General features: G+C 43.5%; 16 protein-coding genes across 25 annotated transcripts; 8 read left to right on the top strand and 8 right to left on the bottom strand.

Annotated features, from left to right (window-relative positions):
- The first annotated feature begins 4,957 nt into the window (after positions 1–4,957).
- On the top strand, positions 4,958–5,748 carry LOC112350755 (protein mago nashi homolog 2). The gene is made up of 3 exons (XM_024687548.1): positions 4,958–5,224; positions 5,278–5,454; positions 5,510–5,748. Exons 1-3 carry the CDS (start codon positions 5,012–5,014, stop codon positions 5,567–5,569), a joined length of 450 nt encoding a protein of 149 aa, XP_024543316.1. The 5' UTR covers positions 4,958–5,011; the 3' UTR covers positions 5,570–5,748.
- Positions 5,749–6,723: 975 nt separating this feature from the next.
- LOC112350756 lies at positions 6,724–7,842 on the bottom strand. Of its 3 annotated transcripts, XR_002993878.1 has the most exons (5): positions 7,735–7,842; positions 7,573–7,684; positions 7,271–7,507; positions 6,907–7,218; positions 6,724–6,831 (listed from the first exon to the last, which is right to left on the bottom strand). XR_002993878.1 is itself a non-coding variant. In XM_024687549.1 (4 exons), exons 2-4 carry the CDS (start codon positions 7,309–7,311, stop codon positions 6,780–6,782), a joined length of 408 nt encoding a protein of 135 aa, XP_024543317.1. In that variant the 5' UTR covers positions 7,312–7,507; positions 7,573–7,835; the 3' UTR covers positions 6,724–6,779. The 3 variants fall into 3 exon arrangements, 2 of the variants coding, with proteins under 2 accessions (XP_024543317.1, XP_024543318.1); XM_024687549.1 differs by having other exon boundaries at positions 6,907–7,221; positions 7,573–7,835; XM_024687550.1 differs by having other exon boundaries at positions 7,573–7,835.
- A 4,363-nt stretch (positions 7,843–12,205) lies between these two features.
- Positions 12,206–14,993, bottom strand: LOC9661657 (probable zinc metalloprotease EGY1, chloroplastic). 5 transcript variants are annotated; one of them, XM_024687539.1, is made up of 10 exons: positions 14,568–14,993; positions 13,811–14,272; positions 13,606–13,752; positions 13,452–13,553; positions 13,169–13,380; positions 13,049–13,073; positions 12,914–13,010; positions 12,788–12,856; positions 12,688–12,738; positions 12,206–12,632 (listed from the first exon to the last, which is right to left on the bottom strand). In XM_024687539.1, exons 1-10 carry the CDS (start codon positions 14,868–14,870, stop codon positions 12,220–12,222), a joined length of 1,881 nt encoding a protein of 626 aa, XP_024543307.1. In that variant the 5' UTR covers positions 14,871–14,993; the 3' UTR covers positions 12,206–12,219. The 5 variants fall into 5 exon arrangements, with proteins under 5 accessions (XP_024543307.1, XP_024543308.1, XP_002982514.2 ...); XM_024687540.1 differs by having other exon boundaries at positions 12,914–12,983; XM_002982468.2 differs by having other exon boundaries at positions 13,811–14,230.
- A 114-nt stretch (positions 14,994–15,107) lies between these two features.
- Positions 15,108–15,494, top strand: LOC9661656. The gene has a single exon (XM_002982614.2). The coding sequence runs from the start codon at positions 15,108–15,110 to the stop codon at positions 15,492–15,494; it is 387 nt and encodes a 128-aa protein (XP_002982660.1).
- Positions 15,495–15,681: 187 nt separating this feature from the next.
- On the top strand, positions 15,682–17,536 carry LOC9661264 (flagellar radial spoke protein 4). Its single transcript, XM_024687546.1, has 6 exons — positions 15,682–15,791; positions 15,844–16,039; positions 16,106–16,354; positions 16,413–16,644; positions 16,721–16,831; positions 16,887–17,536. The coding sequence occupies exons 3-6, from the start codon at positions 16,242–16,244 to the stop codon at positions 17,469–17,471; spliced, it is 1,041 nt and encodes a 346-aa protein (XP_024543314.1). The 5' UTR covers positions 15,682–15,791; positions 15,844–16,039; positions 16,106–16,241; the 3' UTR covers positions 17,472–17,536.
- A 105-nt stretch (positions 17,537–17,641) lies between these two features.
- On the bottom strand, positions 17,642–18,811 carry LOC9661263 (enoyl-[acyl-carrier-protein] reductase, mitochondrial). The gene is made up of 4 exons (XM_024687587.1): positions 18,626–18,811; positions 18,254–18,522; positions 18,075–18,196; positions 17,642–17,964 (listed from the first exon to the last, which is right to left on the bottom strand). The coding sequence occupies exons 1-4, from the start codon at positions 18,809–18,811 to the stop codon at positions 17,642–17,644; spliced, it is 900 nt and encodes a 299-aa protein (XP_024543355.1).
- A 1,381-nt stretch (positions 18,812–20,192) lies between these two features.
- On the bottom strand, positions 20,193–23,859 carry LOC9661262 (probable NAD kinase 2, chloroplastic). 3 transcript variants are annotated; one of them, XR_002993876.1, is made up of 10 exons: positions 23,593–23,859; positions 22,087–23,541; positions 21,904–22,025; positions 21,673–21,814; positions 21,396–21,617; positions 21,269–21,343; positions 21,111–21,212; positions 20,774–20,990; positions 20,467–20,671; positions 20,193–20,415 (listed from the first exon to the last, which is right to left on the bottom strand). XR_002993876.1 is itself a non-coding variant. In XM_024687538.1 (9 exons), exons 1-9 carry the CDS (start codon positions 23,773–23,775, stop codon positions 20,411–20,413), a joined length of 2,511 nt encoding a protein of 836 aa, XP_024543306.1. In that variant the 5' UTR covers positions 23,776–23,859; the 3' UTR covers positions 20,193–20,410. The 3 variants fall into 3 exon arrangements, 2 of the variants coding, with proteins under 2 accessions (XP_024543306.1, XP_002982512.2); XM_024687538.1 differs by lacking the exon at positions 20,774–20,990; XM_002982466.2 differs by lacking the exon at positions 20,193–20,415 and having other exon boundaries at positions 20,578–20,671; positions 20,764–20,990.
- A 54-nt stretch (positions 23,860–23,913) lies between these two features.
- On the bottom strand, positions 23,914–26,173 carry LOC112350753 (U1 small nuclear ribonucleoprotein 70 kDa-like). The gene is made up of 10 exons (XM_024687545.1): positions 26,064–26,173; positions 25,894–26,008; positions 25,769–25,848; positions 25,641–25,716; positions 25,526–25,590; positions 25,390–25,452; positions 24,681–24,762; positions 24,461–24,623; positions 24,341–24,406; positions 23,914–24,283 (listed from the first exon to the last, which is right to left on the bottom strand). The coding sequence occupies exons 1-10, from the start codon at positions 26,142–26,144 to the stop codon at positions 23,971–23,973; spliced, it is 1,104 nt and encodes a 367-aa protein (XP_024543313.1). The 5' UTR covers positions 26,145–26,173; the 3' UTR covers positions 23,914–23,970.
- Positions 26,174–26,196: 23 nt separating this feature from the next.
- LOC9661261 (methionine--tRNA ligase, chloroplastic/mitochondrial) lies at positions 26,197–28,712 on the bottom strand. The gene is made up of 12 exons (XM_024687543.1): positions 28,397–28,712; positions 28,199–28,342; positions 27,968–28,117; positions 27,751–27,918; positions 27,564–27,688; positions 27,419–27,509; positions 27,256–27,354; positions 27,022–27,202; positions 26,855–26,970; positions 26,637–26,795; positions 26,454–26,582; positions 26,197–26,389 (listed from the first exon to the last, which is right to left on the bottom strand). Exons 1-12 carry the CDS (start codon positions 28,664–28,666, stop codon positions 26,273–26,275), a joined length of 1,749 nt encoding a protein of 582 aa, XP_024543311.1. The 5' UTR covers positions 28,667–28,712; the 3' UTR covers positions 26,197–26,272.
- A 49-nt stretch (positions 28,713–28,761) lies between these two features.
- Positions 28,762–33,309, bottom strand: LOC9661655 (phospholipid-transporting ATPase 1). Of its 2 annotated transcripts, none has more exons than XM_024687535.1 (7): positions 31,285–33,309; positions 30,942–31,221; positions 30,117–30,882; positions 29,927–30,050; positions 29,637–29,856; positions 29,108–29,575; positions 28,762–29,047 (listed from the first exon to the last, which is right to left on the bottom strand). In XM_024687535.1, exons 1-7 carry the CDS (start codon positions 32,939–32,941, stop codon positions 28,789–28,791), a joined length of 3,774 nt encoding a protein of 1,257 aa, XP_024543303.1. In that variant the 5' UTR covers positions 32,942–33,309; the 3' UTR covers positions 28,762–28,788. The 2 variants fall into 2 exon arrangements, with proteins under 2 accessions (XP_024543303.1, XP_024543304.1); XM_024687536.1 differs by having other exon boundaries at positions 30,942–31,218.
- Positions 33,310–33,750: 441 nt separating this feature from the next.
- On the top strand, positions 33,751–36,730 carry LOC9661654 (MLO-like protein 14). The gene is made up of 13 exons (XM_002982612.2): positions 33,751–34,217; positions 34,299–34,356; positions 34,412–34,650; positions 34,712–34,828; positions 34,911–34,977; positions 35,051–35,145; positions 35,220–35,294; positions 35,364–35,449; positions 35,509–35,599; positions 35,669–35,875; positions 35,935–36,002; positions 36,060–36,120; positions 36,182–36,730. Exons 1-13 carry the CDS (start codon positions 34,092–34,094, stop codon positions 36,602–36,604), a joined length of 1,713 nt encoding a protein of 570 aa, XP_002982658.1. The 5' UTR covers positions 33,751–34,091; the 3' UTR covers positions 36,605–36,730.
- A 132-nt stretch (positions 36,731–36,862) lies between these two features.
- Positions 36,863–38,215, top strand: LOC112350777 (trichohyalin-like). Its single transcript, XM_024687586.1, has 7 exons — positions 36,863–37,027; positions 37,092–37,274; positions 37,341–37,472; positions 37,523–37,663; positions 37,721–37,787; positions 37,846–37,931; positions 37,996–38,215. The coding sequence occupies exons 1-7, from the start codon at positions 36,863–36,865 to the stop codon at positions 38,140–38,142; spliced, it is 921 nt and encodes a 306-aa protein (XP_024543354.1). The 3' UTR covers positions 38,143–38,215.
- On the top strand, positions 38,207–39,673 carry LOC9661653 (alpha-ketoglutarate-dependent dioxygenase alkB). The gene is made up of 5 exons (XM_024687585.1): positions 38,207–38,313; positions 38,364–38,485; positions 38,540–38,967; positions 39,039–39,174; positions 39,528–39,673. The coding sequence occupies exons 1-5, from the start codon at positions 38,207–38,209 to the stop codon at positions 39,671–39,673; spliced, it is 939 nt and encodes a 312-aa protein (XP_024543353.1).
- Positions 39,674–39,734: 61 nt separating this feature from the next.
- Positions 39,735–42,718, top strand: LOC112350751 (putative pentatricopeptide repeat-containing protein At3g01580). Its single transcript, XM_024687537.1, has 2 exons — positions 39,735–39,770; positions 39,827–42,718. The coding sequence occupies exon 2, from the start codon at positions 39,930–39,932 to the stop codon at positions 42,567–42,569; it is 2,640 nt and encodes an 879-aa protein (XP_024543305.1). The 5' UTR covers positions 39,735–39,770; positions 39,827–39,929; the 3' UTR covers positions 42,570–42,718.
- Positions 42,719–43,303: 585 nt separating this feature from the next.
- On the top strand, positions 43,304–44,867 carry LOC9661260 (cytochrome P450 71A1). The gene is made up of 3 exons (XM_024687584.1): positions 43,304–44,152; positions 44,207–44,458; positions 44,523–44,867. Exons 1-3 carry the CDS (start codon positions 43,304–43,306, stop codon positions 44,865–44,867), a joined length of 1,446 nt encoding a protein of 481 aa, XP_024543352.1.
- A 12,428-nt stretch (positions 44,868–57,295) lies between these two features.
- Positions 57,296–58,478, bottom strand: LOC9661651 (cytochrome P450 71A1). Its single transcript, XM_002982462.1, has 3 exons — positions 58,011–58,478; positions 57,705–57,956; positions 57,296–57,640 (listed from the first exon to the last, which is right to left on the bottom strand). Exons 1-3 carry the CDS (start codon positions 58,476–58,478, stop codon positions 57,296–57,298), a joined length of 1,065 nt encoding a protein of 354 aa, XP_002982508.1.
- Between the last annotated feature and the right edge of the window lie 4,282 nt (positions 58,479–62,760).

The following is a 62,760-nucleotide window of genomic DNA, read 5'->3' as shown; positions in this document are numbered from 1 at the left end:
AAGAGAGGGCTGGGCAAGCAGAGGGCGCTGAGAGAGGGCTGGCTGAGCAGAGACTGCATTAGAGTGCTAGGGTGTGCAAGGCAGAGGCGCTGACAGAGGTGCCGGGCACTTGACACTGGCCAGAGGTGAGTGTTGGGCGTAGAGGCACAAGGCACCGAAGATCAACTCTTGGTGTCTTTTCTTGCTGTTTTTGTTCTTTTCCTGATTTGATTTTTGCGATACTTTGTGGTGTTTTTGCTCCTGAGAATCCCATTGAAAGTTTTCACTTTCTTATGCTCTCAACTTAACAGAAGAATTGCTTGGCATGTAGTTTCTCAGCCAGTGGCATCAAAGGAGCAGCTTACATACTTCTAATTGTGGCAGATCCACATGGTCATCAGGATGGTAAGTTTTTTACTTTCTTTACCAGGTGAATTCATGGGTGCAAGAGATTAGGACACAAGGAGCTGAGAGGTTTTGTCTTTTGCTATGGTGAGATTTTAGGTTATCCAAATGGCAATGCATAGTGCCATTGACAACTAATGACAAATTGTAACCATGAGGTGATAAATTATGTATGTCTTTTGATGGTATCACCAGATCAAAATCCAAAACTGCTAGAAATTTTAATTCTGTTTAACAGGCTATTCTAAGAGAGTGAATATTTATTTTTAAGTGAACAGCTTTGTTTTTAATCCTAAATTTATTCTATTTTATAAATTATTATAAGCTTTGAATATTTAAAGTCAAAATTAACTTTTATAATTTAATTTAACTGTATTTGTAAATATAGTATGAAAACTATATTTTATACAAATAGCCTGTTTAAATATCATTATAACATATGAAACCTAACATTAAGTGATGGTATATTAAATGTGGGTTGACATAGTTTTATTAATGTGTAAGATCATGATCAAAACTTCAAGTGTTAATACAAAAAAAATAAACAATTTCAACAATAAGAGTACATATTATATTTTTATATGTAACCTTAACTATTTACAATCTAACTCATTATCAGAAAAACTAAAATAATGTATGCAGTATTTGATTAAGCAGTAATATTTTAAAATCTTTTTCCTAACTGTAAATATAGTTTTCTTAATACGTAATAATATGGAATTACAGTTTCTATAGCATATATATTTACAAAAGATTTTATTAGTAATTATTTTCTTGACTGGATTTGGGTCTAAGTAAACTGCATAATTAAGTAATGTCTTGCTAATAAAAAAGAGTAATAATTATTCTTAGTAATTATTCTCTTTTGTTTGATAATATCTTAATATAAGTTTATCCCATGTAAAAATGTAATTTATATATAACATATTATTATTAATAGCAATTTCATGTATATTTTTTATGGTCTGGTATTTTTCTAAATATATTCATATTTTAAATAATAATTTGTATCTAATATTTTTATTAATGAATATTTATTCTTACTTATGCCTAGGAATATATTTTGTTCTAAATATTTATATTATCAAGTTTACAAGAACTGATTTTTGTGTTCACCTAACATTTGCTGTGAATAATTCCCTCAATTCTTCTTTCCAGTGGAATATAATATTTATTTATTTGATACTATTCCAATTTTAGTTTTTAATATAAAAAATTATAATAATCAAAACAGTATTTTGCTAACTAGGCAGCATATGCTGGGCAAGTGCTAGTTTTAGGATATTTTACTATCTAGTGGTTATTATTCATTTAGATTAATTTATATTTATAATTTATAAATTTTCTTAAACACTTTTTAGTACATTCTTTTTTATTCTACCATTTAATAACAAATTTAATTTTGTGTATATAAATTATAAACATGTTTATAATTATAAACTTTTATTTGATCAATTGGAATAATAAGTAAGAATACTATTAAGCAACGGATTAAATCTTCTAGTGCCAGAGTTTTTTACGTGCAACTGTTTCATGTAAGTCTCCTTGCTATATTTGTAATCTTTTTGTTCCAGGAAATTGGACATAGATTAACTGCAGCACCTTTAGGTGTGTAAGTGACTCTTGGTAGCTTCGCTGCTATCACACAAGTTACCACCACAAACAAAATGAAAACTCCATTGCTTGGAGAAGCGGACCGGAAAGCAAAATTTGACGTTTCCATGGCAGGCCCATTGGCTGGAGAATTTCTCTCGGTTGCAATGGTGGGAGTCGGCCTTTTGTCCTTGGCAAAAGGAGCACCTGAAGGGACACTTGTGCAAATTCCCAGAAGTTCCCAGTGTTGTCTTCCAAGGCCTTTTTTCTGTTGGGACTCGTAGAGAGTTCTTACTGTGTGTTCTCCATTTCTCCTTGTTGGTCGATCTTCCGAGAAGGCCTGCCTCAACGACGTTACTGGTCTATGCTGTGGCACTAGCCGGCGTTGGCATTGTAACCCCGGACTCGCTCTCTCGGTTGCAATGGTGGGAGTCGGCCTTTTGCCCTCGGCAAAAAGAGCCTCTCAAGGGACACTTGCGCAAGTTCCCAGTGTTATCTTCCAAGACCTTTTTCTGTTCGGACTCGTAGAGAGTTCTTACTGTTTCTCCTTGTTGGTCGATCGTCCAAGAAGGCCTGCCTCAACGACGTTACTGATGTTGGCACTTGGAGGCAAATCGTCTATGCTGTGGCGCTAGTGTTGGTCGTTTTGACGCTCTTGCCTTTGTGGGATGGCTTGGCCACCCAGCTTGGCATTGGCATTGGAACCCCGACTCGCTCGATCTATTTATGTGAAAGCTTCCAGGAGAAACGATGGTTTTTTTTTCTTTTTTTGCCTTTCTATCTCGCGGCAAGAAACAATTTTGCACGCATTCGTCGACAGAGAACCTGGTGTTACAACTTACAAGAAGACGGTGGAAAAACTAATCAAAGTGGAGCTTCTATCAGCTATGGTCTTGTGTATCTCCCTCCCACTGGCTTAGATTGGCTTGATCTTGAAGTGGAGGCCGATGAGCGGGAAGGCAAAGCACTTCAGTTCCTGGAACTCACCATCTGTCACAACGAGGAAAGAAAAAAACAACAACTTGCCTGGACGAGGAAGTAGAAGATGCGAAGGCCCTCTGGATCGTTACTGCTCTGGACGTCTAGCAACGATCCAAGCTTGATCCGTGATGATACGTTGTGGTACTTCGAGGATTTCCTTGGCTCTGCCAAGATAATCGCCCAAAATCTTTGCTTTCGGAGTTTTATAATCGTCACACATAGTGTTCAATTCGCCAACACTGGTGTTCGGCAAGCTTTTGTACCTCTTTTCCTTTCCAAATAATTCGCCACCGCTATCCATAGTGTTGACGAATTATTTCACGACGCTTCACGACTCTATCTACAATACCTCCGTGCGTCCGAGGACGCTCGCGCCGCAGCGGCAGTGTCAGCGGACATGCGGAGCTATGCTGCTCACTCGGACGCACTCGTGGACCAGCTGAGCGCCAAGCTTCAGTTCTCGAGGCCATGTCCATCCCGAACAAGAGTGTTCCGCCGGCCACTTCTTTTTACGGCCGTCCTCCTGGTCTGGGATTCGGCGTCCCATTTCCCAACTCTCCATTGGAAGCAAAGATTTTGGGCGATATAAAATAACAATCAGGTCTGGCCAGGATGTGCTGGTACATATTGCTTTCTTACCACGCATTGTTTCAATAGATCTTTGCGAGGTTGCGGACAATCGGCACCCGTGCCGGGCTGGGGCGCGACACCTGCTTTTCTTCCCTGCTCCAGGATGCTTCGCGAGGGATAAATTTTACGGCAGCTCTTCCTCCGCTTCCGACCCTCAGTATTGAGAGGGAAATTTATTTTTACCACGGCAAGTTTTCCAGCTCCTTGCTCCAGGAACTTCGAACATCTCGCTATGGCCTGCTCAACACTCGGCCTTGATGAAGCAGTCGCATGCCGAAGAGCCAGCTCCAGACAGCGGAGAGCTTCACGATGTACGCCGAGAGCGGCCGCTTTTCTGAAGAGACACTTTTTATGCAGCGGATTTGCCTCCAGCACCACATTGCAATCTGCGAGTGCTTCCCAATACCTTTCCAGCCTCAGGAATGCCTCGGCCCCGTTAGATGCAGCCAGGAAAAACTCCTCCACTCGTGATTAAAGCCCTGCATGCAGAGGCTGTATGCCAGAACGTAGCTGCCCTCAGAAAACAATCTGAACTTTCACCACTTAGTTTGAATCCAAAGAAGTAAGAAAAGACCAGCCTGTTTCCTTCAAGTCGGAGAGACCTAGCCTCAACTTCATCCAGCTCACGAGCCTGGTGACCAAGCTTCATTTCGAAGCCATGCACATATGGAACTCCTTATATGAGCCGCAGCGAAGGATTTAGAAATTGCCTTGGGAAACGAAAGCCCTGTAGCCGTTGAGAGAGCCGCTCCTCGACAAAGTGTGACACCAGCTTGCTCCTCGGATCGGCCTAAAGCCCTAACCCCTTAAGCTTTCCTCTTGGATATTTCGGGGAAGACCCGGGTTCTATTCCCGGAAATGAAACTGAGGTGCCGGACATGGGAGCAGCGAGGATGCGGCACGAGAGCTCCATTTAATAACCAAAATGCCTTGTACTTGCAACACCTCAACAGAGTCATCGAAACGGTGGAGTCCGCCGTTGCTATGGGCACTTCCAGCACTCATAAATCACTCGTGTCTGACTCGTGTTTTCCTGACGGCTACAAGCCAATCTGCCCCGGACAACAACCAGATAATGCTCTCCTGGCTCGACCGAGACTAGCTCGGCTGCTGTCAAGGGTGAAGCTGCAGCAAAGGGAGTACGGTGTTCTGGCTTGGCCGGGATTCTTCCTTGCTCTCTGCTCCAGTTCGCCTCTCTATCTCGGTTGCAATGTAGGGAGCTGCTGGCACCGAATCCTAGTGAAAATTCTCCAGCTCGTAGCCTCTCTTTCCATCCTCGACACCATCCTTATCTCATCGCAGACTTCGTAGCTTTTGACGGCCTTCTCTAGAGCTTTCGTATAAAGGATCGACTTATCCAAGGAGTTATCCAAGGAATTAGGGCTAGGGTTTCCTCGTAGGTCGGCGAGAGGAGGAGTGCGGCATGGCGGACGATGTGGGCGAGTTCTACTTGCGCTACTACGTGGGTCACAAGGGCAAGTTTGGGCACGAGTTCCTCGAGTTTGAGTTCCGGCCGGATGGGAAGCTGAGGTACGCCAATAACTCCAACTACAAGAACGACACCATGATCCGCAAGGAGGTCTATGTCACCAACGCTGTGCTCCGGGAGTGCAAGCGCATCATCGTCGACAGCGAGGTATCCATCGATTCTTTCTAGCTTGGCCTCGTATCCTCCTTTGTTCTTGGCAGATCATGAAAGAGGACGATAGCAACTGGCCACAGCCGGACAAGGTCGGGCGCCAGGAGCTGGAGGTTGTGATAGGCAACGAGCACATCTCCTTTGCGACGTCCAAGATTGGATCGCTGCTAGACGTCCAGAGCAGTAACGATCCAGAGGGCCTTCGCATCTTCTACTTCCTCGTCCAGGCAAGTTTCTCTTCCTTTTTTTTCTTTCCTCGTTGTGACAGATGGTGGGTTCCAGGATCTCAAGTGCTTTGCCTTCTCGCTCATCGGCCTCCACTTCAAGATCAAGCCAATCTAAGCCACTGGGAGGGAGATACACAAGACCATAGCTGATAGAAGCTCCATTTTGATTAGTTTTTCCACTGTCTTCTTGTAACACAATCTCGTCACACAGGTTCTGTGTCGACGAATGCGTGCAAAATTGTTTCTTGCCGCGAAATGGAAAGAAAAAAACCATCGTAGCTTTTCCAATGTCAATGCCAAGCTGGGTGGCCAAGCCATCCCACAGCAAGAGCGTCAAAACGACCAACACTAGCGCCACAGCATAGGCGATTTGCCTCCAAGTGCCAATACGTTGAGGCAGGCCTTCTCGGACGATCTCTGTACACAGTAAGAACTCTCTACGAAACGAAAGAACCGAAATACCTGGACGATGATAATGTACAAACCCCAAGGTAAAGACAGTGGACCTCCTAACTGAAGTTTAGTGAGAAGAAAGTCTTAAATGCCTCTACCCAGTCCAAGTAGCACATAAGTGATCAAGCCAGTGACATTCAACACCTTACTCCCGAATGTGGCCTGTATGCACTCACTCAGAGTCATGATCAAGAGATCGATTTTGAGTGAATTACGAACCTGGAGAGCTCTTCATCCCACTGGAAGCAAGTTAAATGCAGTCGTCGTTAATCCACACCTGGGAGGAAATAAGCACACGGAACTTCTAAGAGCTTTTCAAAGACAATGGTGACATCCTCTTACCAGCCAGCTAATGCACTGCAACAGTTCCCGCGTGCAATACACTGCATTGGAAAATTCCACACAGAGCTTCATCAAAACAAACGCACAGTTTACAAAGACCAAAAGCTTACTTGTATCCTAGAGCGGCCCTATTGACGAGTCCCAAGAGAAAAGAGCCTTGGAAGACAACACTGGGAACTTGCGCAAGTGTCGCTTCAGGTGCTCCTTTGGCCGAGAGCAGAAGGCCGACTCCCACCATTGCAACCGAGAGAAACCTCCAGCCAATGGGCCTGCCATGGAAACGTCAAAGTTTGGGTGCATGAAAAGAAAAGGTTACTTCTCCGAGCACTGGATTTTTCAGTTTGTTTGTGGTTGTAACTTGCGTGATAGCACCGAAGCTACCAAGACTCACTTACACACCTAAAGGTGATCTATGTCCAATTTCCTGGAACAAAAACATTAGAAAGATAGCACGGAGTCCCGAGACAGTTGCACGTAAAAAACTCCATATGCGAGCGGAAGAGCTGACTCCACATAAGGCACTACAAGATCTAAATCCGGTGGCTCTGTGGAACTGGACGATCTCGGGTGGAAGCTTTGAAACTTGCAACCACAGCAAAAAAAACAAGAAACCAGGTAAGAATGACTTTCAGGAGAGATGAAAAACGGTGTATGTACCTGTGTGGCAAATCCAAGCTGAAGACTTCCACCAGCCGTGATAAAAAAGAGACGACGTACTGCCAGAGACCCGTTCGACCGGGGAAGTGGGGACGATCCAGTCGCGCTCGATACACAAGTTTGTGGAGCGGAGATCCCGGGGGACGATCTCGTGGCCGTAGTGGAGCGTCTTGACGCACTTGGCGGCGGCGAAGGCGAGGTGGATGCGCAGCGCCAGGCACAGCGGCGGCGCCACCGGGTCGCCACGGTGGAGGACGCCCAGGGTTTCCCCCTGGACGATCGCGCCGCCACCATCGCCGCCATGGACGTCTTCTGCTGGCGGAGATCATCAGTAACAGGAAAGTTCAGGTAGTTGGGAACGTACCTGGTTGGTCGCGCTGGGAGGGCGAACCATGTCCTCCCCATCGTGGATCCCGGCTGAGGCTACTGCCGGATCACGTCAAGGTGCCGCGGGAGCTCGGCATGATCGCGACGATGTGCTTGAATCATGTCAGATGTTTTAGAACGACTGAGACCGCTGATGCAGCAGTTCCCCTTCCGGTAGATCTTCTCTTCTGGCAGAACCAAGAGCTTTTTCTTCGCGTTCGTGAAGTCCGTGCTTCTGTAGCTCAAGGTTAAGAAGTCGGTTACGCAAGACCTGGTGTAAGTGGAAAAGGCTGTGCTTACCCCCGGATTTGAATTGAGTATTTGTTCCCCCCAAAGTTTCGATTTTAACTTGCAATATCGAGTTCTCCTTCCTGGTAGGACATGAGACTTCTTGATTTTGATCGTGGTTAGCCTGAGGGTACAAAGGAAGTCTCAAAGAACTTAGAAAGAATGCCAACTTACTTGGTTCCTCACTCTTCCTCGGAGCTTTGCTCCTCGTCCAAGGCGTAGTCGTCCTCGAGCTCCGGGTTTAAATCCAGCTGCACGAACGGCACCTTGATTACTCCTGGAGCGCACGCTGTTGGAATTGGAGCTGGCGGTGCCACTTCCGGCAGTGGAACCGGATCTCCGGGCTTCCATCCGGGAGGCAGTCCGGGAAGTGTAACCGGAGTGGAGAGGGCGTGAGCTTTCCTGCTGCTGCTTCTTTTGGTGGTGATTTTTTCACAGTTGGCGACGGCAGGAATGGCGCTGGTGGCGGTGCGGTTTCCGGAGCTTTCAAGACGCCCAGATCCATGTCGCTGTAGTGGTAGGGCTGCGTTGCTGCTCCTGAGGGGGCTGACCGAGAAGATAATCGGGTGTAGCTGATCCTATGAGCGTAGGAAACGCGCTCGTCCACCTCGGCGTCCATTGTCTTCCTCTCCTTGGATGAATACCTCCAGCGTGAGCTCCAGGACCTGCTTGGCAAACTCGTCCTTGGCCGCCACCGCCTCCGCGATGCCTGCTCCACGCTCTTGAGATGGCTACCTTGCCACGATTTGCTGCCTGCATTGACCAAGTCTCGATCTGGAGAGGAAAGAGAAGCAAGACGCTTGCTTACCCGCTAGCTCGAGAAGGCGCACTGTGAGGCCCGCCATGTCCTGGAGCAAGATCTGTGTGGAGGAAGCGCCTGAACCGCGCCTCCCTCTGCCATGGCCCTGGGATGCCCTAACCCTAACCAGGGGCCAAAACCCCTTTACACATTCGCGCCAAATTTTGAGCTTGACAAATCCCTAAATGCGAATCCAAATGAGAAAGGGAAAAAGAAAGGGCTGCGCAGCCACCACCTTTCTTTTTTCATTCTCTATAAAAATAAAAATTTGATATCAAAAGTGTGTCCAGACTTCTCACTCACCATCGGAGACCACAAACTCACTAGAAAATCCGACTCTCTTGCTGATGTACTCCTTGACTCTTCGGCGCATCCATTTGCTTCTCCGGTACCAGAGGAGATGCATGTCGGCCTCCAGACGAATGTTGAACCCGAGCTGAAACTTGGACGCCGTGGTCGCGGGCAGATGCCACACAATAACAGGAAAGTCTTCCACGCTGATTTTTGTTCGTCCTCCTCGGAAAGGCGGCTAGATAGAAAGAAAACGAAGTGAAAGGAATCCAAAGGAATAAAGCATGTACCTCGAGGGAACTTAGCCCACAGTATGGTTTGGATGGATTATATTTCATCCCGTTGTGATTCCAGCGAAGTAATTTCCACTCGAGCTGTGCCGTGTTCCCTGGAGCTCCAACATTGATGGACTCGTAGTCCATTGGCTCTTGGAGTGACTGCCCCTCTTCTTTACTATGAACTTTACTGCCCGTAAATCAAGTCGAGCTCCAAGCTCACCTTCGCTGTTCTTGGTGAGAGTGGTGAGAGTGCTGGAGTTGGCATTAGCACCATGGAAATTGTAGTCATATATAGCAATGGCAGAATTTTCCATCTCGCCAAGCTGTGGACTAATATGGAATTTGAAGCGGTATGGGTAAAATCCTAGAGCCTTGGTGTTGATGATTACCTCGTTTTCATCCACACCGAGAAGGAAGTTCTTGATCTCCAGAGCCACTTCAGTGTTGGCGCAGGTTTTCCGTAGGGATGGGAGAATCGCCATTGAGACATCCACGAGCTGCTGGCTCTTGGGTTCGTTGGGCAGATCAAGGCACAGCTGGTCGCGCAGTGCTGTGTCGGATGGGAGCTTCGAGCTGATTTGGATGCAACGGCACTTCCTCCACTCCCCACGAGCTTGTGACAACGATCCACCCATTGCAAAGCAGCGCGGATTTACAAGCGAAAGCCGCCAGCAAGAGTGCTTGATGCCGAAATCTGTGCTAGCGCCAAGCTGCCACAGCCGCGAAGAACTGTCCAAAATCCTGCGATCTCGAAAAGCGACGTGGCATGACACGTGGCCGATGACATCAATATATGACTGGGCAAGTAAAGTAATAGAAGTACTAATGTTGACTTTATATGTCGTTATCATGACTTTGATTTCTCATGACGTGATATGTCCTTATCAGGGACGATTTCAGAGTAGCCCATTGGATGTTGGGGCATTTTACTGTTTGTTTTGTTTGTTCTACATATACCTGAAGTATATGTTGAACAGACAAAAGAAAAGTACCGTCAAAGCCTAGGACTCTTTCGGTGTGCGCGGGCCCACACCATCATCATCTAGTCACTGTTTCATATAGTCACCAGGGGACCCCTCTCGTATCTAGTTCTCGGCCAACTGATGTCATCGGCCACGTGTCATGCCTCCAGACTCGACAACGAGCACGAAGACGACGGCAGCGCTATGAAATTTTTTATTCTTAATATGATTCAGTTCCCCTGTTCATAGTTTACATTCTTGACTTTTTTGGTGGGCACAGGCCGACACCATCATCATGTACTCACTGTTTCATATAGTCACTCGCTTAGTATCCTGGCCAGCTGTTTTGATTTTTTAATATATTAAAAATTAAATTGAAATAGTATCAAGAATTGAGGGAATTATGCTGAAAAAATGCTAGATGAATACAAAATGTAGCTTGAATTTAGAACAAAATATACTCCTAGGCATAAGTAAGAATAAATATTCATTAATAAAAATATTAGATAAAAATTATTATTTGGAAATATGAATATACTTAATGAATATAATTATTTGTAAATATATATGTTATAGAAACTATAAATTTAAATATTATATTCCATAGTATTATGCACTAATAAACTATATTTGTAGTTAGTAAAAAGATTTTAAAATATTACTGTCTAATCAAATACTGCATACATTATCTTAGTTTTTTTTTATTATAATGAGTTAGATTATAAGTAACTAAGGCTACATATAAAAATATAACATATACTCTGATTGTTAAAGTTATTTAAATTTTTTGTATTAACAATTGAAGTTTTGGTCATAGTCCTACACATTCATAAAACTAAGTCAACCCACATTTGATATACCATCACCTGCTATTGGGTTCTATATATTTTAGTGATATTTAGATAGACCATTTGTACAAAATATAATTTTCTTATTATATTTGTAAATACTGCTAAATTAAATTATAAAAGTTACTTTTTGACCTAAAATATTCAAAGATTCTAATACTTGAATAAGTTTAGGTAAAGTTGATTATTTTATTCATAAAGCATTAAAAATACAGATTGATTTCAGTTTCTCAGAATTCTAGAATATTCTCACAATAGAGCAGAATATGCTCCTTTCAGAATATCCTTATGTGCTATAAAAGATTCTCACAAAAACCCATAACAAACCTCGTCTTTACTACTAACATGATTTGTCAATAACTACTCGGATGTTCTTGGCACCAAATTTTCAAAATGGCTTGGATCAAGCGAGCAAAAGAGAGATATAGGGACAGGGGGAAAAGGAAGTCTATTTGATTGGCTTGCCAGCTGGTTCCAAACGGTGCTCTACAGACAAAAGTTTAGCTATTTGGACCTCCACACAGTCCAGAGCAAGGGCGATGGTTTGGTGCTCCGGGCGGCAGGGTTTTGGATTGGAGATCGCGATCGATCTGCCCAGGGTATGGATTTCTGGACAGGGTCCTTGCAATCTCTTGCATTGTTTTGCGGGATTGCTACATTGATGCTGTGATTCTGTGCGCTTCGGTGCTTGTTTTGTGTGATTTGATGCTCAGGAGGGTCAGATCTCACCTGCATTCTTAGATTTGCCCCCCCAGGAACATTCCATTGGGCCCTAATGGGATTATTGGAATTCTTTGCAAAGTCATGCCGCTTTTCAGATGAACAATGTGATGTCTCAACTTCTCGAGCTCGGAGCCAACTTCATTTCTCGTTTCTTCAACGTGCTTAGAACAGTTTGCTTGTGTTCTCTTCTCAGGTAAACCCAGGGTCTAGTCGTGTTAGAGTTCGCTCCAGCCCAGCCGATCCTAATAAATTTTGCATACTAGGGGTGCCACTATACTTCAATCTTTGCATATATTAGTCCAATCTCCCACGTTAAATTTGTTACATCCATCTTTGCTCACCTAAAGCCTTACTTTTGAATTTGTATATCTATCACAATAAGGAGGAGTTGCCGAACTTTCTGGGCCGCCAGATCCAGCCAATTGCAGCCATCCGATGGAGGGTAACTGTAAAAGGGTTATTTCTTTAACCACGCGAGAAATGTGATTGTTGAGCTATATGTGCTTAGAACAGTTTGTTCCGGTGGCTTTTGAATATATATTTTGGATATATATCCAAAAATATATATATTTTTGTACAGTCGTGTTAGAGTTCGCTCCAGCCCAGCCGATCCTAATAAATTTTGCATACTAGGGGTGCCACTACACTTTTGGATATATATATGCTATATATATATCCAAATATTTTTTTTTGCCACACGTTTCTCTTTTCACATTCAGAAAACGTTGCAGAGTGCTATTTTGATGAAAGCAAGAATTCTAAAAAGAGGATGTTTTCCTAAACAACAATGGAAAAACATACAAGGTGACAATAGGAATGGAAATTGTTTTGATTTCCAAAAAGGAGTTCAAAATCGGCAGGTCCAGAGTTGCAAGCACATCATTTTCTTGTACCACAATCTCGTCACACAGGTTCTCTGTCAACGAATGCGTGAAAAATTGTTTCTTGCCGCGAAATGGAAAGAAAAAAAAGCCATCGTTTCTCCTGGAAGCTTTCACATAAATAGATCGAGTGAGTCTGGGGTTCCAATGCCAATGCCAAGCTGGGTGGCCAAGCCATCCCACAACGGCAAGAGCGTCAAAACGACCAACACTAGCGCCACAGCATAGACGATTTGCCTCCAAGTGCCAACACCAGTAACGTCGTTGAGGCAGGCCTTCTCGGACGATCTCTGTATCGGAAAACACACAGTAAGAACTCTCTAAGAAACGAAAGAACCGACGTACCTGGACGATGATAATGTACAAACCCCACGGCAAAGACAGTGGACCTCCCAACTGCGTGAACGTTGAGTGAGAAGAAAGGCTTAAACGTTTCTAAGATTACCACTCCCAGTCCGAGTAGCACGTAAGTGATCAAGCCAGCGATATTCAACACCTTGCTCCCGAATGCGGCCTGTATGCACTCACTCAGAGTCATGATCAAGAGTTCGATTTTGAGTGAATTATGAACCTGGAGTGCTCTTCCTCCGTCGATACATCCCACTGGAAGCAAGTTGAATGCTGTCGTCGTTAGTCCACACCTGGGAGGAAACAAGCACACGGAACTTCTAAGAGCTTTTCAAAGACAATGGTGACATCCTCTTACCAGCCAGCTATTACCAGCGGATGCACTGCAACAGTTCCCGCGTGCAATACACTGCATTGGAAAATTCCACACAGAGCTTCATCAAAACAAACGCACAGATTACAAAGACCAAAAGCTTACTCGTATCCTAGAGCGGCCCTGGCGACCAGTCCCAAGAGAAAAGAGCCTTGGAAGACAACACTGGGAACTTGCACAAGTGTCCCTTCAGGTGCTCCTTTTGCCGAGAGCAAAAGGCCGACTCCCACCATTGCAACCGAGAGAAATCCTCCAGCCAATGGGCCTGCCATGGAAACGTCAAATTTTGCTTTCCGGTCTGGGCATATAGATTTGAACTGCATGATGCAGGAAAATAAAAGGTTACTTCTCCAAGCACTGGATTTTTCAGTTTTTTTATGGTGCTAACCTGCGTGATAGCACCGAAGCTGCCAAGAGTAATATTTGGAATGAAGTAAGGAATTCCCAGCTTCACACCTAAAGGTGCTGCAGCTAATCTATGTCCAATCTCCTGAAACAAAAACATTAGAAAGAGCAGATAACTCGGATTCCGAGGAGCTTACATGAAACAGTTGCACGCCAAAAACTCCATATGCGAGCGGAAGAGCTGACTCCACATAAGGCACTAGAAGATCTAAATCCGGTGGCTCCGTGGATTCAGGATTTGTGAAGTACTGGACTATCTCGGGTGGAAGCTTTGAAACTTGCAACTACAAAAAGAAAAAAGAAAAAGAGGTATGAATGACTTACAGGAGAGATGAAGAGTACCTGTGTGGCAAATCCAAGCTGAAGACAAGCACCAGCCGTGATAAAAAAGAGGACCGCAGCGACGACGTACTGCCAGAGGCCCGTCCGTCCGGTGTCCGAGGCCTCCTTCCTGAGCAGTAGAAAACTCACTCGAGGACCTCCCCGAGGATCTGGTTCTTCAGAGTTTGGCTCTTCAACCATGAAGAGATCGTACTTGTTGCCGATCAGCTCACGGACACCCTTTTGGAGCTTCGCAAAGACCTCTTCTCGCTGTCCTCGAAGGTTTCCGAGGAAGAGAATGCCTTCGCCAAGAACTCCGAAAGGCTCCTGGCCTGTCACCCAGAAGGTCGTGTAGCCAAAAACCTTGTCTTTGAGCAGCTTCACGTCTTCTGGATCGACTTTCTCTGGACCGACCAGCTCCATGAATCTGAAGGCATCAAGCTGAACAGTCTTAGGCCCTGCTTGTTGGAAGCCATTTTGTGGCTATGGCATGCACACAAAACAAGAAAAATTCATTCAGAAGAAGCTCGCTAGCTGGTGCAAACTGAAAAAGACAGAAAGAACGCAAATATCAAAGAAGAAAGAAGAAAAACGAAAGGAACAAAGAATCTCATCGAGAAGAAAATTCTTCTAAGACCAGCCAAGCTCGTTAGCTTGCCAACTTAAGAAGAAAGAAAGAACGCAAAGATAACAGAAAATCTTGGCGAGAAGGAAATTCTAAGACCAGCCAAGCGGGCTAGCAGGAACTTTCGAAAGAAAAAATGATTGGAAGGCTTACCGGTTGATGTGACGAAGAACTTGGCTTGGTCTCGTCCTCTCCATCTTCAGTAGCAGTGGAAGCCGACGATTTTCCATTCTTTCCATCCTTTTCTCCATCGTCTGGACCACTCTCACACTTGACTACGTGAAAATTCCTCCTCCCGATTCGCAGCCTGCCACATTCTAGCCTAATTCCCCTACACCGCGAAGATTTGGTGATGGAGAAGCTGCGTGACCTAATCGAGGCATCCGAGAAGAGGGCAACGCACCCTGTGGGAGCCGTCGTGTTGAGCGTGCCCAGGCGCTCCATCGCCATCGCCATTGCCGCTAATCCATTACCATCGCAGCGAAATCGAGGAGGAAAGAAAACCTTGGCATCTCTCTCTCTTTCTCTTTCCCTCGCGCGAGCTCTCACGAAGCTCGCATTGACAAAAGATAATGATTTCACGTGGCGCGATCCGGGCCGTCCGCCCTTTGATACCGTTAGCAAAGCGAGGTATATCCTTGCTGCTGTTTAAATCTAGGGTTCTTGGCTGGAGTGAGAGCTAGGGTTTCTTCGATGGCGCTGGAATGGGCGGGATTGATGATTGTCGTGGCCGCGGAGTCGCTACTGCTGCTCTTCTTGACGTTCCCATGGCCGGCGAAATTCCGGAGTAGCATCATCGGCGTCTCGAGCAGCATCCTCCGCCCTCTATTGGCGGTTCTTCCCTTCGCAGGATTCCTCCTCCTCGACGTCTACATGAAGTATGAGAATAGGATCCAGTGCCAGGCGGGGAGCTGCACGGCGATGGATCGCGAGCACTACGCCAAATCGGTGATGAAGAGCCAGCGCAATGGCATACTTGGGGTTTTCGCGATTCTGCTCTACTGGTTCTCGTACCGCGTCACGCACATCCTCGTGGATCTGGAGAAGACCACCAAGCAGATCAGTGTGAAGAGGGATTGATCGATCTATCGATGGATTCTCTTCGCGGTTCTCTTCCTTGTCTCCCACGCTTACACGTCAAAAATAAAAATACTAGAGTATTCGCTCGTCTAGTCGGATCTGGGCCGTTGGTTTTTGCCGCGTGGAATTGTCGCCGTTGGATCTGGAAGAGGATAAAGAGGTTTAGGGGAAAACTGTTTCTTAGGGTTCTTGGCGATGGGAAACATGACGACGGAACAATGCGTCGCGTTCTTGCAGAAGAAATCCACCACGAATGGCGATTCGGTGTTCTCGCATCTATCGCAACTCATCCAATTCGTAAGCAAGCAAACATTCGTTAAAGTTCCAAATGTTATCTATCTTTGCGCAGCTTGTTGCCACAAAGCCGGATAGCGCTGTGGATCTCTTGGAGTTGAGCTTGCTTCTCAAACAGACCAGATTTATTCCAGAGGAAGGCCCCAAAGTTCCACGCTCGTGGAAATTCCACGCAAAGGAGAAGTTCGTCAAGCAGTTCATCAGCCTGCAGAGGTATCCTTCCCGGGGCAACTACAAAACCAAAATCCTTGGTAAAGTTTTTCTTCTTCGTTTTCCCTTGATTCCAAGGAGTGAAACTTCTCTTTTCGATTTTCCAGTCACCCGGATCGAAAGCCTCCCCCCCTGGAATCCCAGGAACAAAATGGTGACGAAGAGGAAACGAAAGAAGAAAATGATCCTGCCTATAGCGCAGAGAATTACCTCTACGACTCGATCTTCTTCGAGGCCGTTGGAATGGGGCTGGGCCGAGCCGAGAACTACCAAGTTGTCTTGGCGATGAGACAGCTCGCGAGCACGAAGATGGTGCTAAAGATGAGGTTCTTCGGCAAGTTCTTTGGGATCAAGAGGTAAGAACTTTCACTCGCTTTTCTATCCAACTGTTGATACGAAGTTTTCATCTGGCAGCAACTACTACGTGTTTGAGACAACTAGTAAGTCCGTATCTCTGGAAGAAGCTGCAAAGCTCCCTTCCTATGGCGTTGAAGCGATTCCAAAAGAAAATGGAATTGGACCGAATGGGCACACGTACTGGGTTTGTAGCCGGCCAGGCGCCGAGTTTTACAGGCTTCCAGACGTGACGCCGCTGCAAATCAAGACCGCGAGGCAGATAAAAAAGTTCTTGACTGGAGACTTGAAGGTATATTGTAGAGTTCGCAAAATTGCTTACTTGGATTTCATGAGCTCTTGAGAAAACTCCGCCGTGACGCTTCCAGGCTGAAGTTTCGGCGTTTCCAGTGTTCCCTGGACTCGAGGAGAACTATCTGAGAGCACAGATCGCAAGAATATCAGCCACAACAGAACTTGCTATCAAAGGATTTTACAAGGTTGGAGTTTCTTTCTACCTGTTTAACCTCTGATGGTTTGTTCCTCGTTGCGAAGGTTGCTGAGGCTGAAGAGGGAGGAGCCGGCGGTGGGAACCTTGAAAAGAGTGAGGAATACGCACCGCTAGGATTTGCCGAGCTGAAAACACTGGAAAACTGGGTACACAAGAACCAGTACCTCAACCTGCAAGGCCGGACGGCTCTCTACGTTCCCGAGAAAAAGGAGGAAGAGGGCGAAGAAGGTGGTGGCGAGGAGAAAGAAGAGAAGCCTCCCAGTCCCGAGGAGACTGAAGTGATCCCGGAGCGGCTAACTTCGGTGGACACGGACGCCGAGCTGATGGAAGGATGGAAGCAGTGGTCGTTTATAACCAGCTCGACTCACAAGAACCTCAAGCACCAGGTGATCGGGTTGCGGTCTATACTCTGGCCTGGTGCTTTCACAGTGGTGACTCCGACTGGCTTTAGCAACGTCTACATCGGCTGGGGAAGGAAGCTGAGACACTACGTCCCACCATTACCACCACCTGTGATGAAGGAATTCGAAGGGCTCGGACCGGAAAGGCGTGATCTTCCTCCCATTCCTAAGCCGCCAGAGCCTGTGAATGTAGAGGGCGAGGGTGAAGAGGCGCCGCCAGCAGAGTAGAAACACTCTTTGGATGGACAATTAGATGATTGTCGTGCTAAGTTTCAAAACGCAAAAGAAGAGCACTAGCTACAAATGCAGGGATTTCTTCCACTTTCTCGAATTTTGTGACATCACACTATAATATTTAAAATATAATATGTATATATTTATGTATATATATATATATCTTAAACAAGTAAGACCTTGCCCCCACTGGCAACTCTCTCAGATTCCTCAATAGCTTTGTGATACTCTTCAAATTCAAACCTACGGCAACCAGGTGTTTCTATAATTCCCTGCTTGAACAGCTGCATCACCTCTTCTGCCACTTTGTGTTTATCTCCTTGGAAGTTAATCAGGCCCCAAATATTGTGATGAATGTTCCTCCACATGTCATTGAAGGAGATGACGAGGTCTGTTGATTCCAAGGTACCGATGGTGACGAGCTTACCACCAGAACGAACGTTTGCCGCTGCTAATTTCGTTGAATATCCTCCTAGCATATCGATTCCTGCAACAGCTCCCTCCCCGTTTGTCACGGCTCTTACTACCTTTGAAACATCTGCAGAACTTGTGATGTTACAAAGCTACTCGTAATCACAACAAACAAGTGTTCTTGACCTTCCTTGGTGGTATTGATAACGACATCAGCTCCAATTGCACTCAGTTCTTCCTTGAGCTCGTCTCTTCTCACAAGACTGATCGTTTTAAGGCCCCAGTGTTTTGCAATCTGGATGATCAGTCTGCCAAACACCAGTACTAGAAGTTCAAAATTCTGATCTCAAAATATATATACTTGCCTGCCAACAACCGATCCAGCACAGTTTTGCAAGATGTAGTCTTCAGAAGCTACACCCAGATCCTGGAGAATACAGTAGGCAGTCCAGGGATTACTCACAAACTGTGCTGCAGTGTCATCGTGCATCTCTTCTGGGACTAGAATTACTTCCTCCTCACGAACTTCTACATAATCCTGCCAGGAACCCGCACCCTTTCTGATAAAATAGCTCCAGAACAGCAACGGGATCACTCTGTCGCCCCTTTTCACGCTTGAAACACCCTCACCCACCTGATCATCAAAATTTTCAATCAGCACATGTACATTCAAAAACCAAATCCAAGAATATCTGTACAGCTTCAACGATCCCCACGCCTTCGCAACCAGGAATTACATTTGTTGGACTCCCTGGGATGATGAACTTTTTCCTGATGACGGAGAGATCCAAAGCGTGGATTGGCCTTGCAGTGATACGAACCAACACAGCTCCAGCTTCAGGATTTCCCTGTGGCTTGGGAGACTTGTGCAGGTCAACTATTGGGTGTTCTGGATGAACACAAAGTGCTCTTGTTCCTGTCATTATGATTAAAACATAAGAGTAGCAACATTATATATATATACAACCCATGGACTGCACCACACCATTTGCGTCCAGTGTAGGTGGTAGATGCTATACTCTGTCTTCCATTTTATTAGAAAGATTTCTTTCATAAAAGTTCAACCTGAATTAGTATTACTTTGACATTGTTTATGTATTGTTTATACATTTCGTTTTTGTCACTAGATATTTAGTCAAATTGCAAGAATATTTGTATTATTTTATTAGAAACGCATGTTGCATACAGCCTAGCTATATTGTGAACATATGAATTCCAATAGCATGATAATATTATTACCAATTGTTTTTAATAGAAAAATTATGTTCATTCATATCCTTCTATTTCCTTGTATTTTTCAAGAGTAGAAAAATTATATTATATACATTTATATTTAATTTTATATTATTTTATTGAAAGTATAGACTTATCTTATATAAGATAATGTTAAAATATGAGGATTTGACAGTTTATAAATAATTAAGTTTATAAATGGCAAACATGCACAACAACATAAATTATATTATACTTTGATTTCGCTAAATTTAGTTTTGTGATTTGCTTAAGTGGTTGAAAAAACCTTTATTGAAAGTGTTTCCCAAAATAGTTTTAAACATTATCAAATATATCTAAGGCTATATCCGTATCCAGAATAAATATTTGAGTTTCACTTCAAATCATGTGTTATTAAATTTCTTATGTAACTTGAATTGTGAAAGGTATCTATTAAATTTAAAATATTAAAACATTATAATAAAAAATATTTATTGTGGCCAGGCTACTCAAAACAAAATGGCAAAAGCTAGAGCCTTGTAAAGTTGTAATTGGGCTTAAAAACATATAAAAATGATTCATATAATACATAAATCTTCTATATGAGATGAAACCTAGGGCTAGAAAGTCATTCTATGACAGAGTATAGTGAAACTTTTGCCATATGCCACCTACCACCCACTTACTTTTCTTACTAAATTATTAATATTAGATTGATAATGAAATTCATAATTTAATAACAATGATGGACTTAGTCAGTTTATTTTTGTGATATATATAATCTTAAACAAGGAAAACCTTGCCCTTATAGACAACTCTTTCAGATGCTTCCATAGCTTTGTGATTCAAACCTATGACAATCAAGAGTTCTGCTTGAACAATTACATCACCAATTTTCCAAAAAAAGTTATATTTATATAATATTTTCAAGAGCATATTTGTAGATAATTATTTTACAGTACCCCAAAAAGTTCTTAAAATATATCATGTATATCCAAGTTGGATCATCATGTTATCCAATATCGATGTTTTTGTAATAATTGTACATGTATAACATAAAAGCAACCACTTAATATATAGGGATATACCTGATAAAAAAAAGATCATTCTAGTGGTTGAACATTAGTGGTTTATTAACAGCATTTGAACTAATTTAATGAGTAAGCCCGTGCGCATATTTTCTTCAGCCTGATCCGCAAGGAGGTCTACTTCACCAATGCGGCATCATTGTCGGGGCGAAGGTGGCGAACACTTAAATTTGGAGTTTACGCTTTTTTTCATGTCCCTGCAGTGCCAACTTAGCTACGTCGTTAACCTGCGAAAGAAGAGTACTAGTTTATGGAAAAACAAATCCTGGCGTGTGCACCTGTGATCGACTTTTGCTCGGCTCGTTGGTTCCAGCCAAAGCATCGAGACAAACTGGCAAACCAATCATCTGTTTGATCCCGCTTATTTACCGTCGACATGGGATGCTTGCTCATGCTGATTCGGATGGATTCACCCATTTTGAGGGGATGCTTTCGCTTCCCGTCGAAAGAAACAAATGCCGAGCTCCTCGCGTCTTCTGGAACCTGTGAAAGCAGTAACAGTTAGAACAAGCGTCAATATGATGATGAAAACACAAACTTCATGCAAGAAAGACATGTATCTTTAGGCAACCTACAATGAATAACCTGTTAGTCAGTGAAGTAGAGCCATCTGTTCTTTACGAGCACTCCAGTTAAAGCATCTGTCCAGGCTCCGAAACCAATCGGACGTCTGGTCGGATTTGTTAACTGTAGGCATTGGATTCCTGCCCATATGAATTCGCACCAAATCGCCTTTGGTGAGCTGCTGCCTCTTTTTCCCGTCAAACGAGACCCAAGCATTGCTTCTTGAGTCACTGGGAACCTGCAAAGTAAAAACTGTAATGGTGCCATAGCTCTAGCTAGTCTCAGGGCGTCACGAAACTCAAGCGAGGGTGCATGAACCACGCCAAAAGTCCAGAAGTGAACAGAAAAGTTAGCGTACCTTCAGTTCAAGAATAGCAGAGTCGGGTAGGATCACAGGACGAAACGATAACGAATGAGGACAGATGGGCGTGAACAGCATACAAGGCACATTCGGATGAACCTGAGATCATAGAATAAGCCAGTTAGATAAAGCTTTCAAACCAATCTATTACTAACCATTGATCCTCCAGCAGCAGTGGAGTAAGCTGTGCTACCAGTCGGTGTGGCTACTAACACCCCGTCCGCTTGAACCTGTGAAGAGAGTTGTCGCAAAACCTCCATTGTCCACGGAAAAAAAGCTTACCTTTGTGATGAGCCGGTTCCTTTCGTAACATTCGATCTTGCAGAGATAAGGATTCGATCCTCTGTCCACGACAACTTCATTAAGAACTTCAAAGACCTTCCCTGAAACCGGTTGTCCATCTCTGACGATTTCACACCTCAAGCGCATACGCAAAGTAACATACACCCCTTCTATTCTATTTCCGTGTATGACCGCGCGTAAGTCTTGTTTGAAGTCCTCAAACTAAAAGCATGGGCTTGTGTTAGAACCTTTGCAATCAGCGAGAACGAACACTTACGGGATGAGCAGTTAAGAATCCGAGGGAGCCAAGATTGAAAGAAACCACGGGAGGAACAGCACTCCTAAACAAATTGGATGCATGCAAGATGACTCCATCTCCACCGAGGCACACCACAAAATCAACTCTTTCATGGAGCTCGCTGCCAAGTCAAAAACAAAAAGATTTTAGCCAAGAAACAGACTAAAACAGTAAAAACAGACAATAATAAATCGTCTGAGAAGAAATCACCCAATATCGTGATTGTAGAAAGTCTGGATGAATCCGAAACCCGGAAATCTGGCAAATCGATCGTGTACGTCAGGTTCAACCATAACATTCATGCCTTCGTGATTGTACAGAAACGAAGCCACCTGGTCACAGAGAAACCACGAAAACTAAGTCATCGTAACCAGGGACATACCAAGCTCTCACCTGTTTCGCCTCTTCCATGAGCTCCTCTCCCAGCTTCTTTAGCAACAAAACCGTCTTTGGTGCAGTCTTCCACATGAGCATCTGCTGTTGTGTACTGGGATGCGTGAATGCCAGCGTCGACTCCGTCACTCTCTCCCTGGTGCAACTATAACCATCTGTTCTCACGAGATACATCTCGGCCTTCTTCCTCGACTGCAGCCTGACGACACCGGTTTTCGAAGCGCACATATCACCTTGGACAGCGCCGTTATCATCTTCTTCCTTTGCTCGGCCACCAGCTCGTCCATTCGTGCTACCTCCAGATGGTTTGCTAGGCACCTCAACCTTGGCATTGAAGCGTCCATTTTGTGCGTTCTCGTCTGGATCCAAACGAGAGTAGATAGTCCTCCTTTGCCGCCGGGCGGAGCCTGGCAGCGTACGTTTCCTCTTGAAAAATCTTGCCATAGACATGCGAGAGAAGACATCCGGCCCCGGCATTTGAGCCTCGAAGGGACTCGTTGTTCTTAACATGTTGGCTGCAACCTTGGAGCTTTCAGAGGCTTTGTCAGGTGTCTCCTCCAGAAATATGTCTTCGACTGTGCACATCGGCTCGGTACAGTTACGATCCAAGCCTCCACGAAGCACAAACTCCCGCCACCTGGATACCATCGCTGATGCTCTCACCACGCCGGCATAGCTTTGCAGGAAAACCGGGCGATTCGCAGCATCCGAGACGATATCCGCAAACTCGCGGACTTGTTCCATCGTCGGCGCTGTCTGCACTGACACGGGAATTCTTACTCGCCTTATTCTCCCAGACGCTTCGGCTTTCATGAGCGCTGCTTCGGCCAGTTCGTTCTGAGGATCTTCATCTCTCAAATCCACAATCGTCTTAAACTCCCGCTGTAGCAACCACTCCAGGCCTTCCTCATTGATGTTCCCACCCCTCCAAAACTCCACCAAATTCTCGTCACCTTTCTGGAGCTTGACAGTCGCGAAATTTGGAATGTGTCCATAGCACGGTGCTCCATCGGGACGAGGAAACCCAGCGTCGAGGCAAACGTTGGTCAGCCTGTGTAAGATCCTGTAAACCGCTAGATTCTGGTCTCCTTTCGCCGGTAACAAGGACTGGAGAGAGGTACGTAGCGACGAGCAACACCCTCTAAGCTTGGATCGAAACCGAGCGAGGCGAGGAAGCCTTTCTTCCTCCTCGTTCGAGTAGCCACCTAGAATGTCCAGCCTTCCCTGATGGAGAGTAGCTCCAATGCACCCCAGCCCAGCCACCACTTTCTCCTCCAAGGACGAACTAAACACACCTCGAGCACCAACGTTCTCGTCGGCGCTCTCTAACCGACGTAGAGATTCCATCACGGTCCTGTGGAGCTGCTCGGCAAGGCGCTGGATTCGACAGAAGGCTTCTATCTCCGCAAGATCGCCCGATAGTGGCCCGAGGGAGAATTCCTGGGCTTCCTCCTCCTGTAAGCTTTATCGTGAATCCGATTCTAGCGCAAGAAGAAATTCATGTACCTCTATCCAGGAAGCCTTGTCCGTCACCGGAATTGCTCTCAATCCGCTCGATTTGGCGCTCCATCGCTGGAAATTCGTGCTCCGCCACTGCTGGCGCTTGCGATTCAGCACACACACCGCGTCCGGCAAGAGATTATTCGCGGTGTAGTAGATTGCCTGCTGCCAGATACTGGCGACGATCATCCTAGCTAATCCAGCACCTCCTACGCTTCAATCGCTCATAATCCAGCCGAGAAGCAGTTGCCGCCACGGCCGATCATCCTCCACCACCAGCATTCCCTCCCATAAACCCTAAAGAATCTTTCATAGAATCTTCGCAAGTAAATCAAACTAAAGCCGTTGAAAGAAAGTATACAAGGACAAATAGATAAACGTATTCTAGTCCATCTCCATAGGCTCTCTAGAACGAGACTTCTCACTTCTATCGCGATCTTTGTCTCTCTCTCGCTCGTAGCCTCTATCGCGCTCTCGATCTCTATCACGCTCTCGGTCTCTCTCGCGCTCCCCTCGTTCGTGATGATCTCGGCGGCCTCCTCTCTCTCGGTCCCTCTCTCTTCCACGGCTTCTTTCTCTGTGCTCCCTATCCCGGTCTCGGTCCCTCTCTCGGTGCCTCTCCCGGTCTCTCGGCCTGTCTCGATCTTTGTGATCTCTATCACGGTCTCTCTCTCGATCGCGATCTCTTTCTCGGTCTCTGCAAAAAGAAAAAACTTTTAGACAACTCAAAAGTATACACAAAGGAAACACAAACCTTTCGTCCGGGCTTCTTTCGTCCCGGGGCTTCTCCTCAGTTCTAGCGCCCCCTACTTGTGGTTCTCTGAGGAAGAAAAATGGATTTTCAAGAGCACAAACGAAAGAGATAGGAGCATACCGGCCGGAGTACTTTTGATTCACTTCGTCGCCACCGACACGAGTAGACCCCAGACCACCGCCAAGCCTCCGGGGTCTCCAGTTCGGCACCGTCCGACCACGCTCGACATCAACTAAAACTCTCCGGTTATCAATTTTCCGTCCATCGGCTTGTTTGTAAGCAGCTACAAGGAGAACAAACAAATTCATATCAGCAAAGCTTGCAAAAGGAAACCACGTACCTTTCATGTCGCGTGTATGGAAGTACTCGATGAAAGCATACCCGCGAGGCTTATTACTGTCCTTGTCATGGACAAGGCGAACCTGGAGAACGAAAAGAGTATTAAGTAAGACGATTCTCGCGCTCTGAAGAGCACAAACCAAGCGGACTATTAAAATGCACGCTATTCCACACGGCAGACATGAAGGCATTAAGCCTCACTCGCCGTGCCCAGCTTCAAAGACATAAGATACGCGTCGAGAGTAACGAGTTTCAAACTTTGTTGGCTTACCAGTAAAACCCTCTTACCAGGGGCGAAAGCAAACTAGCATGGCTGACTCTAAACTAGGAAAAGGTTTGAGATTGCCTGTCTAGACTCTTGTTCTAGCCAGATAATTTCGGTGTGTTGCTAATCTGCAAACAAACAAACATGCGCTCCAAGTCTTGGATATTTGTCAATCCGATGAAGTAAAAGAAAAAAGAAGAAAAGGGCTTATACCTGATAAAACACACTTACTTCTCAGTCTTCAGAAACAAAACTCATGCAGTGGAGTAGAAGAAAGCCATGGAAACATATCTGCAGCTTAGACAAGTATGTGCTTTCGATGCAGCTAAAATGTGATGAGAAAAATAAACGGGAAAATGGTAAGGATAAGAGTGAACTCACAACAGGATATCTTACCACAGTCGAGGAGTTGTAAGCTCCTTGACCACCACAGTTGGATACCTACCCTTTTTATTGGACCATAGGCCTCAAACTCCCTTTTAATTTTGTGTTCCGTTGTCTCGTAACTCTATGGAAAGAAAAAAAAAGAACAAAGGACAAGATGAAGCCTTGCCAGGAAATAGAGGAGAAAAAAAACTTACAATCCTCGCGACAAATAGTGTTTTGTATGGATCGCCCTCAATGTTGGAATCGGTTTGAGGGTCATCTGAAAGAAACAAAATGAGCATCGAAAGATGAGAATCCATGACGACTCACATTTTTCCAGATCCTCAGTTGCCTTCTCCGCCCCCTTCTCCAGACGAACGCTATGGATCCTTGCTCGTCTTTGAGACTGAAAATCACAAGTTTAGAAACAAGGAAAGAAGAGATTCCGATTGTCATACCGGAGTTTCAGCTTTCACAATTGGAGGACTGTACTCCGGATCACCAGGCTCCGCAAAGTGTTGGACAAATTGTGAAATACCTGGTAGAGCTTAAGAAACCAGTTCCACGAGCAATCCTTTCTTACCATGATACGGTGGAAGATTCCGCTTCTCCGGCGGCGGCTTATACTCGAGAGGAGGCCGCGGCTCGAAGAGCTTCAAAAGATTCGCAGTCAATCCGGTGGGATGGCTCTGGCCGATCTGAAAGAAAAGGGCTGAGAAGCCGATCAAAGAGAAGAGGCGAGACGAGATTTACCAGTTTGAGCTGCTGGACAGTGGCCCGGTTCTGCGCAGCCTTGGGGCGCGCGGGCATGCCGGCGACATTGTAGTCGTTCATCGCGAAGACCCTGGGAAGAACACAAAAACCCTAACCTGCGCCGCAGATAATAAACGGATATAAAGGCGGATATTCTGCTTAAGAGCCGCAAGAGAATATTCTGCTCCAGAGGATATTCAGCTTACAATCTAGACGGCAGCCTTTGCGAGGCTACTATCGGCCACTTCGGCTTCGATCTTTGGGAATACTGGCGATGGAGTAGCGACGAGCTGGCCAGCTTTGAGACCACCCCATCGTGTATCGTCCTGGGAGTAACGAAGAAGAAAAATCCATAAGTTTTGGAAGCAAAGAATTCTAGTAGCGACATACCCAAGAGATTTGGTTGAAATGCTCGTCTTGATAGCCGAGCTGTAGCCACATTCTTCTGCAAAGATCTGGTACCACTGGCGAGAGTGCCACCGAGAGAATTCTCACGGACTCCAAGATTACGGCCAAGTCCTGGGAAAGCTATGTGGTGAGCAACGATGTTTGATAGATGTTTTTAGCACGAACCTTTGCCGCTGCCTCCGCTGCTGGAGTTCCTTTTTGTTTGAAGCCCGTCCATGGAGCGCGCTCTTCCAAGTAAGCGTTTCCCGTATTCGCTAAGGATAGTAGTGCCTCACAGGCCGACGAGAAATGAAGCTCAGAGTAGCGTCTCTTCGCGAGTGCAACCTGTTGATCAGAAACAAAAATTGCTCATGGCTATGCGCAGCAAGAATCTGTAAGCTTACAGCTGCCTCAGCAAATACCCGCACGGGATTTTCTTCCGGGATGGACTCCGAGTCGACTGGTATTGTTGACGCACAGTTCTTTTTCAAAAGACCAAGCGTTCTGTTGAGAAGATTTCCTGCACGACGATCGACGTGTGGGTCAGAGAAGACTTTGTGAAAATATATACCGATTGTGTTGGCTAGATGTGCATTCACGATGGTTATAAACCGCTCCTCTGAATAATCGCCGTCTCTGCCAAATTCCATCTCGTTCAGAAAGAAGTATCTTACAGAATCAACTCCAAATCTCGAGACCAGCTCCTGTGGCTCGATTGTGTTGCCTAGAGACTTTCCCATCTTCAAGCCGTCCTGGAAAGCACAACAACGAGTCAAAAAAAAAAAGAAAAAGAACCAATGGATACCTTTGTAAGAAATCCATGGCCGAACACTGTTTCTGGTATTGCAAACCCCGCTGACCAAAGCATTGCAGGCCAATAAACGGCATGAAAGCGTAATATGTCCTGTCAAAGTTGGAAAAAAAGAAAGAAATAACTTTAGGAGAATAAACCGGTTACTCGAACGAACCTTTCCAATGATATGAACAGAAGCTGGCCAGCCAGAAGCGGCTGCATTTTCAGGTGTCACTTCTTTTCCATCGAGTAGAGCTGAAATATACCTGCGCGCACAATCAACGTTCACCATATCTACACGTAGCAAACATGCGAAATACCCGAGTAGTGCATCGAACCACACGTAGATGGTCTGCTTCTTGTCCGTCGGTACAGGGATTCCCCATTCTACGGCTTCCCTGGAGATAGAAAAGTCGTGAAGACCTTCCTTCACCCATCCCAACACCTGTAGAACTAAACAGTGGGGTGTAAGATTTCCAAGAAGCCACTAATTATTCCTCCAAGTACCTCATTCATCCGAAATGGAGGCCTCACAAAGTCAGGCCTGGTAGACAAGAGCTCCTCCAGTCGTGACTGATACTTCGATAGAGCAAAGAAGTAATTTTTCTCCTTGCGCTCTACGCAAGGCTTTCTGTGGATAGGGCAGCACTGTTCTTCGATCAAATCCTTGGCATCCTGCAATTCCATCGCAGCTGTTTTAAAAGGCAGAATCAGAACTTTGTACCTTATACTCCTCGCAATTTACACAGTATAGTCCCTCATAGTTGGCACAGTAGATATCCCCTTTGTCATAAACTCTTTTGTAAAACTGTTCCACCGCGCGCTCGTGAGCTTCGTCTGTGGTACGAATGAACTTGTCGTAAGATATATTGAGCTGAAACGCAGAGAAAAGGAGTTAAGCGAGTCGAAGAAAAGAAAGCTAAATGGATGCAAGGATGCAAGTTAGAAAATTTACATCCTTCCAAAGACTTGCGTACTCGTTAGCGATCAAATCGCAATGTTCCTTTGGTTTCCGGCCTTTCGCAGCGGCAGCAGTGGCAATCTTCTCGCCGTGCTCGTCCGTGCCGGTCACAAACACGACATTCCTTCCTTGGAGCCTCTGAAACCACCCAAAAGTTATACCCAGCCTGGGCATATGCCGCAAAATCCATACCTGAAACCTCGCGAATGCGTCCGCGGCGATGGTGGGATAGGCGCTCCCCATATGTGGCGCCGCATTCACGTAATACAGCGGCGTCGTCACCACAAACGTCCTCCCATCGCGATCGTTCTCCTTCTCTGCTCTTACACTGGTGAACGCGGCGGAATTCCTCCTCGCCGCGGCCGATTTGGCGCTTCTGCTGAAGATCCAACGCGAGCATCGCAAAGAGAAGCAGAGATTGGGGGCGGCAGCGGCGGAAGAGGAATACAAACACTGAACCATTCCGCGCGCCAGGGTTTAGGGCTCATCCCAAAAATCCTGACGAATATGCCAGGAAACCGACGGTCCAAAGTCGTTTTGAGCCGACGGTCCAGATCTAAGAATTTTTATGCAAAGTTGCCTTTCTATTCGTCTTCTTTACTCTCTTTGTCAGAGTAAGGAACATCGTCGAGCTCCACCATTCTGGGAGAAGGGGCGGACGATTTCACAAACTCCGAAATGGCGGCTCGATTTTTTAGCTCGAGCTCCCTAGCAATGTGAAGGTCAGACGGCCAAAACTTTTGCATCAGTACCTTTGCACAGAATCGGGGAAGCAACGCGACAACGATTACGAGTAAGATGTTTAGCCAAAACACCGCAGTCGATGCCATATGAAACATAACTCTGCGAGAGAAGAACACCACTAGAGATCAAAACAAGGGAAACGAAAGAGTGAGTGAGTACCTGTAGTGTGCGATGAATCCTTTGTCTGTCAAGGCGTCCAGCACGAAGAAACACGCAAAGGAGACGACGATGGATCCCCAGATCGCCGCGTGAGTGATCCAAGTCCAGTGTAAGACGTCCATAGCGAGGTGTAAGTTGACCAACACCACCACTGCTGCGGCCCATAAGCAGCCCATCCCCCAGATATCGATGGTCGTTCCCTGGAACGTAAAAAACGGTACGTAGAAGAGAACCAAGCTCTGCCACAGCGTGTCCAGCATCGTCGCCCAGAAGAGCACCGAGTTGTAGCTCTCGTTTCTCTGTCCGACACCGTAGAGTGGAGGAAGTCCGAGTAAAGTTTTGTGACTCAAGTCCTTGTCTAGAATCCCGACGACGATCGTTGGCACGGAGGTGTATATCAGCGAGTAGAACATCAAGTTCCAGTCGAAAAGCGCTGTCTGTGCGGAGAAGGCTGTGTGCAAAATGTACCTATAGGCAGATGTCAACGACAAAGGAAGAAAAGTGAGAAGAAAAACGAGAGTGAGCTTACCAGAAGAGCATCATCACGAACACGGCATTCCTGTAAAAGTTGTAGAGCACCATATACGCGAGACGCTGGTAGTTCCAGTGACCGTGGACGAGGAGAAGCCGTTTCAAGAATCGAAACTGGCCCAATGCAAAGTCAGATGCCATGACTGCTTGCCGACCTTCCTGGCCACTCAATCCAATTCCAACATCTGCTGTCTGTATCATGGAGACATCATTGGCTCCTGAGCACAACTTCGGGAAATGAAAACCACTTCTAGGCCACAAAAGTCAAAAAGAAAAAAAATCACTCACCATCTCCAATAGCGAGAGTCATGTCCTTTGTTCTTCGTTTCATCAACGAGACAATCCCGGCTTTTTGCAGCGGCGCGACGCGACAGCAAATAACGATTCTGCATGCTACGGCTAAGTCAAAGAGCTGCGAGAAAACACACCGAGAAGATGTTAAAGGTAAAACAAACTTAGAAAAGAGAATATCACTTACGAGTTCTTCTACGTCCGGCGAAAGAGCGTGCACGAGACTGTTCCCATCGATAATAAGAGCCAGTTGTTTCTTGCGGGTAGAATCACCTTTAACAGCATTCAAGTTCTTCTCTACAACGTGCACGTCCTTGGTCTCAGTAATCCCATGCTCTCTGATAGCTGATTTGAGCTTCTCGACGCAGAGCTCTTTCGTGTTAGCGTTGACAATTACTTTTTCCATGTCCGGAGTGAGAAGAGCGCAAGAAAAGCCAATAGAAATCGCAGTCTCCTGCTTGTCTCCTGTCAAGACCCAAACTTTGATGCCCGAATTCCGCAGGGACGAGATTGTTTCGGGTACTCCATCTTGCAACCTGTCCTCAATTGCAGTAGCTCCCAGCAAGGCCAGATTTCTTTCTATTAAACTAGCCGCCTCTCGTAGCAACTTCACCCTGTCCACCAGTGCCGTGCTAGCTCTCTTGTACTTTTCGTGCCACTCTTCAAACTCGGGCTGCCCCAAATCCTTGAAAGCAACAACCAAAGTGCGCAATCCTTGCGTAGAATAGAAGTCCAAGTGCCTCTGTGTTGCAAACAGCACCCCTGCTTGCAAATGACCGTCTGCAAGGGAACCTGAGCCTGACTCTACTTGCTCGGATGGCCTGGCAATGATATCCATCACTGCGGTGTCCGCTCCTTTCACTAGCAGCTTGTACGTGTTATCGGGGCACTCCACAACGATCGACATGCGCTTGCGTACACTGTCGAACTCGTGAATTCCTACAATTTTGTAGCTGCAGCAAATGGTTCCACGTAGTGTTAGAGCAAACATTTCAGCACGAAGACTTGTCACCTTTTCTGCTCTCCAAGAACATCCAGTACTATCGTTGAAGTAGTTCGGTCTAAAAGTGTATAGCCGTAAGCAGACGCCGCAAAAACTAAAGCCTGCTCGTCTGGAGATTCAGCCTGATATTGCAGCGATCCACTGTGACGAGTCGGAACCACTGTATTACAGGCCGCAAGCACCAGCATGTAACGGTGAACAAAAGTTGCTTCCGAGGACGTGACCTCCGTTTGAAGAAGTTCTAATAAGTTGGGATCAAGACGAACGCCAGACTTGAGATGGCTACCTACTTGACAAACATAGAAACGATCATAAACATGAAACAAATACCTTAAACAGAAAAAAGAGTTACCTTCAACTTGCATGCCATCCGAGGAATCAGAAGTACCAGAAATTTTAGCTGCAAGAACGTTGCTATAATCAACCCCTCCAATGCTGGCTGAGTGGAATTCCATCTTATTCTCGGTTAGTGTGCCAGTTTTATCTGAGAAGATGTATTTCACCTGTCCCAAGTCTTCGTTGATGTTTAGAGCACGGCACTGGAGTCTCGAGTTTGACGGCGCGTGAAACATCTCAACGTCTCTCACCATGAAGTAACTCTGGCCGAGACGAACAAGCTCCATGGAGATGTACAAGGAAATCGGGATCATGATCTGGAACATGATGATGAAGCTGAGAAACGCAAACACCCCCTCTCCAAAAGGTCCATAGTACATGAACTTCTTGTCCGCTGTGTCACGCTTCTTGTAGTAAGGAAAGTTGTTTAGATCGCTGTCGTGATCGTGAACCCATTTTCCCATCCCAACACCGCCGGCAATACAGATGATCAGCAAGAAAAACGAGAGCCACAGAGTTTCCTTGTTCATATGCTGCTCCAGCCTGCTTCGTTTGGACTGCGCACCAGAGCTGTTGAGCATAGCCTTCGTCTCCTTTCCCGCATAAACCACAACTCCCACGATCCATGCGGTGTTTTTGAGCACACACCCGCGGAGTATGATGTTGTTTGGCCCGAGCGGAGCTTGAGTGTCATCGATCTCCAAGTACGCCACAAAGTCGTAGATATTCCTGTTTGGAGGCTCGCAGACGACTTTGCCGGTGATGGGAGCCAGGCCAGGATGCTTGCTTGCACTCTCCTGCCGTGCATATCTCGTCTTTAAGTTCGTCTCTCCGTCTAGATTGATGGTCTGGACGTAAGCTACTCCGTTTGCATCGCTCGTTCCCAGTAAAACTATATCGCACGGAATGGACTCGTCCTGAAAAATCTTCACTACTTCCCCGGCTTCAATTTTCTTCCACCTCTTTGGCTCAAACCGGCCATTCTGGAACACCCAAGACAGCCTGTTGTTTTCTTCCCTGTCCGACCTGTGACGACCCCAGTCCTCGTAACCGTCCTTGATAGCCGTCACAACCAGCACGAAGAGAAGAGGAAACAGCGAAGCCAACCTCCCAAAAACCGCGAGCTGAGGAATCTGGTTGAGTATCACTATCAGGAGAAAGTAGATGTAGGCAACCCGATGAAACTGCTCAAACAGATTCCTGGGAAGGAACGAGATAAGCGTGTATTTGCTGGTGCGGACCTTGTTCCCGGAGAACTCGAAGTTTTCATTAGTCCTGCCAGGATTGTCGACATATACTACTCTTTCCTTCCTTGCATCAGTGCGAGCTGCTGGAAGAGCAGGACCACCAGCACCCGAGGAAGAAGAAGGATGGCGATCGTGAGCTTGTGGTCCTTTGGAAGAAATCACCGAGAAAAGCCGAGAGCGAGCTGTGGCCGGAGCATTCTCACTCTGCATGGATCCTGGAGCTCCGAAAACTTCGCTCTGGAGATCGCTTCCAGAAACTAACTCCCTGAAAGATTCGAACGACGGGTCGGACACGTCTAGATGTGCCGATCCATCCGACCGGCTCCCTGTGCTTGATCTAGAGGGCCCGTGACCAATTCGCTCTCCATTCTCTGTTCGTGGCTGTTCCTCCTGGGACGATAAGAAGCTGTTCCTCCCAAAAAACATCTTTCCTGGAAGCCCTTTTGCGGTCTCCCTCGCGGCCAAAAAATTATAAACACGGAGCTGTGGCACCAAGCTCGCAACCTCTTCTGTGCCATCCTCCTCAACTCATCTCCACCTACAGCGACCATCAAATCCCCCAAAACCCCAGCTCTCTGCCAGAGGAAGGATCGTCTCAGCTCCTAGCTACGAAATCCCTCCTGCTTGATTTCCACACCAATGTAGCTCCGGGAGAGATCTCTAGCGCTACAGATCCCCCCGCCGGAAATCCGCCGCGACATACCTGGAAGAAAAATGCGCTGCCCAGCGCGATGCCGCGATGGCGCCCCCAGATCGGCGTCCTCCTCGCTCCACGCCTAGGGTTTGCAAAGAAGCATCAAAATTAGAACTTAACGCCAGTAAAGAAAAAAGGGGGATGACGTTTCGGTAAAGCGGATTTCTGTAAGAAAACGATGGATGGATTGAGACACAAAATTTAATCCACGGATATGGAGATGAAATTCTCCACGATGGCTGCTCTGTTTTTTTCCCGTGACTTGGCATCCCACATAAGTTGACAAGCAACCAAAGAACTCCATTTTTCTAATTTTTTTGGGACTTTTTTTTTCGGCTAAGCTAATTGAAACTAATTGAAGATCGATAGAACATCATTCGTCAATCACGTAGAAAGAGAAATCTTGACTACGCTTTTCTTCGCTGACCACAGATTAAAAACGAAGAAAGCCAGATCGCGAGGAACTTTTCCTCCCATTTGCAGTGAAGCTCCCTTTACTGGACTGGACTAAAAATCATTTTTTACGATTTTTACGTCAAAACCTTAACACCAGTGAGAGAGAGTTCTTGTGCATTCAATGCGCTTCACTCTTTTCGCGATCACAGCAAAGAGGTTAGATAGAGTCTTTGCCTTCTTACGCGTTCTTTTGGGGGAAATAGTGACCCTATAGACTTCGCATCATACGCGCATCGCGCTTCAGCAGAGTCCATGGATTCGCCGACGAAGGGGCCTCGATATAAGTAGTTTCAACTTTAGAAATTGGGATTGTGAAGAAGTACCAGCGAAGAACACGAGTGTCGGGAAGAAACGTTGAGCTTTGCCGGGACTAGGAGAAGACGCTCCTAATTGTATGGTTGGATAGCTAGAAATCGATCTAGAGATATGGCAGGCGGTGCTCCAGCGGGAAGAACACTAGAGCAAACTCCGACATGGGCTGTGGCGGTCATTTGCACGATGTTTGTGGTTGTCTCGCTAATTGGCGAGAGAACTCTTCACTACCTTGGCCATGTAAGTCTCTCTCTCTCTCTTCGCTGCTCTATCAGGATAAGCTCTAGCCCCGATTTATTTACTTTTGTGTTCGTTTCATAGTGGCTGTCAAAGACAAAGAGAAAGCCTCTTTACGAGGCTCTAGAGAAGATGAAAGAAGGTAAAAGAAGGATTTTTCCCTCTGAAGAGACACTAAAAACTTGGATTTGTGCCAGAGCTTATGCTGCTGGGATTCATATCTCTGCTCATCACTGTCACGGCGGAATCGATCAGCAAAGTCTGTGTCAGGACGACCTTCTTCGATGGGCATCTCATGCCTTGCAGCGCAGCAGAAGCTGCAGGAACCACTGAACCCGAGCACTTTCTTATCAACAGGAAATTGTCCGAGTACTTTATGGATCAAGTCGGGTTGCCACGACGATCATTGGCTGTCGCAGGGAACTCCTGCGCAGAGGTACGATCCCAAGAACATTTTTTTCTTGTTGGTTTTTGTGCTTAGTTCTTCCTTGCTACAGGGAAAAGAGCCATTCATCTCGTTTCTTGGCCTCGAGCAGCTGCACCGTTTTCTCTTCGTGATGGGATGCACACACGTCTTCTACTCGTGTCTCACCATGCTTCTCGCAGTTGTCAAGGTTGGTGTTCCAAAACGCTTTGACAGAGAAATTGCATGATCTCATCAGAAACTTCTAAATCTCTTTGAATTCTCGCGAGCAGGTTTATAGCTGGAGGCGCTGGGAAGACGAAGCCCATAGTCATGTCGACAACCAGCAAAACATGGCCGGTAATTCTTGTTTTGACCGACCGAGAGTGATCACAAAGGCTTACAAACTTCTCGTTCTTCTGGTGCCACCCAGAATTTTGCAGGAACTTGACAATGAAAAGGCAATCGACTTTCGTCCAGCACCACGCATCAACACCTGGTAGTCGCAATCCCGTCATCATCTGGGTGGTGAGCATATTATACCCTTCGTAGCTAGTTGCCAGTACTTCGTCAAGATCTGAGTTATTCGCGTGACTGCGCAGATTTGTTTCTTCCGCCAGTTCGGGCAGTCTGTTACTCGCCCGGATTACCTCGCGCTGAGGCTGGGATTCGTCACTGTAAGTTGAAAGAGCCTAGTAAAACTCTTGGAAGATCTTCAAACTAAATCACACTGACTTGCCTCGCAGAAACACGCCACGGGACCAAAATATGATTTTCACAGCTACATGATTCGATCGATGGAGGACGAGTTCAAGGAAATCGTGGGAATAAGGTAAGCATCTGACACTTTTTGATCGTAAACTGAAGTTGTTTACATGATGAACGATGCAGTCCTTTGTTCTGGGTCTTCGTTGTTCTCTTCATGCTCTTCAACGTCGATGGATCCAACTTATACTTTTGGATGTCGTTTCTTCCAATAGTGGTAAGATCCTCTCCATGGATGGAAGCTCCAGTAAATCTTAAAAGACTGATTTTTTTTTCCTTGATCCAGATGGTGTTGATTGTCGGAGCTAAACTCCAGCGAATTATCGCCCAGCTCGCTCTCGAAAACTCGGGACTCTCGGGACCTTTGGATGGTGTTCATCTGAGACCGCGCGATTCACTCTTTTGGTTTAGAAGGCCACAGTTGATGATGCATTTGATCCACTTCATCCTCTTCCAAGATGCTTTCGAGCTCGCAACTTTCTTCTGGATCTGGGTAAGTCCTGTTTTTTTTCTCAAGATATTGTTCAACGCTCTGGGTGTGATTGATTCCAGTGGCAATTCGGATGGGATTCATGCTTTATGAGCAAGAAATCATTTGCTTACATTCGTGTCATCACGGGGTAAAGTTTCTAGAGTTGTTTCACGAACTTTGTTTTCATACTCGGTAACTTTGCTAGATTCTTGGTCCAAGTTCTTTGTAGCTACAGCACCTTGCCACTCTACGCTCTTGTCACTCAGGTACTCTCTCTTTACGGAGACGAAGAGAAACAAAACCTCAATCTTTTCTACGGTTTTCCAGATGGGATCTAACTACAAGAAGGCGATCTTCCAAGACAACGTCGTGGAATCCCTCCACCACTGGAAGAAAGTTGCGAAACACCGAGCAAAAGAAGGAAGCTCACACGCGGGATCAAACGACGGTCAGGAGACCTTCCACCACCACCACCGCGAAAGCCCGCCACCGCCGCCAATTGCCGAAATCGAGCTCGAAAACGAGGGTGGCGCCAGGCACGTAAGATCAACAGCCAGATACATGAGAAACATCGAAAAAGTTCCAAACGTTTTCACTCTCCCCAACGACACGCTCTTGAGTCCAAAGCTCCCGGAGTACAGCCCAAGCGTGGAGCAGCACAATGTAGAGATGATAAAACCAACGTATGGAAGGCACAACCCCGCCGCCGACGCATACGATCCTAACCAGCAAGGAAGATCGATGGAGTGAGTTATGTTTTTTTTTTTTTCTTTTTTTTGACATGTAAAATTATATATATGTCAATTTCGGTAGTATATTTTGTTTTTAATTTTAATTTTTTGGTAATAATTTGAATCACTAAGAAATATTTGAGAATTGAGAACTAAAGTAATCAAATATTTATTAATAAAAATGTAAAAAGTCATTTAAAAATTGTAATTTACTTCGTCAAATTTTACCAAATTCCTTTAAAAGTATAACCGTTGGAATTTTAGGGTAACTGTCTTAATGGTGGACGCGCAGCGCTACCAGGAGCTCAAATGCTCCATCCAGGAGCTGAAATCCCAGGTGAGAGCTAAAGCTTCGCCGCGCCTGGCTCTTCCAATGCCGGCGGCCGCGCCTCCCAGCGCCTCGATGCAGCTACTGCAGCTCCAGTTTGATCTTCTCGAGGAGGTGTGAGAGCATTCTCTCCTCTCTGTTGGTGTGTGGCTTGGCGTGATTTCCACTTGCAATGCAGGCGAGGCAGGAGGAGTTTCTGAGGCTCCAGGGCCGGGTGCTGGAGCGATCCAAGCACCTTGAGGTTTTCAGGGCGAAATGCGAGAAGAAGATCAAGAAAGGAGAGGACAACTTTTACCTTCTTAAAGAGAACGTACGAAGGATGGAATGTCAATTCTGCGAGCGTATATCTGCTGCTGAGCAGGTATTTTCCTTCCGTTGTTCTTCGTGTTCTTCGGCTTTCAATTTGTGTGTCTTAGCTTTCTCGCAGGATTTCTTGGACGAGCAAGAGAAACTAAGAAGTAGATATAAAGATTTCGAGGTGGAGCAGCTCCAGCGTGAGCGTGATCTTATAGCCAGCTACGATTCCACCATTTCTCGCTTGGAACGAAACAATGATGAGGTGAATCAACTTCTCTCTTGCTCACAAAATAACTTGTATCTTCTTTTCAGAAAAGCGTGGCCAAGAAAGTTATCGAAGAACAGCTCAAGCGAGTAATGGAAGAGAACTCCCAGCTGAGGGAGCGGATCATGCTTTTGGAGCTGGAATCGAGATCGGCCAAGGACGAGTTTCGTCGCATGTACCGTGAACAGGTCTCACTGAAGCTTTTAAAACGTTGATCAGTTTTCTTCATAGCTTTACTCTTCCAGGAGAAGCAATGGAACATCAAAATCCAAAGCGTCACCGAGTCACACGAGTGCGAGCTAGAATCCTTGAGTGAGTTTCTACGATTCAGCAAACCAAGTAGAGAAACTGATGCTTTCACATTTTCCAGAGTCATCCATGGAGAAGGAAGGATCGAAGATCAAAGAAGAGAAGCTCCAGCTAAGTTCCGAGTTCCAGGAGTACAAAGCTCAAAAGGTTCGAGTAGTTCTTCCGGGATATTGATTCGCTGCGTGCTTAGAGTGCTTGCTTGCGATTCCAGGTGAAAGAGATGGATCTTTTGGATCAGCGAATTCGCGCGGCGCTCGAGCACAAAGATGCGAAAATCTTGCACCTCAATCGCGAGCTCCAAATACTCCAGCAACAGTTGAATCAGGCAAACAACCTGCTCGAACAAGAAAGTGGATGAAAGCTCCCATGTTTTCATATGTAGCATATTCGCTCGAATCTTTTTCGAGCAAAAGCCCTAAGAAATGGGCTACCTGGATGCCCAAGCCGGCGATGGCGGGCGCACGGCGTTCCGGCGCGCCGAGAAGAAATACAAGCTCTACAAGCAATCCACGACGCACAAGCACAGCAGGTAAGACTAGCGAAGAAATTCCAGCTCGATTTTACGAGTTGTCGATCCAGAATGGAGATCCCAGTCACGGATCTCTCTCAGGTCATCGACTTCGAGAGGATTCGCGATGGCGATGGCGTTACGCGACTCGATCATTCGGATTTTCCTGTTTATGCGCTGGAAGGCCACACAGGTACGTGATTATGGATTACTTCTTTCTCTATGTTCTGTGTTCTATGTTCTATAGGATTCTTCTTTATTCCTCGAGCTGTGCCACACGACCAGCAATTCCACTGGATTCGCGAGGCACTCACGGTTTTTCCCGAGCCTCCAAATCGGACAAGTCACAGTGCTCACTATGGTCCTTTGTTTGGCTTGTGGTCTTCTGCCACCAAAAAGGGAGTGCTTTCTCCAACCGGGCCTGTGGACATATCAGCTCAGCTCTGCTCGGGATCTCTCAGTGCCTGCCGAGAGGACAAGAATGACGAGCATGAATCTTCGATCAGGCCTCGCACGCTCGAAAGTAGCCGTGAGGAAAACGGAGATTTGTTTGTAAGGAAGTGGGAGTTTGCAGATCCGGGAGAGGAGAGAAAACAGGAAGGAGTGGTTTCTGCGACAGCACTTCTTCGTAAGCTGCGGTGGGCAACTCTGGGAGTCCAGTTCGACTGGTCCAAAGTGAGTCGAGCTTTTCAGGATCTTCTTTGAGCGCTTCTTACGAGCTTTCTTTCTTATTTCTGTTCTTGCAGCGAGCTTACGATATTTCCATTCCATATCGAAGTTTTCCACCGGCGCTTTCAGAACTGGCAACTAAGTTGGCATCACCAGCGATGAATGGTGACCAGTTTCGTGCCGAGGCTGCTATTGTTAATTTCTTTGGTCCAGGTATGCTTTTCTTTGCGTATCCGAGATATTGACTTAGTTCGATCTAGATGATATGTTGGGAGGTCATATAGACGATATGGAAGCGGACTGGAGCAAACCAATTGTGAGCATCAGGTGCTCTCTCTCTATTCCTTTTTTCTTGAAAAACACTGACACTTTGAGCTTCAATAGCCTGGGTTGTAAGGCAATCTTCTTGCTTGGAGGCGAAACTCGTGACGATCCACCCGTGGCAATGTTCTTGCGGAGTGGAGACTGTGTCCTCATGGCTGGTCCTTCCAGACGCTGCTTTCATGGTATGTAGTCTCTTTGGTGTTTCGAGATAAACCATCGCGATGTTATGACTTAACACGCAGGCGTGCCAAGGATATTTACAGGCTGCAAAGAGTCCGACCTGCCAGATTTCTCAGCTCTTGCAATGGGCGAGATCAAAGAAAACGTTGCAATTCTGGACTACATTCAACAGTCCCGGATAAACATAAATATCAGACAAGTGTTCTAAGGTGAGTTAAATTCGTCGTTTTGTCCTTGTTCTCCAAATACTAAACCATTCTACTTAATGTAGGAGCGAGAGTGATTTTGACACTGAAGAAATCCAGGTAACTTAATCTTTCGGTGAAAAATCTTGGGCAGTAACGTTTGATGCTCTGTGCAGTGATTTTTGTTTACTGGGCTCCAAGACAACCAGTTGACCGTTACGGCATATGCTGTTGCCTTCGGGGTTTTAGAGGAGCTTAGTAGGGTTTTGTAGATAGAGGATGCTCATGGCTATGGCGGTGGACAACGCAGGTACGTGGGGGAAATGTAGCGTTGCCGGCAGCAGTTCTTCGTCAAGAGGGCAGTCTCGGAAGAAGCTGGGCTGTAAGGAAATCTCGAGCACTCCACTGAGAAACGAGTTTTTGGCACTCCGCAAGAAGAGCAGCCGATGCTCTGTAGTGTCTGCTTCGACGAGCTCGACCTCTCCGGAGAGCTTTGATAAGAGGAAGCTATCCGAGGCAGTCAGCAAGTTAGAGCTCGCTGAGACGGTGAGCGCCACTAGCTACGGACAGCTCTTGCGTGCCTGTGGCGAGCTCAAGGCTCTGGAAGAAGGGAGGAGAGTCCACGCACACATCGAGAAAAGAGGCATGGACAAGGACTTGTACGTGCGGTATAGTTTGATCCGGATGTATCTCAGGTGTAGGGGAGCCTCTGGACTGGCCGACGCCAAGAGACTGTTCTTCAGCATGAAACGCAGGGATGTCATACTTTGGACGGAGATGATCGGTGCTCACGCGCGACTGGGACAGTCCGACGCTGCTCTTGAGCTGTACAAGCGGATGAGAGTGGAAGGGGTGATGCCAAACAAGGTGACGTTTTTAACGCTTCTTGGAGCTTGCTCGAGCCGGGAGAAGCTGCCTGATGGGAGGGTCGTCCACAAAAGGATAGTCGAGCAGGGACTAGAGTCAGACGTAGCAGTGGCCAACGCTTTGCTCAAGATGTACATTGCGTGTGGATCGCTTGAGGATGCGAGCAGCGTTTTTGAGGCTATGAAGCAGCGGGATGTGGTGTCGTGGACGACGATGATCATGAGTCATGGACAGGATGGGACGGGAAAAGAGGCCGTGAAGCTCTTCAGAAGGATGCTCGTGGAAGGACTCAAGCCCGATTGCATTGCTTGCGTTGCTCTCATCAACGCTTGCGCTAGCGGGATGGTGCTGGACGAAGGAAGGTTCATCCACAGCTGTGTCCGTCGCAGTGGTTTCTACGAAGATGTTTCGGTGGGAACTAGTCTGATCAACATGTACGGGAAATGCGGTAGCGTAGAAGAGGCCAAGGCTGTCTTCGACGAGTTCTCGAGCTCACATACCAGCGTCGTTTTTTGGACTGCGATGATGGCAACTTACGCACAAAACGGTCGCAGCGAAGCCCTCCATCTCTTCAGAGCAATGCAGCTACAAGGCATCAGGCCCAATGAGATGACATTTGCGACAGTGATGAACTCTTGTGCCAACTATTCTACTCTTGAGGAAGGCAGAGCAGTTCACGCTTTGATCGTGGAGAGTGGGTTTGACAGTGATCCCGTGGTTGCGAACTCGATCGTAACCATGTATGGAAGGTGTGGAGAACTGGTGGAAGCCGGGAGGATGTTTGACAAGATGCTCGTGAGGGAGGCCAGTACGTGGAACGCGATGATCACAGCTTGTGCACAGCACGGCCTCTGGGATGAGGCTCTCAAGCTTTTCTACCGGATGAAGCAGCTTGGGGAGAAGCCGAACAACATCACTCTTGTGGGAGTACTATCGTCTTGCGCTCATGCTGGACTGGTGGAGGAAGGATGCAAGAGCTTTGCGACTATGCACGACTATTTCGGGGTCAGGCCAACATTGCAGCACTATGGTTGCATGGTGGATCTCCTAGGCCGTGCGGGATGGCTGCGCGAGGCAGAAGAGATGATCAAGACCATGCCGTTCCAGGCCGATGCTGCGATGTGGACGGCGTTTTTTGGCGCGTGTAAGACTCATGGAGACGTGGAAGGAGCTCGTCGCGCTGCCGAGGTTGTCATGGAGCTGGAGCCGAATAACACTGGAATGCTGGAGTTTTTGAGAGCCCAGAGCTTCTCGGAATCGGCTTCAAGCACAGAGAGTTCGGAAGAACAAGAAGCAAAGGCTGGTGAGCTAAAGAAAGATGCGTGCTTGCAGCCAGGTTCCAGCACAGAAGAAGCTGATCTGCAACCGGCGAGCACTGAAAGCGCAGCACCAGATGAACCAGTTCGTGGGAAGGCGAACTTAGACGCCGAAGAAGAAGAAAGTGAAGAAATGGGAGAGAACATGGAGCCTGCTTCGATCATAGACAACACAGGCAAACAACGAGAAGGCAAATCAGCTTGCTTAGAGGCAGCAGATGACATGGAAGACCAGCATCCGGATGGTCCAGGCGAAGCACTGCTTCACTCATGGGATTCACAGGCTAGCAAAGAAGAGAACTCACGATTGAGTGAAACCGTGACCGAGTTCTCCGACGCTACAGCAGCTCCGGAACAGCTCTCAGAGGCCAACTCCAGAGATGAAGTTCTTTCCATCAGTCCAGGAGACGCACAATCGCCAGGCGTGCCGGACCGGGCGTCCAACGGCAGTGCCAGGGATTCAAGGTATCAAGCGGTACAGGAACTAGACGACTGCTCCTCACTCACAGAAACTCGTGAAGACCATCCGGACGAAGAGCCTCAAAACGGCAGCGCTAATCAACGGCCGAGGGAGGCTTTGCGAGAGATGGACGAAGAGTTTCGGGGATTCGTTCATGGAGATCTTTCTGGAGGTTTGGCAAGGCGGCTGCTGTGGCTGACGGTGATGGCGGTAACGATTCGAGGGAACGGGCTATGGTCTTTGTGCGTTGCGCTCGCAAGCCATGCCAAGCTGTGATCGTGGACTTCCATGTTAAGAAGGTTGGATTGGATGAGAGATGGAACTTTCATTTCTTTCTTCTTCCTTTATTGAGACTTGGCTTTGCTAGAACTTGATTTTAACGAAATTCGTACAATAGGTAAATTGGTCTCCCAATTGAACGTAAATGGTCTCTCCAAAACAACAACATAAGTCCTTCACAACAAAAGGGAAACCTTGTCTATCAGGTCATAAAATTTGACTACGGATGGACGTCCTCTATCCCACAGCTTTAAATCACATAACTTGCAGAAGCTGACCATTAGGTACCGGATTAGAATGCACAAATTCAAAATCATGCGTAACAAAATCAGTCTCTAATGCTGAACAACCGGGAGTCAACTGAAGTGTGTTGACCATGTACTTTCAATAAAAGTGACCTCAAAATTTAGCAAGGTCTAGCTCTTTACGTTATTTCAGTCCAAAAAGGTTTAAAAGCATCTTTCCAGAATCTAGGAGGAATATGATGCGATTTACGATTTACACGAAGAATTGAAGACGAGGAGGAGTAGCAGGAAGAAGACGCACGAGATGGGCCTTCAATTTTGAAACCTTGCATTTTTTTAGATCGAAATAAGACCAGAAAAGGGTGTTTATGTTTTACTTCAAAACGTAGAAGGGTTGTTTCTCGCTTCCAGCTTATAGAAGTTTCCGTCATAGAAAATTCCACCTTTTTAAGTGTTTATAAGGACACACTACATTTCCAAACTTCCATGGAGCACATCACAGTTTTTTTCGCCTTCTTGGCTTCTTTCTTCTTGGTGATCTTCTGCTATGATCGATCTAAATCACGCAGCTCCCATGTCATGCCTCCAAGCCCCCGGGCCTTTCCAATCCTCGGCCACATTCCACTCCTGGCCAGCACTTCCCGCGGGCCACATCTCATCCTCTTCGATCTCGCCAAGAAGCTCGGCCCGATCTTCTACCTCCGCCTGGGCTACACCCCCACGATCGTCATCTCCTCAGCCAAGATCGCCCAAGAGATCCTCAAGTCCCACGACAGGACCTTCTCCTCGCGGCCATCGCTCACGTTTGCCGAGGCGATCCTCCCAGACGATCTCGTCTTCGCGCGCTATGGCGCGAGATGGAGGGAGCTCCGCAAGATCTGCACGCTCGAGCTCTTCACCGCGCGCCGCGTGGGGAGCTTTGCGGCAGTGAGGCAAGTGGAGATGGAGAAGTTCCTGGCGATGCTCTCCCAGAATCTGGGAAGAACGGTGAACATGACCCAGGAGCTCACCGTCCTCACCTTGGAGATCATGCAAACGCTCGTGTTTGGGACGAGCCGGACCTTCGATGCCAAAGATTTCCTCCACTTGATCCGCCAGGGGAACGAGCTGGGCGGGAGCCTACACATCGGCGATTACATCCCATCGCTAAAATGGATGGATCCCTCGCTGCCCAAGCTGAGGATCTTAGCAGATAATTTCCATGGCTTGCTTCAAGCACACATTGAAGAGCACCGATCCTCTATAGCCAAGCAAGGACATGGCGGCGAGAGCTTCCTGGACGTCTTGCTCTCGCTCGACAACATGTCAGATCTTACCATCCGGTGCCTCATGCTGGTAAGACTGGGGGTTGACTTGAGTGTTGACTAACTCGCTGGCCGCTCTTGCTAGGATGCTGTGAGTGCAGGGCTGGACACGACTGCCACAGCGATAGGATGGGCTCTCACGGAGCTACTTCTTCATCCACAAATCTTGGCAAAAGCCCAGAAGGAATTGGACGACGTGATCCCTGCTAGTAGCGCCATGGTGAGCGAGGCCGACATTCCCAAGCTCAAGTACCTCGGCGCGATTGTCAAGGAGACCCTGCGCAAGCACCCTCCGGCGCCACTCATGGTTCCACGCGAATCCACCGCCGAGTGTAAGGTAAGTAGTCTAAAAGGTTTGATCCTCGCTAGATCTCTGAATTTGTTATCAACGTGTATGAAAGCTTGAAGAAGCTGGCTACATGATCCCAGCCAAGACCCAAGTGTTGATCAACCTCTACGCCATCGGCCGGGATCCAAAAATCTGGGAGAACCCTCTGGAGTTCATCCCGGAGAGGATGAGCAGCGAATTCAATGCGGCCGTGGAACTCATGACGTTTGGCTTTGGCCGGCGATCCTGCCCGGGGATGAACTTGGGGTTGACTGCTGTTCATCTCGTTCTTGCCAATCTTCTCTACAGGTTCAACTGGACAACACCGGATGGTAAAGAGGTGGACGTGGGCGAGGGGGTCGGGTTCACGCTCATGCGGGCTCGTCCACTTGCATTGGTTCCACTTCTCCGCAAGTAGTCAAACATATTGACTATAATAAACAGAGTGTGTTTATTAATTTTGCTTTGTGCGAAGGTTAGATTGGAAGCTCCTAATCTGCCATGATCCTGGTCCAATGGGCTTCGGTTCAGTTCTCAGGCAATTATCTCAAAAGATCTACCAGGGCAAAGATCTTGATTTCTTCCTCTCTCTAATCTGTTCTGGTCTTACTTTGCACAAGCTTTGTTTGGATACTGGGCCCATTTTTGGGCTCCAGCATGTGTAAATGAATGGATATATTTAGAATATACTAGCAATGAATGTAGCTATTACACAAAATTAAGTCTTCAAAGATGTTTTTTGGATTTCAAACTGTTCATGGTTGCAAATTTATTTAAAAAAAGAACAATGCACCAAGTTCCTTCTTTTATTACCATTACTATTTCCCTTCCTGCTTTGCTTGCACTAACTTCTTATAGCTCTTATGTGAATTTCTCTTTAAGAGTCTAAAGACAAATTAGTTTGTCAAGAGGTAAACCATTACAAGGAAATGGCTCACATTTTTACACTTTACTGCTTTGTCCAATTCTAAATTTCTTTAGTAGTGATCCCATATAACATCATCAACTCAATAATGCTTTGGCAATAGTTAAGTCCTTAGGATTAACTTTTGCATTTCTGCTCAGAATAGAAAGACAAGTATTGCTTTGGTCATATTGATGGATTTTTAATCAAGGACTGAGCAAGCTTGCAAGTGCCTCAATTGCAGAGACATGGAATTGAAGGGACTCATGACACAGGCAGGAGCAACAATTCTCTGGACATAATTGTGGCTGCCAAAGCTGCGTGTTGGATTGATGAGATCTCATCAATCCAGAGAATTGGCAGAAGGCTTGAAAAACTGGAGCTCTGGTCAGAGGTTCCATTTCCAAATCTATAGGAAATTTTGATTCTGATTGTAACATTCCTTAAGAATTTCCTCAAGAGACTCTACTTACTGGCTCAGACCTGATTGAAAACTTTCATACTTGAACCTTGATGCATTGCTCATCCAAAGAACCAATAGAACAATGTCGTAAGTCCTTGTTGTCCAACCAACAGCATCCTATAAAAAAACTAGAGCACATGCTCATTCTCAATGAAAGACCAACTTGTAACTTCTGTGTTCTAAAGTTTTCCACATAAATTTTAGCAGTCGTTACTCAGTCATGCTAGACAAATTTCTCATTGAAAATGAAGAGAGAATGGTGGATTCTTGCCTTGAAAAACAGGGATTCTCCAGAAGTCTATCTCAAAAAGTGACATTCTCTACCATGCTTTCTCGAAAGTTGGAAGTTTCTGCTAATAACGTCTCTTTAAAAATAAAACACAAATATACAGTGCTGTACCTCAGCTCTTACTTCTTTGAAAATATGAACCAGCCGCTCGCTGTCGGGCACACCTCCAGTGCTACTAAACTCTTCGATTGCATCTCCCAGCGCAATGCTGCGACCTGGAACATGATGGTCCATGCCTACGCCTTGTGACTCTTCTTTGATCAATGCATTGGTGATCACATTTGCCAAGAGCCGCTGTGCAGTGGAATTTGTGCAATCTGACATATAGAGCTCCAATCTGAAGAAGATCTTTGATTCCATGCCGGATCATGATGTGGTCTCTTGGATCTCGCTCATTTATGCCAAGAACACGTTTAATTGGGTGGAGTTTCACGATCTTGTCTCGCAGATCTCGATGCTCATTGGATATGTGGCGGTATTCTGGATCAGCAACTGCCAGGCTATCTTGCTGCCTGGTGTCTCTGAGGCCGTGACTCAATTATCACAACACTTGGCAAGTCGAGGCAGTGAAATCGACCTTTGATCGAATGCCAAGGATCTCGTGTCATGGACAAATCTACTACTGTGCTACGTTCAGAATGGATTCCTCGAAGAATTGACAGGGCATTCCGTCATCTTCCCTTCACTAATGCAGTGCAAATTGGGCATTTTGATGAGGCCATGAGGTTCTTTCACTAGATCCCATGCAAGACCATTGTCTGCTGGACAGCTTTCACACAAGTTTATGTCAACTTGGACAATCTCAAAAATTTTGAGAGCATGAAGATGTGCAGCTTGGTTTCCTGGACGACAATGGTTTGGGCTTACGCTCTAAACATGCATGACAATCAAGCAGTGCAACTTATCAATCTCAAGGGCATCAAGATGGAAAAGGTGATGTCATGGCTGAGGGCTGTCGTACACTTTTGTTAAATATTAAATTCTTCTGGGTTCAATTTATAGTCATGCCTGTGACATTCACATGCTAATCTGCAATGGTAATAAGGTCAAAACACATAGTGAATGAGACAAATTATTTCAATACCATTAGTGTATCATTTAAACCACAACTATCCACAACAATTATCTCAACACTGTTGTAGGACAAGTAAATCATCTTAATCATAACGGCTTCAATTGACCCAACCATATTACGTCCTTTGTGTAATTTGATAAAATTTGTGACAGAAGATACATAGAAGGTTCTAGACTAACTACTTCAATGACAGTTAAGTGACGAACTTTTAACACATATCTCCATGTTCATCTATCATACTTTAGTACTGCTAGGACAACTTCAAATCCAACTATCTTCAACCACTTTTCTTTTGCAAATTGCTGGTACAGCGGGATACATCCACATACTGATAGTTTCATTATTTGTGAAATCAGCCATATCAATTCGTAGTCGACTACCTCTGGATGTAGATGTATTTTTTCCAAGGCCATAATAGTTAAGAGTATAGCAAGGAAACATTAAGTTCTCATTATCACGTGTATATCTACACGTCTTCTATGGCCATAACTGATTTAAATCGACTGAAATTACTTGCATATAATTATTTTTACAATGCTCAACATCTTCATCAATTCACATCACAAACATAGAAAACATTAGTCAATCACTTCTACGTACAACCAACCTAATTCATCATTGGAACTATCATTTTTATCTTCAAAGAAACAAACATCACTTTTTTTTTCTTCAGTTTCTAAGGGAACAAAAAAGTTCATGACATAAAAGAAATGCCTTTGAAGTACTTGGTTTTTCGAGGTCCATCACCAATTTTGATATTGATAATAGCATCATCCTTATTGCATTTCACTTGACAAGTTTTTGTCCACTCATCTATGATGTTTTGCATTTTATCTAACACTATGCTACTTTGACTTTTGATTGTTACTTACTTGAGGGTTTGTGTTGCATGGTTGTATACATTGTCAATCCATCATCCTCTTGCCACTTTTATGCTTAAAAGCTTAATACCTAAATAGGCAAACATCATGTCTCTTATCTCTCAATTCCATCTTATGTTTTAGTTTAACCCTATCAAAACTCTTATTAATTAACAACAGTTAATAGTTCTTTTTTATTCTACTTCTGTTTTCAAAAGCAAAGATTACAACACGTTATCCTATTCCAATTGGGGATACTTGTTAAATCAAAGTTTCTATTTATCATCGGTCACCAAAGCAAATTAAAATTTTACATACAAACATAAAAAAAATGTTGAAGAAGGGTGTTATTCAAAAGTTTTGAAATTTTTAGGCATGTGAACCTTATTTTGTAACAAAACTTAATAAGAATATTCATTTATTAAACAAAGTGATTATTTAGATATGCACCCTTTTCCTCACATTTTTTATCTCCTAGATCATCTAGGAAGAAGTTGTTAACTCACCAAACTAGATCTTGCTTCTAAATATTGGCAAGTGCCGATGACAAAAGAGGATATTCCTAAAACTATTTTTCATACACTATTTAGTTTGTACAAATTATTGATGATGCCATTCGGTTTAACTAACACTTTAGTGACTTTTTAATAGATGATGGATGCGGTTCTTTACAATATGCTAAAAGTGACTATTGACTTCATTGATATGTTTCGATTCACTTGAAGAGGACATAGGAGGAGTATGTTTATGATGTTAGGAAAGTGTTGAATCGGTTATAAGAAGTTGATTTAAAATTAGAGTGGTCGAAATGCATGTTTAAAGATATAGTTTATAGTATTATATTTCTTGTGAGGGTTTGCAAGTTGATCCTAACAAACTTGTGGCCGTTCAAAAAGTCCCTACTCTGAAATGTGTGAATAACGTGTAGTGTTTCTTGAGCAAGGTGTAGTATCTTAGTCATTTTGTTAATCATCTTTCTAATCACACTACACTATTGCAAGCATTACTAAAGTCATTAACATCATCTTTTATCTGGTTTGAGGACTGTAAACAAGCATTTAAGAGCTATTAACAACTTCTCCAATTTTGACATATCCTGACTACATTTGATTTTTCATTTTGCGTGTGGATGCTTTGGATATCGGTTTTGAGGGTGTCTTAATGCAAAAAATTACAAGTGTAATTAATCAGTATCATCTTATTATGTACATCAATTGTACATTACAACTAGCAAAGGTGAACTACTTCACAACGAAAAAAGAATGTTTATTAATAGTTTGGAGTTTTGAAAACGTTTATACATATTTGCATAGTTCTTGAACATTATTAAAAGGTGATCATGCTATAGTTATTTTATTATTGAAGTAGAAGAACTTGGTTGGTCATATTAGTCAGTGGGTTTTGAAGCTTTAGATATACAATTTAAAGGTTGTGTATATATAAGGATTTTGTGTTATCAACAGTTGATGTACTTGATATTTAGTGTCCACAAGGTGCAAAACAAAATTTACCTTCACTTGACAATGTTTGTGAGGCTCAAAAGGTTAAGTTATGGATCCAAAGGCTTTGTAAGGGGTTTGAGAATCCTGCATCATTTACTAATGACTTGCCGTTTCAACATTTACATTCTTAATATCAACTTAATGACAACCTTCTTTATTGTTGGGATTCATCTTGATGATCATTTACAACTAATTGTACTTATGATATTTATTCTATGCCTTTTCCATATTATAATGACTCTCTTATTCTATGTGGGTATATCAGTGTATGATTGAGAAGGTACAAAAGTCTTTCTATTAATCGGAGATGCAATATGATGTTGTTCGATATATGTGCAATTGTGTTTGGTGCCAAGTCCATAATACTTTTCTTCGTGTTATGGAAGGATGGTTGAAGTCAATTACAATTTCATGTCCATTTGAGTTGATAGCGTTTGATCTAATGGGGTCTTTTCCACAATTAACTACTGGTAATGAATATGTCATTATTACCTTTGACTAATTGATTCACTTGGTGTTCTGTTTAAAGCGGATTCTCTCAAGTAATGGTCTTGCATTTATGGCTAAAGCATTTCATGTTTTAATATCTTGATTGGGGATACACTACACTTTTACGAGTGTGTATTATCCACAGATAGATGGTTTAGTGGAATGGCTCATTTGGACTTTCAAAGGAATGATTGTGAAATATATAAGCTTTCAACATTCGGATTAGAATGATTATTTATTATCTCTTCGGTATATGTATGTCACAAGGGTGCAAAGTTCTATTAGTGCTTCACCATATAGAAGTTTATATGATCTAATAAAAGCTACTATGATCTAATATTACTAACAAAGTTGAGTTCACCTTCACAATTGTTATGAGTTGCCGATGCTAGGTCTTTGGACTAATATTTGGTGAATATTTTTACACTTTTTTAAGCAGAGTCTACTAAACATTTGAGCTGCATACAAGTGGGACAATAATGGCACTACAACTCCCATCATCATCCTGAATGATTTAGTATTAGTCTATTTTCCTAGTCTTATAATAAATGGTTTGCCTAAATGGCTCCTTGCTCAGTAAAAGGGACTATATCAGGTGTTGTGGCAAGTTGAACCACAAGTTTATGAAGTTCAACATGATATTCAATAAGTTAATCCTCTAGAAATTATACATATGCAATAAGTAAAAAACACTTCGTATAAAGGGATTAAGAACAACTAGTACCACCTATAGATCCACCAGTACTTCCTCCTAATGTTCATCTAAATTTCAGCCCATCAACTAAAGAACTTTGACTACCTTTTATCCTTTAAAGAGGAGGGGATGATATGATGTCTAAGTGTATAATTACGATGTTATATATTACTATGGATTTTGATACCTATTGGATTGGTTTTAATTTTCACCACTCACTCTTGTATATAAACTAGGGTTTTTGGGTTAATGAATATGCACATTTCTATATCCTATTTTCATATTCCATGCACTCATAATATGAAAATTTATAAATTTTTGGTTTTCCAATTTGTTTTAATTGATAAGCTACTTTATAAAGGTGTTCTTTTTTAATAATATAAACTTATGATTAAGGATAAATATATCTCACCAATATGATGTTAGAAGGATGCAAGAGTCAATAGTATATATTTCCCTTTGATTTGCAACTATGAAGAGTAAAAAAGTGTAGCTATAAATATTACTTCTTGGAAATAAATGAAACAAGCATTCTTTAGAAAATAGTGACTTTTTAATACATTTTATGCCTATCACATTTTATCATGCAACAATAGGTGTTTCATATAAGCTACAGTTACTAGCTTACCATAGTTACTAATGCTTTTTCAAAAGGAATCCTTCTATTTTTGAATAACATTTGGAATAAAAGAGTGCTAAAATGAAAACTCTAAAATGAAACTCTCAACTTCATAAACAATTCATGAGCATATTATAGAAGATCATCTTGGTCAACATAGTTTTCTGTGAAAAATTATTTTAAAACCTACAAAAAAGTAACACACTACTAGTTGCTATTAAACAAAATTATGTCATTATCCTTATGGACTACCAAGGACTAAAACAAATTGAATACACTATCAAAGTTAAACAAAGATGTGTATTGTCTTTGGCTTATACATCAATGCTTTTGAGAGTTTAATGTGGCATCAACATTTTAAAGATGTATAAAGTTATTATTTACCTCCTTCCTTCTTTTTGCTATAGTTACATGTTCTGGTTGAGTTTTGTTAATTACAAGGTTAGCTGTTAAAATGGCTAAGACTCTAATTATGATATTTAGTCTTACAAGAAATAACTCTTTCACATATGATAGCTAACACCTTATCTAAATCAAAGAATATAAGTACTACAAATGATGTTATGCTCCCCAAAGAAAATTACAAAATGATTAGGATACTATGAGACTAAGGTAACTATATTCCTCACCTATGTGGGGGAAGTTTGGGGTGTTAGTATCTCCACTGCAAACTAGAAAAGGTTTAAGAAAATCAATCACCAATTCTTGAATATGGAATTTGGTTATTTAAAAATAAATTGGTGTCATGGTTGTAGAAATATAAATTACTTAAGTAACTCTTATTTTTACCAAGTGATTCCTCTTTATTGATGTTTGAAATCATAGACAAACTCTTTAAATATGCTATCTCCAACTCTACTGATACAAACAGTATAGGATGGTGCACAAATTTAGATGTTGGACATAACAAGACTAAATATAGATTTGGACGATTTGCTTTATATTGCATATGGGTTAAACTTAAATTTTAAGAATACCTTGATATTTTCAACTCACAATACCTTATCAATATAATACCTTATTAGAGTGCCAAAAAACAATACCATGGGTAGATAGTATTTTGAAATATTGTGGCAAGTTATTAAGCAAGTTAACATTCCCTTCACACAAACATTCTTGGCATTCAAAGAGAGATTCTACTTCTTTTGTAAGCATAGTTTGAGATGGTATACCATTTCATTCTCATATATAAGACATTCAACCATCTACGAACTAGTAACAATTCTCTAGATTTGACATTATATTTTCACAAATTTCTCTTATAATTGCATTACATTCATCTGGCTGAATTATTTTTGGCTGTTATAGATTTACAAGAGTGATATTGATATAATTTATAATTTATAAATTTTTTAAAGCTTAAAATTTTTAATTTTAAAGTTTCTATATATATAATACTAAAAACTTTATATGATGATGGGACTCACTGTTCCACTTAAAGATGTGTATTATGTGGCTATTATGGTAACAATATCTCAATCATATTTATACAATATTATTTTTATGTATTAAAAAACTATTTAATGAAAAATATTAATATAAAAATAAAGTGTTAGAAATTTGTAATATTGAAAAAAATAAAATAAAGTAAATATCTGAGTTAACTGAAAATCAATATGATTAATTTCACTGATGACTTTATTATAAAATGGAATAACTAGAGCCATTCAACTCCTTTATATTAGGTTATAGAGGATCCTCTATATATTATGTCACTACTTCACTTTTATCTTACTTGAAAGTATTTTTTATACTCCTGAGATTTGTATAAATATGTGTAAATTTAATAATTACTATCCAAATAATTAAGTATTATTTCCTAATTATCATATTAATTTCAGTATTTTGGAACTTTCACTTCAATAATTTTAACTCTAACTTCATCTCATATAAAATTTGTCTCTTCAGTAACTATAACTAATATAATTGTTTTAGCTCCAAGTTTCATTTATTCAGATATTTATCCATAATATTTAATTGTCCAAGTGTCCTATAATTAATCATATACAGGATCAAATTTAAATATGTAATATCTATTTTTTTATTGGTTAACAAACCCAATCATGGATTTCTAACCAACACATGACATGTGGAAGTGTTGAAATGGAGTCTGAGATGGACCTAAGATAGAGTCTAAGATGGAGTCTGAGATGACCATAATTATACTTATTCCTTTGCTACCAATCCTTATTTAAATTTGCCAACCCTTAAACAACTCATTTAACCATAAGATCCCATAGCTAGCATTCTCATCTCAGTAGAAGATTCAAAACTTCACTTGGCATTCCAAGTTGTAAATGTTATATTATGTTATAAGTTATATTTATTATGTTCTAATGTGTATTGGTGATAGGGTCAATTGTAAAAGGGATTTTTATATAAATATTATATTATGTTATATTAACTATGTATATTATAATTATAATTATGTTAAAAATTATTACAAATTTTGAAATTACTAAAACTCCTGGCATATCTATGACTTTTGCTAGTCCTTCTAAGCAAAGCAATCAAGCTTAATGGTTGAGATAGGTGTATGTAAGGTGGTTGCTTTTTTTAGGGAAAGTTTTTCTTATCTCAGAGGAATTGGATTTGATTACTTTGTACTTATCGATTGTCCATAGTGAGAAGTCTATTTCTTAAGTAAACAATTCCATTCAATTCTTAAGTGTTTGTGATATAGGAATCATAGATGTGGTGACCCTTGTGCTAAGACACAACTAACTCTTCATTTATATCCTTTGGGGATGATTAGAAAGTAAAAACTTGAAATAAGAGATGATGCTTTTCTCTGCTTCTAGTTTTCTAGGCATTTCCACTCTGTATAATCCTCATGTATGGTATAAGATAGTGATAATATGAATGTGGATAATATAGACTTATCATGTGAGCACCTCTTGTGTGTGGCAGACTTTCTCAAGAGAACTAGACTAATACGAGATACAAATAGGTTCATCAAGAGAATGTCATTCACTTATTGGTTACTACTTAGTGTCTATAAAGTTCATGAGGACTTGGAGAGATGATCAAAAGGTTGACTACGAATTGATATGGCTGATTTCACAAATAATGAAACTATCAGTATGTGGATGTATCCCGCTGTACCAGCAATTTGCAAAAGAAAAGTGGTTGAAGATAATTGGATTTGAAGTTGTCCTAGCAGTACTAAAGTATGATAGATGAACATGGAGATATGTGCTAAAAGTTTGTCACTCAACTGTCATTGAAGAAGTTAGTCTAGAACCTCTTATATATCTTCTGTCACAAATTTTATCAAATTACACAAAGGACGTAATATGGTTGGGTCAATTGAAGCCATTATGATTGATTTACTTGTCCTACAACAGTGTTGAGATAATTGTTGTGGATAATTGTGGTTTAGATGGTATTGAAATAATTTGTCTCATTCACTATATATTTTGACCTTATTACCACTGCAGATTAGCATGTGAATGTCACAGGCATGACTATAAATTGAACCCAGAACAATTTGATATTTAACAAAAGTGTACCAACAATGACATCACCTTTTCCATCTTGATGCCCTTGAGATTGATAAGTTGCACTGCTCGATTGTCATGCATGTTTAGAGCATAACCCCATACCATGGTCATCCAGGAAACCAAGCTGCACATCTTCATGCTCTCAAATTTTTTGAGGTTGTCCAAGTTGACATAAACTTGTGTGAACACTGTCCAGCAGACAATGGTCTTGCATGGGATCTAGTGAAAGAACCTCATGGCCTCATCAAAATGCCCATTCTCAGCATACATGAGGAGCATCACACTCCAAAGACTGGTTTCTTCTTCTAGATTTGATCGAAGATGTTCTTTGCGAGGTTGATGAAGCCTTGGCAGCCACAAAGCTTGCACCATAGCCATCCATGCCACCACATAAATTGATCCAGCATGAAATCAAACTCTTTTGTGGTGGCCATATCCCTGAGCATTCACCAAGATCACAACTTGCACTGCATTAGTGAAGGGAAGATGACGGAATGCCCTGTCAATTCTTCGAGGAATCCATTCTGAACGTAGCACAGTAGTAGATTTGTCCATGACACGAGATCCTTGGCATTCGATCAAAGGTCGATTTCACTGCCTCGATTTGCCAAGTGTTGTGATAAATGAGTTCCATGTCACGGCCTCAGAGACACCAGGTAGCAAGATATCCTGGCAGTTGCGGATCCAGAATACCGCCACATAGCCAATGAGCATCGAGATCTGCGAGACATGATCGTGAGACTCCACCCCATTAAACGTGTTTTTGGCATTCTTAAGATGCCTAGACTAGGCAAATGAGCGAGATCCAAGAGACCACATCATGATCCGGCATGGAATCAAAGATCTTCTTCAGATTGGAGCTCTATATGTCGGATTACACAAATTCCACTGCACAGCGGCTCTTGGCAAATGTGATCACCAATGCATTGATCAAAGAAGAGTCACACGGCGTAGGCATGGACCATCATGTTCCAGGTCGCAGCATTGCGCTGGGAGATGCAATCGAAGAGCTTAGTAGCACTGGAGGTGTGCCCAACAGCGAGCGGCTGGTTCATATTTTCAAAGAAGCAACAGTCAAATGATTGTAGTAAGAGCTGAGGTACAGCACTGTATATTTGTGTTTTATTTTTAAAGAGACGTTATTAGCAGAAACTTCCAACTTTCGAGAAAGCATGGTAGAGAATGTCACTTTTTGAGATAGACTTCTGGAGAATCCCTGTTTTTCAAGGCAAGAATCCACCATTCTCTCTTCATTTTCAATGAGAAATTTGTCTAGCATGACTGAGTAACGACTGCTAAAATTTATGTGGAAAACTTTAGAACACAGAAGTTACAAGTTGGTCTTTCATTGAGAATGAGCATGTGCTCTAGTTTTTTTATAGGATGCTGTTGGTTGGACAACAAGGACTTACGACATTGTTCTATTGGTTCTTTGGATGAGCAATGCATCAAGGTTCAAGTATGAAAGTTTTCAATCAGGTCTGAGCCAGTAAGTAGAGTCTCTTGAGGAAATTCTTAAGGAATGTTACAATCAGAATCAAAATTTCCTATAGATTTGGAAATGGAACCTCTGACCAGAGCTCCAGTTTTTCAAGCCTTCTGCCAATTCTCTGGATTGATGAGATCTCATCAATCCAACACGCAGCTTTGGCAGCCACAATTATGTCCAGAGAATTGTTGCTCCTGCCTGTGTCATGAGTCCCTTCAATTCCATGTCTCTGCAATTGAGGCACTTGCAAGCTTGCTCAGTCCTTGATTAAAAATCCATCAATATGACCAAAGCAATACTTGTCTTTCTATTCTGAGCAGAAATGCAAAAGTTAATCCTAAGGACTTAACTATTGCCAAAGCATTATTGAGTTGATGATGTTATATGGGATCACTACTAAAGAAATTTAGAATTGGACAAAGCAGTAAAGTGTAAAAATGTGAGCCATTTCCTTGTAATGGTTTACCTCTTGACAAACTAATTTGTCTTTAGACTCTTAAAGAGAAATTCACATAAGAGCTATAAGAAGTTAGTGCAAGCAAAGCAGGAAGGGAAATAGTAATGGTAATAAAAGAAGGAACTTGGTGCATTGTTCTTTTTTTAAATAAATTTGCAACCATGAACAGTTTGAAATCCAAAAAACATCTTTGAAGACTTAATTTTGTGTAATAGCTACATTCATTGCTAGTATATTCTAAATATATCCATTCATTTACACATGCTGGAGCCCAAAAATGGGCCCAGTATCCAAACAAAGCTTGTGCAAAGTAAGACCAGAACAGATTAGAGAGAGGAAGAAATCAAGATCTTTGCCCTGGTAGATCTTTTGAGATAATTGCCTGAGAACTGAACCGAAGCCCATTGGACCAGGATCATGGCAGATTAGGAGCTTCCAATCTAACCTTCGCACAAAGCAAAATTAATAAACACACTCTGTTTATTATAGTCAATATGTTTGACTACTTGCGGAGAAGTGGAACCAATGCAAGTGGACGAGCCCGCATGAGCGTGAACCCGACCCCCTCGCCCACGTCCACCTCTTTACCATCCGGTGTTGTCCAGTTGAACCTGTAGAGAAGATTGGCAAGAACGAGATGAACAGCAGTCAACCCCAAGTTCATCCCCGGGCAGGATCGCCGGCCAAAGCCAAACGTCATGAGTTCCACGGCCGCATTGAATTCGCTGCTCATCCTCTCCGGGATGAACTCCAGAGGGTTCTCCCAGATTTTTGGATCCCGGCCGATGGCGTAGAGGTTGATCAACACTTGGGTCTTGGCTGGGATCATGTAGCCAGCTTCTTCAAGCTTTCATACACGTTGATAACAAATTCAGAGATCTAGCGAGGATCAAACCTTTTAGACTACTTACCTTACACTCGGCGGTGGATTCGCGTGGAACCATGAGTGGCGCCGGAGGGTGCTTGCGCAGGGTCTCCTTGACAATCGCGCCGAGGTACTTGAGCTTGGGAATGTCGGCCTCGCTCACCATGGCGCTACTAGCAGGGATCACGTCGTCCAATTCCTTCTGGGCTTTTGCCAAGATTTGTGGATGAAGAAGTAGCTCCGTGAGAGCCCATCCTATCGCTGTGGCAGTCGTGTCCAGCCCTGCACTCACAGCATCCTAGCAAGAGCGGCCAGCGAGTTAGTCAACACTCAAGTCAACCCCCAGTCTTACCAGCATGAGGCACCGGATGGTAAGATCTGACATGTTGTCGAGCGAGAGCAAGACGTCCAGGAAGCTCTCGCCGCCATGTCCTTGCTTGGCTATGGAGGATCGGTGCTCTTCAATGTGTGCTTGAAGCAAGGCATGGAATTTGGTTGCTAAGGTTCTCAGCTTGGGCAGCGAGAGATCCATCCATTTAAGCCATGGGACGTAATCGCCGATGTGTAGCCTCCCGCCCAGCTCGTTCCCCTGGTGGACCAAGCGGACGAAATCGTTGGCACCGAAGGTCCGCCTCGTCCCAAACACGAGCGTTTGCATGATCTCCAAGGTGAGGACGGTGACCTCCTGGGTTATGTTCACCGTTCTTCCTAGATTCTGGGAGAGCATCGCCAGGAACTTCTCCATCTCCACTTGCCTCACTGCCGCAAAGCTCCCCACGCGGCGTGCGGTGAAGAGCTCGAGCGTGCAGATCTTGCCCATCTCGCGCCATAGCGCGCGAAGATGAGATCGTCTGGGAGGATCGCCTCGGCAAACGTGAGCGATGGCCGCGAGGAGAAGGTCCTGTCGTGGGACTTGAGGATCTCTTGGGCGATCTTGGCTGACGAGATGACGATCGTGGGGGTGTAGCCCAGGCGGAGGTAGAAGATCGGGCCGAGCTTCTTGGCGAGATCGAAGAGGATGAGATGCGGCCCGCGGGAATTGCTGGCCAGGAGTGGAATGTGGCCGAGGATTGGAAAGGCCCGGGGGCTTGGAGGCATGACATGGGAGCTGCGTGATTTAGATCGATCATAGTAGAAGATCACCAAGAAGAAAGAAGCCAAGAAGGCGAAAAAAGCTGTGATGTGCTCCATGGAAGTTTGGAAATGTAGTGTGTCCTTATAAACACTTCAAATGGAAACTTCGGAAGCCAAAATAAAGATGTTATTTTTGTCTTCTTTCAATATGCTTTTTGTTAAGCAACAACCATTCTAAAAAATAAAGATGTTATTTTTGTCTTATTTCAATAACCTTTTCAACTCATCTTTGGTATGAATTAGTTATAGTGTAATTATGCTAAATGTGATTTTGAGGTTTTTCCCTTTTATATTATATTTCCTTATGTTTCTTCCATTCTTTTTATTTTTATTCTTCTTTGTCCTTTTTTATTCTACTTTTGTTTTCATCATTTTTATATTTTTATTACTTTTCCTATATTTTTTTTTGTGTTATTCTTTCATTCCCTTCTTCAAATCCCTTCAATGGTCTTTATATTACAATGGTTGACTGGCTTATAAAAGAGTATGCTGATTTATTTGAATTTGATTTGTTGTTTAAAGCTAAAATTAACATGTTATCCTATTCCAATTGGGGATGCTCATCCAATCAAAGTTTTTGTTCATTGTTAATCACTAAAGGAAATCAAGATTTTACATACAAACATCAAAGAAATGTTGAGCAGAGGTGTTATTCAAAAGTTATGGAATCTTTAGGCATGTGAACTTTATTTTGTGACAAAACCTTATAAGAATATTCATTTCTACTTTAATTATCATCCGTTAAACAAAGTGATTATTTTAGATCTTCCTCACACTTTTGATCTTGTAGATCATCTAGAAAGAAATCATTAACTCACTAAGCTAAATCTTATTTCTAAGTATTGGTAAGTGCCGATGACCAAGGAGGATATTCCCAAGACTGTTTTTATTACACCATTTGATTTGTACAAATTATTAGTGATGCCATTTGGTTTGACCAACATTTTAGCAACTTTTCAGTAGATGATGGATGTGGTTTTTTATAATATGCCAAAAATGACTACTGACTTATCAATGATGTCTTAATTCACTTGGAAGGGACGTAGGAGTATATTTATGATGTTCGGAAGATATCAAATTGGTTATAAGAAGTTGGTTTAAAATTAAAACAGTTGAAATGCATGTTTAGGTCCAAAGACATAACTTATCTTGAGTACCATATTTCTTGTGAGGGTTTGCAAGTTAATTTTGACAAACTTGTGGCCATTCAAAAGTTCCCTACTCCGAAATGTGTGAATAACATGCAATGCTTCTTTGGCAAAATACAATATCTCAGTCATTTTGTTAATCGACTCTATTGGTTAATTAGGGGAATTATACCACATGTTGATTGACATTTAGTAGGTCTAATTTACTCCCACTGGGCTTGACCCGAGGGGTAGGGTGTCAAGAGAGCAATGCTCTTAGGAGAGTTATAACTCTCAACTTCTATTCATAAGGGTGTGAATTTGTAAAGAATGATTTAAGAGACAATCCATAAGGGTTCAACATCTTTCTAATCACATTGCACTATTGCGAGTGTTATTGAAATTGTCAATATCATCTTTTATCTGGTTTAAGGACTGCGAACAAGCATTTATAGATCTCAAAGGTTGTTAACAACTCTTCTAATTTTGGTGTATCTTAACTACATTTGACCTTTCATTTTGCATGTGGATGTTTTGGATATTGGTTTTAGGGATGTCTTAATGCAAGAAACTACAAGTGTAACTGGTCAACATTATCTCATTGCATATATCAATTGTACATTACAACTAGTAGAAATGAACTACTCTACAACAAAAAAAGAATGTTTAGTAATAGTTTGGGGTTTTGAAAAGTTTTATGCATATTTGCATGGTTCTTGAATATTATTAAAAGGTGATCATATTATAATTACTTTATTATTAAAGTAAAAGAACTTGGTTAGTCATAGTAGTAAATGCTCTAAAGCTTTAGATATACAATTTAAAGGTTGTTCATTGCCTAGGAAGTTTTATGGATAATGTTGATACCCTTTCTCAAGATTCCTAGTGAGCTTATTGTTCCAACACCTGTGAATTTCTTGGATGAGGATTTTGTGCCGTTGACAGTTGATATATTTAATGTTTAGTATTCACAAAGTGTAAAGCAAGATTTACTTTCACATAATGATGTTTGTGAGGCTCAAAAGGTTGAGTTATGGATCCAAAGGCTTTGTGAGGGATTTAATAATTCTACATCATTTACTAATGACTTGCCATTTTAACATTTATATTTTCAATATCACCTTAAAGATGACCTTTTTTATTATTGGGATTTATCTTGATGATCATTTATAACTAGTGGTACTTATGATATTTATTTATGCTTTTTCCATATTTATCATAGACTCTCTTATTCTAGGTAGACATATGGGATATTAGTGTATGATTAAGAAGCTACAAAGTCTTTCTATTAGCTGGAGATGCAATATGATATTATTTGATATATATGTAGTTGTATTTGGTGCCAAGCCCGTAATTTGGTTAAGGGAATCACACCACATGTTGATTAACATCTGGCTGGTCCAGTTTGCTCCCGCTGGGCTCGACCCGAGGGGTAGGGTGTCAAGAGAGCAGGGCTCTCGGGAGAGCTGCGGCTCTCAGCTTCCGTTCACGAGGGCGTGAACTTGCAGGGAAGCGTGGTGGATTGTAAGCAACCAAAGGGAACGACTTGAGAGAGGATCCATGGGGTTCAAATATAGAGGGAAAGGGCCCATGAATAAGAGTGCACCCCCTTTTCCAATCGGTTAAGGGTCTTGGGATACTTGGGGTTAAGCGTCCTTGGGTTTGAATAGTACTGGGCTGGGTGACCTCCCGGGAAGTCCAAACTCAGGAGTGTTACAACTCTCCCTCGTACTACGAAAGGATGGTTGAAATCAATTGCAATTTTACGTCCATTTGAGTTAATAGTGTTTGATCTAATGAGGTTTTTTCCACAATTAACTACTAATAATGAATATGTCATTGTTGCCTCTGACTACTTGACTCACTAAATGGAAATCAATGCCCTTGCTAGTGACTTAGCAATTGTTATTAAATACTTCCTCAATTGAGTGGTGTTCTATTTAGAGCAATTTATCTCAAGTAATGGTTTTGTATTTATGGCTAAGGCATTTCATGTTTTAATATCTTGATTAGGGATACATTATACTTTTACAAGTGCTTATCATCCATATATAGATGGTTTAGTGAATAGCTTATTTGGACTTTTAAAGGAATGATTAATTTCACTGATGACTTTATTATCAAATGGAATAACTCGAGCTATTCAACTCCTTTATATTAGATTAGAGATGATCCTCCATATATTATGTCACTACTTCACTTTTATCTTACTTGAAAGTAATTTTTATACTCTTACCATTTGTATTGATATGTGTAAATTTAATAATTACTATCCAAATAATTAAGTATTATTTCCTACACATACTTTAAATTATCACATTAATTTCAGTATTTTGTAACCTTCACTTCAATAATTTTAACTCTAAATTCATCTCATATAAAACTTGTCTCTTCAGTAACTATAACTAATGTAATTTTTTTAGCTCCAAGTTTTATTTATTTAGATAGTTATCCATAATATTTAATTTTCCAAGTTTGCTATAATTAATCATATACAGGGTCAAATTTAAATATGTAATCTCTCCTTTTTTACTGGTTAACAAACCCAATCATGGATTTCTGACCAACACATAACACATGGAAGTGTTGAAATTGAGTCTGAGATGGACCCAAGTTGAAGTCCAAGATAACCATAATTATATCCATTCCTTTACTACCAAGCCTCATTTAAATTGCCAAGCTTTAAACAACTCATTTAACCATAAGATCCCATAGCTGGCATTTTCATCTCAGTAGAACACTCAAAACTTCACTTAGCATTCCGAGTTTTAAATGTTATATTATGTTATAAGTTATATTTGTTATATTATGGTGATAGGGTCAATTGTAAAAGGGATTTTT

This window comes from Selaginella moellendorffii, unplaced genomic scaffold, assembly GCF_000143415.4.
Source record: "Selaginella moellendorffii unplaced genomic scaffold, v1.0 SELMOscaffold_54, whole genome shotgun sequence".
NCBI lineage: Eukaryota > Viridiplantae > Streptophyta > Lycopodiopsida > Selaginellales > Selaginellaceae > Selaginella > Selaginella moellendorffii.
This window is presented reverse-complemented; position numbering and strand designations above follow the sequence as displayed.

Excerpts from the sequence above, each read along its gene's own strand:
- LOC112350755 (XM_024687548.1), top strand. The coding sequence starts at position 5,012 with ATGGCGGACGATGTGGGCGAGTTCTACTTGCGCTACTACGTGGGTCAC. Across the intron at positions 5,225-5,277 it reads GCATCATCGTCGACAGCGAG|ATCATGAAAGAGGACGATAG; the intron begins GTATCCATCGAT and ends TGTTCTTGGCAG. Across the intron at positions 5,455-5,509 it reads TCTTCTACTTCCTCGTCCAG|GATCTCAAGTGCTTTGCCTT; the intron begins GCAAGTTTCTCT and ends GGTGGGTTCCAG.
- LOC112350756 (XM_024687549.1), bottom strand. The coding sequence starts at position 7,311 with ATGGGGAGGACATGGTTCGCCCTCCCAGCGCGACCAACCAG. Across the intron at positions 7,222-7,270 it reads CTCCCAGCGCGACCAACCAG|CAGAAGACGTCCATGGCGGC; the intron begins GTACGTTCCCAA and ends GATCTCCGCCAG. Across the intron at positions 6,832-6,906 it reads AGCTTGGATTTGCCACACAG|TTTCAAAGCTTCCACCCGAG; the intron begins GTACATACACCG and ends TGTGGTTGCAAG.
- LOC9661657 (XM_024687539.1), bottom strand. The coding sequence starts at position 14,870 with ATGGCGATGGCGATGGAGCGCCTGGGCACGCTCAACACGACGGCTCCC. Across the intron at positions 14,273-14,567 it reads GTTCTTCGTCACATCAACCG|CCACAAAATGGCTTCCAACA; the intron begins GTAAGCCTTCCA and ends TGCATGCCATAG. Across the intron at positions 12,739-12,787 it reads TGCTACTCGGACTGGGAGTG|TTGGGAGGTCCACTGTCTTT; the intron begins GTAATCTTAGAA and ends ACGTTCACGCAG.
- LOC9661656 (XM_002982614.2), top strand. The coding sequence starts at position 15,108 with ATGGCGCTGGAATGGGCGGGATTGATGATTGTCGTGGCCGCGGAGTCG.
- LOC9661264 (XM_024687546.1), top strand. The coding sequence starts at position 16,242 with ATGGGGCTGGGCCGAGCCGAGAACTACCAAGTTGTCTTGGCGATGAGA. Across the intron at positions 16,355-16,412 it reads AAGTTCTTTGGGATCAAGAG|CAACTACTACGTGTTTGAGA; the intron begins GTAAGAACTTTC and ends TTCATCTGGCAG. Across the intron at positions 16,832-16,886 it reads CTATCAAAGGATTTTACAAG|GTTGCTGAGGCTGAAGAGGG; the intron begins GTTGGAGTTTCT and ends CTCGTTGCGAAG.
- LOC9661263 (XM_024687587.1), bottom strand. The coding sequence starts at position 18,811 with ATGACAGGAACAAGAGCACTTTGTGTTCATCCAGAACACCCAATAGTT. Across the intron at positions 18,523-18,625 it reads TCCCAGGGAGTCCAACAAAT|GTGGGTGAGGGTGTTTCAAG; the intron begins GTAATTCCTGGT and ends TTTGATGATCAG. Across the intron at positions 17,965-18,074 it reads TATCAATACCACCAAGGAAG|GAATCGATATGCTAGGAGGA; the intron begins GTCAAGAACACT and ends GAGCTGTTGCAG.
- LOC9661262 (XM_024687538.1), bottom strand. The coding sequence starts at position 23,775 with ATGATCGTCGCCAGTATCTGGCAGCAGGCAATCTACTACACCGCGAAT. Across the intron at positions 21,618-21,672 it reads GATTCTTAACTGCTCATCCC|TTTGAGGACTTCAAACAAGA; the intron begins GTAAGTGTTCGT and ends CCATGCTTTTAG. Across the intron at positions 21,344-21,395 it reads GGAACCGGCTCATCACAAAG|GTTCAAGCGGACGGGGTGTT; the intron begins GTAAGCTTTTTT and ends CTCTCTTCACAG.
- LOC112350753 (XM_024687545.1), bottom strand. The coding sequence starts at position 26,144 with ATGAACGACTACAATGTCGCCGGCATGCCCGCGCGCCCCAAGGCTGCG. Across the intron at positions 24,624-24,680 it reads CCATACACGCGACATGAAAG|CTGCTTACAAACAAGCCGAT; the intron begins GTACGTGGTTTC and ends TTCTCCTTGTAG. Across the intron at positions 24,284-24,340 it reads GAAAGAAGCCCGGACGAAAG|AGACCGAGAAAGAGATCGCG; the intron begins GTTTGTGTTTCC and ends TTCTTTTTGCAG.
- LOC9661261 (XM_024687543.1), bottom strand. The coding sequence starts at position 28,666 with ATGGTTCAGTGTTTGTATTCCTCTTCCGCCGCTGCCGCCCCCAATCTC. Across the intron at positions 27,919-27,967 it reads TAAATTGCGAGGAGTATAAG|GATGCCAAGGATTTGATCGA; the intron begins GTACAAAGTTCT and ends ATGGAATTGCAG. Across the intron at positions 26,390-26,453 it reads ATTTCAACCAAATCTCTTGG|GACGATACACGATGGGGTGG; the intron begins GTATGTCGCTAC and ends CGTTACTCCCAG.
- LOC9661655 (XM_024687535.1), bottom strand. The coding sequence starts at position 32,941 with ATGTTTTTTGGGAGGAACAGCTTCTTATCGTCCCAGGAGGAACAGCCA. Across the intron at positions 30,883-30,941 it reads GTTCTTGGAGAGCAGAAAAG|CTACAAAATTGTAGGAATTC; the intron begins GTGACAAGTCTT and ends CATTTGCTGCAG. Across the intron at positions 29,048-29,107 it reads GGATTCATCGCACACTACAG|AGTTATGTTTCATATGGCAT; the intron begins GTACTCACTCAC and ends CTTCTCTCGCAG.
- LOC9661654 (XM_002982612.2), top strand. The coding sequence starts at position 34,092 with ATGGCAGGCGGTGCTCCAGCGGGAAGAACACTAGAGCAAACTCCGACA. Across the intron at positions 34,978-35,050 it reads CAACCAGCAAAACATGGCCG|AATTTTGCAGGAACTTGACA; the intron begins GTAATTCTTGTT and ends GGTGCCACCCAG. Across the intron at positions 35,450-35,508 it reads AAGGAAATCGTGGGAATAAG|TCCTTTGTTCTGGGTCTTCG; the intron begins GTAAGCATCTGA and ends TGAACGATGCAG.
- LOC112350777 (XM_024687586.1), top strand. The coding sequence starts at position 36,863 with ATGGTGGACGCGCAGCGCTACCAGGAGCTCAAATGCTCCATCCAGGAG. Across the intron at positions 37,028-37,091 it reads AGTTTGATCTTCTCGAGGAG|GCGAGGCAGGAGGAGTTTCT; the intron begins GTGTGAGAGCAT and ends CTTGCAATGCAG. Across the intron at positions 37,788-37,845 it reads GTGCGAGCTAGAATCCTTGA|AGTCATCCATGGAGAAGGAA; the intron begins GTGAGTTTCTAC and ends CACATTTTCCAG.
- LOC9661653 (XM_024687585.1), top strand. The coding sequence starts at position 38,207 with ATGGGCTACCTGGATGCCCAAGCCGGCGATGGCGGGCGCACGGCGTTC. Across the intron at positions 38,314-38,363 it reads ACGACGCACAAGCACAGCAG|AATGGAGATCCCAGTCACGG; the intron begins GTAAGACTAGCG and ends TTGTCGATCCAG. Across the intron at positions 38,968-39,038 it reads TCCAGTTCGACTGGTCCAAA|CGAGCTTACGATATTTCCAT; the intron begins GTGAGTCGAGCT and ends CTGTTCTTGCAG.
- LOC112350751 (XM_024687537.1), top strand. The coding sequence starts at position 39,930 with ATGCTCATGGCTATGGCGGTGGACAACGCAGGTACGTGGGGGAAATGT.
- LOC9661260 (XM_024687584.1), top strand. The coding sequence starts at position 43,304 with ATGGAGCACATCACAGTTTTTTTCGCCTTCTTGGCTTCTTTCTTCTTG. Across the intron at positions 44,153-44,206 it reads CCATCCGGTGCCTCATGCTG|GATGCTGTGAGTGCAGGGCT; the intron begins GTAAGACTGGGG and ends CGCTCTTGCTAG. Across the intron at positions 44,459-44,522 it reads AATCCACCGCCGAGTGTAAG|CTTGAAGAAGCTGGCTACAT; the intron begins GTAAGTAGTCTA and ends CGTGTATGAAAG.
- LOC9661651 (XM_002982462.1), bottom strand. The coding sequence starts at position 58,478 with ATGGGCAAGATCTGCACGCTCGAGCTCTTCACCGCACGCCGCGTGGGG. Across the intron at positions 57,957-58,010 it reads CCATCCGGTGCCTCATGCTG|GATGCTGTGAGTGCAGGGCT; the intron begins GTAAGACTGGGG and ends CGCTCTTGCTAG. Across the intron at positions 57,641-57,704 it reads AATCCACCGCCGAGTGTAAG|CTTGAAGAAGCTGGCTACAT; the intron begins GTAAGTAGTCTA and ends CGTGTATGAAAG.